Consider the following 72,089-nt stretch of genomic DNA (forward strand, 5'->3'; position numbering starts at 1 on the left):
TCTGGTGAAGTGTTAAGCCGAGGGCTTTGGCTCCTCCCCCCTTTGTGCAGGGCTGGGGAAGCTTACGCTGCTAATGTGAAGGTCAGCAGGGTCCATCTTTCTTGTGTGGTCCATCTGCAGCGGGTTGGACTGTTGCAGCTCTCTTTGGACCACATGGAGTGCGTCAATAATGTTACAGCATCGCTAAGTCAGTGTTCGGACTTCCGCTGCACATTGATGGCTTTAGCTCTCTTTGAGTTCAACCATTTCTTTAAGTTCTTTGAGTGAAACAGTTCTTTACCCGTCGGTTTGCAGGTGCTCAGAGCTGTCGTCCGCCTGAAAACTGATGATCTCTTTCAGTTGCTCTGCTCTGTCAGGGTCCTTGCATCTGTCCTGTGCCTTCTCCCGTTGAGCAGGGTTCGTTCTCTGTGGAGTCCTGTGGCTGGCAGCGTTAGTTCATTTACCTCCTGTTTGAGGCCTGCGGGAGCATGGCCAAGGAGAAGATAATGCTGGTCAGCTCTTGGTGGCTCAGGCTGGGTGTCAGACGTCTGCTTTCATTGTTGCCTAACTGTTCCTTCCTCTGCCGTGGCAGGTCGTTGCCTGCTTCAGGCTGAAGGATGTCCATGACACTGCTCTGCCGGGTCTTCAGGTGGTCCTGGTGGCAGGGCTGGGTGTCTGAGGCCTACTGGAACACTTGTGGGAACACGAGAGAGAAATGGCAAAGGCAAATGCAAGTTTCTACAGAGGTGGTGAGCTATCTGTGTGGGAGAATGGCTATGTGGAGCAGCTAAAATTTAGTGTTGGTGAGCACACACAAAAAAAAAAAAAGTTTTGAGTATCTTAGTTGACGTGCTTTAAGCAGCATCGACTGATGACTGGGCTCTTACATGTCATAACCTATTACTCAAAAATGCTGATGGTTCTTCTCACATGTTGTGCTACGAGAGTAACAGATAGAGCAAAACCAAAATAAAACAATGGGATGAAACCAGAAAAGAAGAGGAAGAAAGGAGTGTTTTACCTATTTAGGTTTAGCTAGGAGACATAGGTAAACAGGAGTCACTTATGGGTTATGCTGCTGTTAGACTAAGCTACCAGGGACACATCAGACATCTCAAGGTCCAAAAGAAGAAGAAGAAACAATGGGAAGTGTTTCCAGTTCTGTCTGGGGCCTACTGTGCGTTTGTGTTTAGCCGTACTTCATGTACTTAGCTTGGTGCTAAGGAGTGAGGATGGGTAAAACACAGACAGGAAGTAGGATATTAATGACCTGTGTAACTCGCTATGGAAACAACAGTCGCTAGATATTGTAATCCTATAGAGAGAGAGAAGATGAGGATAGTGACTAGTGATCTAAAATAAGGTAAAGGTAAAGTTAGAACGTCCTTATAGCTCTAAGAAAACTAAAAGGAGATGGAAGCGTATCAAGTAATTTAATTAAATTTCAAATTTAGTTAAGCCCTTCTTTTTTTCTTTAGCTGAATATAAGAATTCAGGCTGAAACAAACGTAAATAACTAAATTAAAAAAAAAAAAAAAAAAAAAAAAAATGTATGTAAACATTGTGTGTTCTCCTAGCTCTGGTAACTAGAGGGGAACTTGACTAAGCAAATTGATTTAATTAAATTCCCAATTTAATTAAATTCAATTTAACTGAATAGGACTATTCAGGCTCAACAGGTGTAAATACACAAAATAAAATAGGGGTAGATTTAAGTAAAAATAAAAGAAACACAAATAAAAACCCAAAGTATCTGGGTTTCAATCTGAAAGTGAAACCAAGAGGAAGGGGTCGAGAGAGAGAAAGAGAGAGAGAAGAGGGTGGTTTAACCCTCTAATGAGACGTGCTTCGTGAAGCTCTGACACCAGGATGAATCATTCGTCTCAAATCATTCGGAGTGTATCACTGCTAAGGTCACGTGATTTTATTAAACTGGGCTTCGTTACGCGTCATAGCTGTTTCGAAATTGTTTTAAATTTCAACGGTTCGTGAACCATTGTGTATCTGGTCTCTATGTGATCTCGTATCACTTTATAGATTCGTACACAGTTAATGACGCATTTGATAAAGGGTCTGATTGACTTTCAAGTCAAGCTTTCATAAAACGAGCCCTACGGTTTACTAAGATATTATGCCTTGAAAGATACCTCATATTAAACGATATTAGGTAGCTCGCGGATTGCCATTACCTGATTACACCTTTTTATAAAACCTTTGCGATTGGTTTGTAAAAGGTGTTCCGTTGATTTGAGTTTCCGCTACACTTCCACTGTTTTGACCAGCAGGGGTCGCCAGCGAGGGCGCTTCAAACAAAGAGTCATTTGTGACTCAGTTGACTCCTTTGATTCAAAGCCTCGAAGAGCTTTGACTCTCATTACTCGTGTTCAAATCACTCAGTTCAAATCACGCAAAATCTATAGTCTTTGGTTTAAGGTTACACTTTACGCTCTAACGTGTCTAAGTTTTTAGGCGGTGCTAAAACTATCACTCGAGGTAGAGGGTTTTACTTGTAAGTCATGCGTGTAAGTTAGGATTGAGGGAGCTATTGGCTACAACCGTCGCTTGTTTACACGAGGGTCTGTGAGATTGGTGCTGTTGTCAGAAAAACTAGATAGGAACGCCTGCTCGCGTTCCGGACGCAATGCCAACCAACAACACAGATCGTTCGGAGCAGCGATCGAGCTGTGCTGACAGTTTGCACTGAGTCTCTCGCTTAGACACGACGTTGCGTGTGAGTGACTCTTTTTAACAAATCAAAACAGCACCGTTCTTTCACAGACAATGGCAAATTACTAGTTAGCTAAGCTAGAATTTATACCACTAATTCGACGCGATTGTTTCATATGAGCGCTTCAGCGGTTTAATATGAATACAATGACGTAACGCATAATAAGGCCTTAATCGGTGATTGAGGAACATCGCTCAGATCACATTCAAAAATGCTGAAAATGGAGATTTCTTCGTCCATATCAGGTTAATTAGTTCTGGTACCATTTATGCGCGCGGCTAATCTGAGATTTCTTCGTCAGAGAAGGCTTAAGCTCGATTTATATCTGAAATTAGGCTTTCTTCGCTAATATCAGGAGTTTCTTATCGTACGATTTAAATATGCATTATAGCATTTGTGAACTTTCTGCCATTCGTAGGGAGGCATATTCAAGCTATAGTTTTGCTGATTTACCCAGAAACTTGTACGTGCATGTATGAGATGTTAATAAAACTTATGGGACAACATATGATTGATTACTGTCTGCTTGCATACAATGTTTAATACGATGCCTTAAAATTCTCCACCATTATGTAAGGAACTCAGCTTTTTGGAAATATTAATAATCAACAATATCTTGTTATTATTAATTATAAATATTTGGGTCAGTTAATTGGATTAACTTGATGTGGCTGAATTAATATTACAATCAATTAATCAGTTCTTCCAACGAACTATTTTGATTATTAATTTATTCTAATAAAGGGTATCTTCCATGGCCACCGAAGAATAATTATTTCTTCGCCTGTACAGTACTTTGAGCATGTAGCAAAAACCGTGATCGTAAAGTGACTTGTATTGCAAACAAAACAGAACCAAATACATATTATGTACAAGTTTTATTAACTAAATATAGATATTTATATGAATATAAATAAACTAAACAACATACACACATGAATACATAAATAGGTTAGTGATAGGATGAAATTGGAAACCGGAAGAGGGTCTATGAGAAGAACCATCAGAATTTCATTTTCACATTTCATTGAATTGAATACTTGCATTTGTAATGGGAACAATTCTTGAAGTTGTTGAAAATTGGAGTCGTTGATGGTTCCGGCAGTGTCAAGTGGAAGTTGGTTGAGCGTTCTCTTTCTCCAGGAACGCATGACTGGTTTGGTGAAGGCCTGGGACTCTGTTGAGGCCACGCCGAGCACCCAGGAGAAGTGAGGAAGTCGGAAGGATGGGTGATTGGAGTCGTTGTTGGTTGGAGTCTTTGTTCCAAAACTCCTGAGATTGTCCTTGGTTCTTTGTGAGAGAGTCTTCTCTCTTTTCCATGAGGCCGGATCTGGTTGGAATCGAGGCCTGCTGGGCCCTGGGGCCCCCGTGGAGGGGGAGGGGGCTCCCCAGTCTCACCAGAACAGTGTTGCGGCTGGATGAAAAAACTAAGAGAGGGAGGTCACATGTGGACTGTCTCTAATAAGGCCTGGAGAAGATCCTCCCCTAAGGGTTGAACTCGACCAATCAGAAAGGGGACATGTCTGAGAGGGAAAGTGGCTCTTAGTTGATTTACGGATCTTTGTCCCATAATATGATTATACCTTCATTAATGCTAAAATAGCTATAACACATCCACACTGCATTCTAGAAGAAGGTTATGTACATCAAAGTGTGAGTCATTAAATGAGGATTATTTAGGTAGGAGGCATTATACAGGTGAGGTTACATTGATCGTTAGTTGGTTGTATACCAGGATACATACCATAATATATACCTAATAGTACACGAGACAGTAAACCATTTACACTGTTTCTTTCACAGTTTTATGCATGTTCATTTATAGATCAGTTAGTCTATGATTAACGCAGCAAAGGCTGTTTTAAAGAGGGTTTCTGTTTCATAGTCTCTCTCTTGAGTATGTGGCCACATTCCTCGGAGGTCGTAAAATCTCCTTATCATGCCCTGTAACACGACACTGTTTCTTTCACTTGTGTTTGTTCATTTGGGCTGTGTGAGGAGTTTCATAAACCTTTGTATATAATGAATAAATAGTATGTGTCTGATTGGTCCATACCCTACACAGTTCAGTTCAGTCAACATTGCAGAAGAAGGTAGCACGATTGAATAAAGCATACACGGAAAACCGCTGAGTGCAAGTAACAAAATGCATGACCCATGTCTATGGGGGTAGAATTGTTGCATTATTCCAAATAAATAGATTATGATCCACAAATAAATGTAAAGAGATTCAAAAAAAATATATAAAATTCACAAATAAATAGATTAAGATCCACAAATAAATGTAAAGAGTTTCACAAATAATTATAAAACTCACAAATAAATAGAATGAGATTTGCAAATAAAAAATATATTTACAAATGTTGTTTATACCACAAACACAACTCTGCCTGGCATTTATTTGTGAACTGATTTTTGTGCATTTGTGAATCGGTTCCTGTGCATTTGTAAATCCACTCACGCATTTGTGGATTTTGAAACACTTCTAGCGTCGAAGTGCAGTCAAATCCACAAATAAGTGGACTCCACCCACCCTTTACCTAAGCCAATCAGATAATGGCCACTTTGAGCTGACCAATCGTAGCACGTTCTCGCTACAACCAATCACGTTAGGCCTTACAATCAGAGTGGTCTTGCCCTGAAATAACTTTGCTCTTTCATCTGCATTGGCTCAAATAGGAAGTGTAAGGCTATAAGGCCCTTAATAGTAGTAGTAGTAGTAGTAGTTTGCTTTTGACGCACCGCTTGACTCCAGTAGAGAGGGTGTTAAGATGCTCGGGATCTGTGATGATCATTTGTGTGTAATCCTGAGTTAATAATAAAGAATAATAAATATAAAGAAGCCTTAAACTCCAACAATCTTTTGGAAACGGGGTGTTTTAACCACATAAACAGCTTTCAGGGGTGTCTATATCTGCAAAATTAATCAGATCCATGCAGTTCTCGCCCCGAGTGTAAAGCTTAACGTGATTGGTTGTAGCGAGAACGTGCTACGATTGGTCAGCTCAATGTGGCCGTTATCTGATTGGCTTAGGTAAAGGGTGGGTGGAGTCCACTTATTTGTGGATTTGTCTGCACTTCGACCCTAGAAGTGTTTCAAAATCCACAAATGCGTGAGGGGATTACAAATGCACAGGAACCGATTCACAAATGCACAAAAAAAGGTTCACAAATAAATGCCAGGCAGAGTTGTGTTTGTGGTATAAACAACATTTGTAAATATATTTTTTATTTGCAAATCTCATTCCATTTATTTGTGACTTTTATAATTCTTTGTGAAACTCTTTACATTTATTTGTGGATCTTAATATATTTATTTGTGAATTTGATATATTTTTGTGAATCTCTTTACATTTATTTGTGGATCATAAACTATTTATTTGGAATAATGCAACAATTCTACCCCCATACATGTCTTGTTTCCTCGTTTGTTTAGTAACCGACATATTGGGGAAGAAAAAAAACTGCCAACCTATTATTGTCTTAGGGGTACTTGAAATGTGTTGTGTTACTGGCTCCTAGCTTTTTGTTCTAAGCTTGGCACGTTCAGTTAGTAACAGTACCTATAGCTTTTTAGGCTATCTTCATGGCAAAAACTGAGTTATAAAAATTAAATTAGTTGCATAAATACAATAAAATTAAAACCTTACTAAACAAGTCCTGACACATTCAATTGAATTGCATTGAAGCCAATTAACAAAGACTAACCTCTGTGGTGTAGTGACTCCAGTCTCAAAGCTGTAGCAAAAATTTGGTTGGAAGAGTTGAGTTCACAGGGAACATAGGTCTGTAAGATAAGGGGAGGAGGAGCAATGTTCAGTTCAACACTCGGAGTTGAACTACAAGACGGAAGTTCAAGAGACGAAATAAACGTGCCATTTCTGCGGCAGTCAGACTTACTGAGGATGAATGGATGAAAATGGATGAAATTCCTGCAATAAAGTTCAAATATCCTTAGCTATTTTCAACAAACATAAAAGGTCAGAAAACCAAAAACAAAAAATAGCAAAATAGTCAAGGCTCAAAGCCCAAACTGGAACCTCAACATTCATTTACACTCATTCATGTGCACACCTAGTGATGTTACCTCTGTCTGACACCGAGGCTCCGAAGCTTGCTTCAAACTCGAACGGTCCTTGCAATGAACCACTAGTCTTGTTTGAGGTGCGCCTATGGCAAGCCCTTTTAACATTTAAAAGCTAAGTTTGACTATCCGGAATTAACATTGTAGATATCAACAACGTCTTTCTGACTAGTCGTGATTAAATTTTGGATAGTTGGAATTGTCATTCAAGATATCTGTAACGTAATTGTGACTAGTCGAAAGACAGATAGAGATATCTGTAATTCAGTTTTGACTAGGCAACACTGAATTACAGATATCTGCAATGACGTCATTGAAAACGACATTCAACTCGTCACACATCTTAAATGACAATTGCAGATATCTATAATTCAGTTTTGACTAGGCAGAATGAAAGTTAAAGATATCTCAAACGTCACTATAACTAGTGCAAATTATTGTGCATGACGTTGCTCTATTTTAGATATCCATAAATATGTTATTTCCTCTCCCCACCATAATCAAAAAGAAGTAGGTTAATTTCCTTATTTCTATGAATGGAAGAAGAAATAAGCTGTCATGGCGTTGGCTGTAATCGAAAAAAAAAAACACAATAGAAAATGTTTCCATGTTCCAGCATGACACAATTGTATTCATTAGCATTAGCTTGGGGGTCTCTCAAAAATATTAGCAACATGCAATGTTTGCCATGCATTTCTATGTTTGTGATAATGCTTAAAATTACCGTAGCCTATGCTATTGTTGACGTAAGATTTATGCGAGAGAGATTCACACTAATTCACTTTAATAAAGATGCTTATGCATGCAATTATTGCCATGGAAGTGCAATAACATTAACTTCCTTAGATGAGAAAAAAAAAACAGTTCTAAGTTCAGATTAGTTTTTTTTTTCCACAGTAAAAGGCCATGATAGGCTAGGTATTGATTTCAGGTTGAAACAGTACAGCATTAAAAAGACGATCAAAAACTCCTTCGCCCTCTGGCTGCTCCGACATGTGCTAATCAGTGCTAATTACATGTTAACAATTAACAGGTGCTATGTGATTTGATAATTTGAACAACACGCTCTGCTCCCGCCTAAAGTGTGATGCGGGCCTAATTTGCATACAGATATCTGCAACGTCATTTCGCCTAGTCAAAACTCTAATTCAAGATATTACATTTTTAATAGGCAGAATGTATGGCTTGCCATATAGGCAAAACTGAATTACAGATATCTGCAACACATATCCAGTCTAGCTGTTAAATGTTAAAATGGCTTGCCATGTGCGCCTTGCCTCGCCCTAAATGTAGTCGAGAGTAGCGGCTGCAGAGAGAGGAGGAGTGAAAAAAGCGCTGGCAAGTCGGACAGTTCTCGCTTCTCGCAGTGGATCTAACACCTGCGAGATCACTGATGGATATCGCGGGATTCACGCTCGTGCACAGTGTTGCTAATAAACTGGATGTAATTTAAGTTCTGTTGCTTTTGTATGAAAATAAATATAATGAACAAGACACAAGTAGCCTACTTATTATTTAACTCCATTCCAAATAAGTGTTTATCAATCATTTTTTCTTTAATACAGACATAGGCTATGTGTTTTTTTTATATAATAAAATGACATCCCTGCTGAAAAATCCCAATAATATCTGTCTGCAGAGCCGCAGTTTTACCCCAACAGTTTCACACCAGCAGTTTTACCCCGCGCATGCGCAGTTTCACACCATCAGTTTTACCCCGCGCATGCGCAGTTTCACACCAGCAGTTTTACCCCGCGCATGCGCAGTTTCACACCAGCAGTTTTACCCCGCACATGCACTGTCTTATTGTTCAGTATTAAAATATGTACACACTTAATTGTTCAATGCCTGGTATAACACACAAACTTCTGATTAGACATTCAAAGGCGAACTATTAGTCTAAGTCAATATATGTCTAATTATTCTTAAGTTAATTAAATCTGCCTGATGAAACAAATGACTTGAACACAAATTATTTACAATAATTTCAAATATTTTATTAATTTTGGAGACATTACCAAGAATACAATTTAATAACCAGACAGACATACTGATACAGACAGACACACTGATACGGACAGACACACTGATTCAGACAGACAGACAGACATACTGATTCTGACAGAGAGACGTACTGATTCAGACAGACACACTGATACAGACAGACATACTGATTCAGACAGACACACTGATACAGACAGACAGACATATTTTGATACACAGACAGACAGACATACTGATATACATACTGATACAGACAGACAGACAGACATATTTTGATACACAGACAGACAGACATACTGATATACATACAGACATACTGATACAGACAGACAGACATACTGAAACAGACAGACAGACACCAAGTCTGTCACCAATAGAAAAAAAAAATTAAATGTCAGGGTTGTAAAATGATGACACTCTAATATTTTTGTTTTCCCTAACCTCTGAGATGAAAAAGAGCATGTCCTCCCTGTTCTTAAATGTAAAATAGAATGGGGCTCTTATTTCATCATCCTCATCCAAAGTTGTTTCACAATGTGTACGCAGTCGAGCAAGGGCTTTCAGTGCATCTTCCTCCTCCATGCAGTCAATGCGTGGTGGCAAGAACTTGCTCTTCATCAGCTGGTGATTTTCCTTCAACCATTCAACACCTTTCCTGATGCTGCTCATCATATTGGCATTCTTTATGAAAAATATTTGAAAATTAACAGCAATCAACAATTTTATAGTTTCAAATAAATAAAACTTGAAGTCTAAATATATACATTGCAGAACTCTACAAAATACCTCAAGATTGTGTTGTGGCGTGACCCCCTCCAGCGCTCATACGCCATACTCAATTTCTCCTGGTCCATTCATCGGCTGTAGAAGAGCACAATGTGATGTAATGTATCTCAATTGTCCACAAGACTACAAAATGTATCATTTAATTCAATTTATAATTTCATGCATACGCAATGCAGAACCAAACAAAGAGTTGATATACTTCTAATTTACACATGAGAGAATTCATGTATTTGTATCAATCCACTTTACAAAAACAAACAAAAATAACAAAGGTCAATGTCCCTGCCCTAATACAGGGTGTCCACCAGTTAAGACTTTTAAGCCCTTTTTAATACCGCATCATAAAACTATAACATTACATTTAGAAAGAACATACATTTAAAGTAGTACATGGCTGTAATGATCAGACTAGCTCTAGACCATTTTGTCACGGGTGGTGTATGGCAGGAAGCACGAGGAGACGAGGAATTCAAATAAACAATAAACTTTACTATAAATCAAAACAACAAACAGGTACAGGCAGACAGAGCGGATGCAAACACCAGTTAACATAGACGAGAACCGACAAAGACAGACTGAACAGAAGAAACTAAATACAGAGACAAATGAACCATAATGATGTGAAGACAGGTGACACAGATGATGATAACGAGGAACAGGCTGGTAATTGAGGGAGTGAGTACAGGTGTGGAAACAAGAGGGATTCTGGGTAGTGTAGTGAAGACTAAGACAGACAGGTGCAGACGAAAGGCTTGTTCGACTTGAACCAGCGTTGCACAGACCGATCGGTTGATGACATCAAAGTACCGCGAGAGCGATTAGAGAGCAGACGGCTCCTTATGCTTTTGAATCGCTCTCGCGGTACTTTGATGTCATCAACCGATCGGTCTGTGCAGCGCCAGTTCAAGTCGAACAAGCCTGAAGACTGTGACAGAACGCCCCCCTTCAACAAGGCGCGACCTCGCGCCGTAGAACATCAATGGGGTGGGGGGGTGGGCGCCCTGGAGGCTGACGAGGGGGAGGCCGATCTGGAGCAGGAAGCGTCCAGGGCGGAGCAGGACATGGGCGTGGCCAGGGCGGAGCATGACGTGGCCAGGGCAGAGCAGACGAACCCTCTGGCGTCCAGGGCGGAGCAGGCTGTGGGCGTGACCACGGCGGAGCAGTACGTGGGCGTGGCCAGGGTGGAGCAGGACTTGGGCGTGGCCATGGCGGAGCAGGACTTGGGCGTGGCCAGGGCGGAGCAGGACGTGAAGCTCTGGCTGGACGTGGCTGACGTGAAGCTCTGGCTGGACGTGGCTGACGTGAAGCTCTGGCTGGACGTGGCTGACGTGAAGCTCTGGCTGGACGTGGCTGACGTGAAGCTCTGGCTGGACGTGGCTGACGTGAAGCTCTGGCTGGACGTGGCTGACGTGAAGCTCTGGCTGGACGTGGCTGACGTGACCCAGCGGTGAAGGCTCGGCTGGGCTGTACGGAACCAGCGGTGAAGGCTCGGCTGGGCTGTGCGGAACCAGCGGCGAAGAGGGCTTTGAGCTGGGCGGAACCAGCAGCGAAGAGGGCTTTGAGCTGGGCGGAACCAGCAGCGAAGAGGGCTTTGAGCTGGGCGGAACCAGCAGCGAAGAGGGCTTTGAGCTGGGCGGAACCAGCGGCAAAGAGGGCTTTGAGCTGGGCGGAACCAGCGGCGAAGAGGGCTTTGAGCTGGGCGGAACCAGCGGCGAAGAGGGCTTTGAGCTGGGCGGAACCAGCGGCGAAGAGGGCTTTGAGCTGGGCGGAACCAGCGGCGAAGAGGGCTTTGAGCTGGGCGGAACCAGCGGCGAAGAGGGCTTTGAGCTGGGCGGAACCAGCGGCGAAGAGGGCTTTGAGCTGGGCGGAACCAGCGGCGAAGAGGGCTTTGAGCTGGGCGGAACCAGCGGCGAAGAGGGCTTTGAGCTGGGCGGAACCAGCGGCGAAGAGGGCTTTGAGCTGGGCGGAACCAGCGGCGAAGAGGGCTTTGAGCTGGGCGGAACCAGCGGCGAAGAGGGCTTTGAGCTGGGCGGAACCAGCGGCGAAGAGGGCTTTGAGCTGGGCGGAACCAGCGGCGAAGAGGGCTTTGAGCTGGGCGGAACCAGCGGCAAAGAGGGCTTTGAGCTGGGCGGAACCAGCGGCAAAGAGGGCTTTGAGCTGGGCGGAACCAGCGGCAAAGAGGGCTTTGAGCTGGGCGGAACCAGCGGCAAAGAGGGCTTTGAGCTGGGCGGAACCAGCGGCAAAGAGGGCTTTGAGCTGGGCGGAACCAGCGGCGAAGAGGGCCTTGGGCTGGACGGGACCAGCGGCGAAGAGGGCTTTGGACTGGACGAATGAGCCATGATCGTTGTGTGTGTAGCCCACACACACAAGATCGCCGTAATCAGCACTGTATCTTCCAGAGCTGGCTGGACGGTCTCGGGCTGGACGGTCTCGGGCTGGACGGTCTCGGGCTCTATGCTGGACGGGACCAGCGGTGAAGGCCCTGGGCTGAACGGTGGGGTTGGAGTGGGGCTGGTGACTTCGTCGACGGTGAAGGATGAACCGCAGGATACCAGCACCCACTCCACATAGTCGGCGAAGCTCCCTCGAGGAGGTTCCCCGGACAACTGCGCTCGAGTGGTGTTGTTCAGTCCCACACGTAGAAACGTGCAGAGGCAGTCGTCCGGGAAATCGGTCTGAGGCACCAGATCCAGGAACACTTCCAGGTGTTCCTCGAGAGAGCTGACTCCCTGCTCAAGGCAGATGAGCTTGACTGCAGGGAAATCCATGATAACAAAAAGGAAAAAACAAACAAAAAGAAAACAGACTGAAGACGATACTATAACTCTTTTTGTGGTCGGTTCTTCTGTCACGGGTGGTGTATGGCAGGAAGCACGAGGAGACGAGGAATTCAAATAAACAATAAACTTTACTATAAATCAAAACAACAAACAGGTACAGGCAGACAGAGCGGATGCAAACACCAGTTAACATAGACGAGAACCGACAAAGACAGACTGAACAGAAGAAACTAAATACAGAGACAAATGAACCATAATGATGTGAAGACAGGAGACACAGATGATGATAACGAGGAACAGGCTGGTAATTGAGGGAGTGAGTACAGGTGTGGAAACAAGAGGGATTCTGGGTAGTGTAGTGAAGACTAAGACAGACAGGTGCAGACGAAGACTGTGACACATTTGGCTTGGGGCACATGTGTGTTCAGGGGTCTTTTAGGGTCTTTCAAGGATCAACCCTGGATCAATGGGACTTACTTGGTGTGTGTTTTTAGAACCCAGCTGATCTCTGTCTCCCCTGAAAGTCTAAGTATAGAATATTGTCGACTGAAAATCGGATAAAAAAATAAATAAAAATACTTTGACAACAAAAGCTTACTTCACTGTCAGTGAGGCAAGATCCAACCGCCATGGCCTCCTCAGACCAGTGTGCAAGCCACCTTCCATGTCTGACAAAATACAAAAAGACAACAATGAGAACATAGCAGAATACAGCAGGTGGTTGTCTAGTCATCAATAGTCTGTGCTTCCAAGTGGAACACAGTATGGTTGTGAATTCAATCCCTGGGGCTGTCACCATTCTGTCCCTAAGCAAGGCACTTAGCAAAGCACTTAGACAGTCCTGAGCAAGGACTGTCCCTAAAGTTAGTTTACTAAAAGTCACTCTCGATAATAGTGTCTGCTAAATGACAAATAATAATAATTTGGTTAAAAAAAAGAAGCATAATCAGAAACCCTACCCTCCAAGAGCAAAATTCTCCATGAGGAGAAGGCACCACCACCGCCTGATGACTGGAATGTCATGCTGAGAAAAAAGCAATACTTCAATGAATACTATGAATAAGATTAACAACAATAATATTAATATAATAAGACTTACAGCAGTGAAATCAACGGGTTCATTCAATACGATGTGTAGGGCATACATTCATTTATTTTTGATATAACAGACTGGATACAGACTGATAAAAGTCTGGTAACTTACCATAATCATGAAAACCCCACAGGATGTCATATCGAGTTGATGGGGGATATGCTGAAATGGCATATTGCATTTTGAAAAGCAAGAAATCAAACAGGAAGTTAAAGTCTTACGAAAATACGACAACATAATACCCTTACCTTGTTTTTCATTATGATCCAACGGCCTGGTGCTATTGTCATAGCATGTTTGCTGCAACATGAATATATGTTTTTTAAAAAAATTATTATTTGTCCTACAGCACTGCTGAACTGATTGCAGTGAAGACAATTTAATAACTTATTATTGAGACCAACTGAACACATGCAAAGAACACTGAACAGCAAGCGAAAAGTATGCAGTACTGTGCAAGTTTTGGGCACTTTAGTTGTTCCACAAACATTTTGTTTTAGACAGTTTAATATATTTTTTTCATAAGTGCCTAAAACTTTTATGTACTTACCATACTGTAGAAAACACCAACCAATAAGCCAAACAAGCAAAACAAGAACTTTTGAACAGTGGAACGGGGAATGTTGAACGGCTGAACTCAAGCCAAATTTATAATGGGTATGTAAAACCTGAACAACGCCACATGTGAGCCATCGCCATAGCCATGGAGATTTTTTGAGCAAATAAAGTGCATCACTCTCTCTTTTGGCTTCAAGACCTGAGAAATACATAGTCTACAGACGTGTAATATTCCATTTCATGACATTTTCTTAGCCTCCAAAATAAAATGTTTCCCTGATAATTTGTTTAATAATTCCACGGTAAGTTAGTTGTGCAGTGGAGTCCACATAGTATTGCAATATTCATGTAATATTACAAATCAAAATAAACCTACACACAACACCCAGTGTCCTGTTTTCCACATGGGAAGGAGAATCATGTCCTTCGATGCTACATCAACCTATTGAGATAATATTGAAGAGAAAATGCATACAGAAAGTAGATAACAGTTTTTATTTTAATGGGCACAAAATGCAATTGTGTTTAAGCATCAAAATGAAATAGCAAGAAAGTGCTCACTTACTTGGAGAGAAAAATTAGGATCTGCTTTTAAAGGGGGCATCCAGCTTGCTACTACATATGCATCAATGGCATGTACATCCTTTCCCTGACAATGAATCAATTCAATAATTGTTAGACCTGACACAGTAGTTAACATGCAAAATGCCTTGAGAGAGAGTAATCATTCATATCGATATACCTGTTTATGTTTATAATAACCTATAATATGTTTAGTCAGAGTATTTGTTTTAGTCAAAATAATTTATAAATTATGCTAAAAAAAAGAATTTTATGAGCTTAACGTAAGTTACACGCAATAAATATCAAATAGAATTGTTCACAAAACATTAATAAAAAATCTATCACAAAAAAAGGTGATAATCTGTATTATTATGAATCTATAATCTGATATAACAGTGATATAACCCCGATATAACCGGGAACAAAACATATGAAATTAACACAAAAGGAGAGTCAAAATTATATCTGTTAAGAACAATTGTCTGACGGTATGGTTCGATATAACTAAAAACTATAATTTTTGATAGTAAAGAATATTATAGTATAAGCCTAGATGGTTACATTAGTTATTTATAGCCATAACGTTACTTATCGATAAATACATTTCCCGCAGAATACATTATCTTTCTAAAATTGGCTAAATTAAAGTTAGCTTTGGCTCACCCTCATGTTGAACTGCTCGGTTAAAATGTAATTGAAGATGACGCTTGAGGTGACTTTCTCTTGACGGTGTATAATAATGTATCGAGCAGAACGGACAGTGATATTGGTCACAGCAAGACGAACATTTAGAATAATTAGGTAAATTATTCCCTTCCAGTGCCGTAATATGCATATCGTACTCGTAGACAAAACTCCCTAACTCTTCTCAATATTCGCATGCGCGGGTAAAACCAAAACGAGCGGGTAAAACTGATGTAGTGAAACTGCGCATGCGCGGGGTGAAACTGTGGCTCTGCGGTCAGACCCTTCTCCGAAACTCGGGTGTGCAACAACACACACGTCCAGTTTCATCACTGCGGTAAAGCCAGCCGCCTCCTCGAAATGAGCGGTCAAACTAGCCGCCCCTGTATTTCGTGGTGGGCGTATACACTAGGGAGGACAGTAAACTCTCATTTCCTGCTTTTTATCTGTCTGGTACTTTACTTAGAGTGTGTAAGGAGGTCAAGTACTTAGGACACTATATAACTGATGACCTGTCTGATGATAGGGACATTCATAGACAGTATTGTATGTTGTACGCACAAGCGAATAATGCTGAATCGCAAATTTAGTATGTGCTCACTTTTTGTGAAGACTACACTTTTTAAAGCTTTTTGTACTCCGATGTACACTGCCCACTTGTGGCGCCGCTATAAAAAAAGCAGTATGCAGAAACTCAAGGTGGCATATAATGATGGTTTGAGGCTGCTGCTTAAATTGCAACGAGGGGGCAGTGTTAGTCAACTGTGTGTAAGTGTCAATGTATTCACGTGCCCTGCTGTACTTAGGAATCTCATGTACAGATGTATGTGTAGACTAGTAGAGTCACATAACAGCATCATCGCAACATTAGTGAACCCTGCTTTGAGTGCAGTTAGGTTCACTTCGGTTTTGTGGAATCACTGGCGCTTTAGTCTATTTGCTAATATTTGAACATCGTTTTTGTGTATTGTGGAATTCTGACTGTGTAGTCATTTTCTTAAAATTTTTTATCTTCTTTGTTTTTTTTTGTTTTGTATGTACTTTATCTTGTATAGTGCTATGGACCATTTTATATGTATGTCCTGAATAAAGAAATGATGATGATGATGACTAGCTATTACAAAAAGACCGTCAGACCGTCATCTGGGTTGAAAACAATTGATCTTCCGGCGAAGGCTATTTCACATTAATTTATTCTTTCTTTCTTTCTGTATCTATCTATCTATCTATCTATCTATCTATCTATCTATCTATCTATCTATCTATCTATCTATCTATCTATCTATCTATCTATCTATCTATCTGTCTGTCTGTCTATAATTATGTATCTGTCTATTTATAATTATCTATCTATCTATCCATCCATCCATCCATCTATCCATCCTAAAATAATAATATAGGCTACTGTTGTGTCTATACATTCAGTAAAATCACTAAAAAAAAAAATCCTAGTTCACACTGCCCAATTTCACCTCAGATGGAGAGTACACCTTCTCACTGTGTCGACTTGCACAGTTTCAGGACATTCTGATGTTGTATTACAAAATAAGAGCCCTCCAAAATTCATAAATATGCTGTTTTGGCTTTACATTCAGAAAATCACGAAAAAAAACCCCTAGTTTACACTGCCCAATTTCACCTCAGATGGAGAGTACACCTTCTCACCGTGTCACCTGCACAGTTTCAGGACATTCTGATGTTGTATTCCAAAATAAGAGCCCTGCAAATTTCATAAATATGCTGTTTTGGCTTTACATTCAGAAAATCACAAAAAAAAATCCTAGTTTACACTGCCCAATTTCACCTCAGATGGAGAGTACACCTTCTCACCGTGTTACCTGCACAGTTTCAGGAAATTCTGATGTTGTATTACAAAATAAGAGCCCTCCAAATTTCATAAATAAGCAGTTGTGTCTATACATTTAGAAAATCATTTAAAAAAAAAAATCCTAGTTTACACTGCCCAATTTCACCTCAGATGGAGAGTACACCTTCTCACTGTGTCACCTGCACAGTTTCAGGAAATTCTGATGTTGTATTACAAAATAAGAGCCCTCCAAATTTCATAAATAAGCAGTTGTGTCTATACATTTAGAAAATCATTTTTTTTTAAAAATCCTAGTTTACACTGCCCAATTTCACCTCAGATGGAGAGTACACCTTCTCACTGTGTCACCTGCACAGTTTCAGGATATTCTGATGTTGTATTAAAAAAGAAGAGCCCTCCAAAATTCATAAATACGCTGTTTCGGCTTTACATTCAGAAAATCATTAAAAAAAAATTCCTAGTTTACACTGCCCAATTTCACCTCAGATGGAGAGTACACCTTCTCACTGTGTCACCCTGCACAGTTTCAGGACATTCTGATGTTGAATTACAAAATAAGAGCCCTGCAAATTTCATAAATATGCTGTTTTGGCTTTACATTCAGAAAATCATTAAAAAAAAATCCTAGTTTACACTGCCTAATTTCACCTCAGATGGAGAGTACACCTTCTCACCGTGTCACCTGCACAGTTTCAGGACATTCTGATCTTGTATTACAAAATAAGAGCCCTCCAAAATTCATAAATAAGCAGTTGTGTCTATACATTCAGAAAATCATTTAAAAAAATCTGCCATTTCCACTGCCTTGCGCATTGTTGTGACTGAAACAAAAACAAACAAACAAACATGGAAATTATTTGTATTATTCATCAATGACAGAAAACACATGTACTGAAGTTTTTAAAGGCAATTTATTTTGTAATGTCACTTACAAATGTGTCTTTCTAAAAAAAACTACTTTCAGTGTGTCACTGCCGATTCCGTAGCACCGCTGGAATTCTCGGCAGCAGACAGACTCTTGTTCTGCGTCCATTGGCGCACAGTGAGAGCACAGGCACCACCGATCTACCCCAGCCCGAGCCATTGCGGGCTCCTCATCTTCGTCTCATCGGCTGTGGTGACAGCAGCTTCAGCCGCCTCCTGTTCCTCCAACTTAGGTAAAGTTGGTTTTATATTCGCATATTCGCACATTCGTGGACTTCCGCGTTCAATAACTGGTGAACTAAACGTTGTTGCTAACACCTATCACATATAACTAGAGATAAAACACCAGAAGCTACAACATAAATTTCCTCAAAACGTACTCGGTTACTAACGTAACCTCGGTTCTCTCTAGAGAGGGAACGAGTACTGCGTAATATCTTACGCTACAGGGAAAACCTCTTTTCCACGAGATATTGAAGCCAAAAATTATCCTTTAATTTTGATTAATGTAAAACGCTGTGCGGCAGCGTGCAGACATAGGCAAGACGGCTTGCGCGCCTATTGGCTGCCCTGCGGCAACAGCAGCAAGCCTATCGAGAGAGGCCCTGCATGACGTGACATCCAATGGGGGTGCTTCGCGCCCATTTCGTCGCGTCCCGCCAGAATAGGCGTGGCCTTGGCCTATAAATACGCTCGACAGGCTGATACAAACTGGTTTTCATCGCTGAAGCGAACCAGCGCTGTTGTATGCACGGCAAGATACGCAGTACTCGTTCCCTCTCTAGAGAGAACCGAGGTTACGTTAGTAACCGAGTACGTTCTCTTACGAGAGTATCTCTCGTACTGCGTAATATCTTACTCTATGGGGAACACAATGTAAGACCCCGTGCGTACTGGGATCCGACACCAAAGTCCCAAGGGCAGTAGCCCGGGGCTCATATAGTGCATAATCACCGTAGACTCACAGAGAGTCGGAGAAGAGAGGCTACCAGCATCATTCCCCATGAAATAGCATCCCATAGGAGCTAGTTATGTCAATAGTATATCCCGCAGTCAGGGTGAACGCGTTCAGCCTGAACTGGGCAAAAGTACGGGCTATTCAACACCCATGGAGCTGTTCCATCGATCAGTGAGCGATACTCAATCAAAACTCAGCATTCTGCGCCGGCGCAGCGGGACAGATAGTACTGAATTCTAGACCGACAGCAGCTTGGCCTGTAAGGCGGGAACCTCTAGGTTATAGAACCTTATAAATGTAGACGGCGAGGCCCAGCCCGCCGCCATACAGATATCATGCAAGGAAATCCCACTAGACCACGCCCACGAAGAGGCCACGCCTCTCGTGGAGTGCGCTCTGACACCCAAAGGACACTGCAGGCCCTTAGAAGTGTAAGCCTGCGCTATGGCATCGACTATCCATCTGGATAGGCTCTGTTTTGATGCGGCCAGTCCCTTGGAGTGTCCGCCAAACAAAACAAAGAGCTGCTCGGTCTGCCTGAAGACAGACGAGCGGGACACATAAGCTCTCAGCGCCCTGACGGGGCAAAGGAAATTAGCATCCGCCTCCTCATTGTTGACCGGGAGGGCGCCCAGGGGAAATAACCTGGGCCCTGAACGGTGTGTTGAGGGATTTTGGCACGTACCCGTGCCTTGGTTTGAGTATGACTTAGGCCCAAACTCCATACAGGACGCGCTTACTGAAAGCGCTTGTAAGTCCCCCACGCGCTTTATTGAAGCAAGATCCACAAGAAATACCGTTTTGAAAGACAGGTGCTTCATGTCTGACAAATGGATTGGCTCGAATGGGGCACCTTTCAGGGCTTCCACAACCGTAGAAAGGTCCCACATAGGGACTGATGGAGGTCTGGAAGGACTCAGCCTCCGAGCTCCCCTGAGGAATCGCACGACGAGGTCGTTTTTCCCCAGTGACTGGCCAAACGTCGGTTTTGCAAACGCCGTTATGGCCGCCACGTATACTTTGAGCGTGGACGGGGTTCTACCCTTATCCAGCAGCTCCTGAAGGAAGGAGAGCACTTCCGTAACCCCGCAGTCTACGGGTGAAAAGCCCTGAGCTTGACACCAGGTAGAGAACACTGACCATTTCGAGGAGTAGAGCCGTCTAGTAGACGGGGCCCTAGCCTGCGTGATCGTGTTTAACACTCCCTCCGGGAGGTTAGCGGGTACCCGTTGATGGCCCACATATGTAGGGACCATAACTCCGGGCGAGGATGCCAAATCGAGCCCTTTGCCTGAGAGAGGAGGTCTCTCCTCACCGGTATCGGCCACGGGGCAGTGCTGGTCAGCTGCATCAGGACTGGGAACCAGGTTTGGTTCGTCCATAGCGGAGCCACGAGCAGCACTGGGCATCCATTTTCCCTGATTCCTTCCAGCACTTGAGGCAGGAGCGAGACGGGGGGAAAAGCATAGAGTGGGCGTCGGGGGCATACGTGGGCCAGCGCATCCCTGCTCTTGGAGAAAAAGCTCGGACAGTGAGCGTTTTCCTGGGACGCGAACAGGTCCACCTGCGCTCTGCCGAATGTCTCCCACAGCAGTTGGATTGCCTGCGGGTGCAGCGACCATTCCCCTGCTGGGACATTGTTTCTGGGCAGTCTGTCTGGTCCCAGATTCAGGTGACCAGGCACATGCGCTGCTTTCAGTGAAAGCAGGTTGTGCTGAGCCCAGTCCAGGAGGCGTTTCGTCAGCCTGTAAAGGCTTCGGGACCTGACGCCGCCCTGGTGATTTATGTACGCCACCACTGACATGTTGTCCGACCGGACTAAGACGTGGCGGCCTTTTATCTGGGGACAAAAGCGCCTTAGCGCGTTGTCTACTGCCAGCATTTCTAGACAGTTTATGTGTAGGAGCTTCTCCCGTTCTGACCACTGGCCAAAGAACGGTCTGCCCTCGAGCAGCGCTCCCCATCCCGAGGTGAAGGCGTCCGTGGACACCACCATCACACTCGAGGGAGTCCCCAGACTCACGCCTGACTGGTACCAGTCGGCTTTGTTCCAAGGTTTCAGAGCCGAGACGCATTTCCTGTCGACCCTGAGGCGAAACAGACCAGCGGCCCAAGCCCCGGGCGGAACTCGTGCTTTCAGCCATAACTGCAGTGGGCGCATGCGAAGCAGGCCCAGCTGAAGTACTGAGGATGCTGAGGCCATGAGGCCCAGCATTTTCTGAAACCGTTTGAGCGGGACTATAGAGCCGCGGCGGAAGGATTTCACGGCGCGCTGAATGTTCAGTCCTCGCTCCGGCGACAGACGTGCTGTCATAGACAGCAAGTCCATCACTGTTCCCAGAAAAGAGATTTTCTGGCTGGGAGACAGCGAACCCTTCGCCCAATTGACTGTGAGACCCAAATTCTCGAGATGCTCGAGTAAAACGGTCTTGTGTTCTATGAGCTCTGATCGTGATCGAGCTAGAATCAACCAGTCGTCCAAGTAGTTCAAAATTCGCATGCCCTGAAGTCTCAGGGGTGCGAGAGCCGCGTCCATGCACTTTGTGAATATACGGGGTGCTGGGGACAGGCCGAACGGTAGGACTGTGTATTGATATGCCTGGCCCTCGAAGGCGAATCTCAAGAATCGCCTGTGACGTGACGCAATCTGTATTTGGAAATAGGCGTCTTTCAGATCTATTGACATGAACCAGTCTCCTTGGCGCACGTGCGCGAGGATTTTGCTGGTTGTCAGCATTTTGAACTTGCGTTTCAGAAGCGCTTTGTTCAATTGTCGCAGATCTAGAATGGGTCTGAGACCCCCGTCTTTTTTCGGTACCAGAAAATATCTGCTGTATACACCCCCTTCGCTCTGAGCCTGAGACAAAGGTTCTATGGCCCCTTTGCTCAGTAGTTATCTATTTCGGTTCGAAGTAGATGAGATACTTCGTTGTCCACTGTGGTTTCGACACGTGCCGTGCAACGGCGGGGACGTCGAGCGAACTGTAGCGAATAGCCTCTCTTTATAGTGTTCAACACCCATTCTGATACCCCGGGAAGCATTGCCCATGCATTCGCGTGGATAGCTAGAGGCAGAATGATATCCGGGCTCTGGCCGCGGCACAGCGGCGGCTGCAGAGCTTCGGTGTGCTGAGACATGAACACTGTGTTTAAAGTGTGTGAGGCGGGGGGCGCGCCGATCACGGCGGGCAGCCTGTTCGCACTCGCTTTCTCTATGACAAATTTTGGAGAGAGAAAGAGCGGGACAAACCCCGTAGGGTTCAGCGTGTCTGTGAGTGAATGTGGGCGCGGGACAGCGGGCACATTTACTGCACTGAAAACACCGTCGGCTTGCGCTGACTGAATATGTGTTGGTTTCGTTTTTACAGAAACCGTGGGACACGCACTGTGTAGTGTTTGTGGGCACTGTGTCGTGGGCACATTCACTACGTTTGCACAATCGACATGAGTCGATTTTATTTGTGCTAGCCCTGAACTGTGGCGGGTTGTGTCTGCGTGTGGGAATGGGCACTGGGACGTGGGCATTCTTACAACACTCATAACACCATCGGCTATGGCCGAGACACCAGAAAATACACTCTTTATTGGATTTATCTGGGTCGCCGTAAAAATGGCGTTAATGTGCAGGCAAGCGGGCTGTGGTACCGGCTTGTTTACTGCGAAATACACTGGAACAGTCACATTGTTTGGAACTGAACGAGCGAGAGGTTTCGGTGGAGTCTGGCCGCGGCGAGACTTAAACACCGTGGGTCTTAGCTGACTGTATGTGTGTTGGTTTCGTTTTACAGAAAACGTGGCACATGCAGTGTGTAGTGTTTGTGGGCACTGGGTTGCGGGCACATTCACTACATTTAATGCACAATTGACATGAGTCGATTTCATATGTGCGAGCCCTGCACTGTGGCGGGCTGTGTTTGTGTGTAGAAATGAACACTGGGCTGTGGGCATTTTTATTACACTCATAACACCATCGGCTGTGGCCGGAATACCAGAAAATACATTGCTTATATGATTTTTCTGGGTCGCCGTGGAAACGGCATTTGTGTGCAGGCAAGCGGGCCATGGTACCGGCTTGTTTACTGCAAAATACACTGGAACAGTCACATTTTCTTGGAACTGAACGAGCGAAAAGTATCAGTGCAAGTCTGGCCGCGGCGAGACTAAATTTTATCTGCTGCGAGAGCTGGGATCGAACACGGGTCTCCCGTGCGATGGCTGTAGGTTTCGCCACTGAGCCACAGGGCGAAACGACAACAGCTTAAAATAGCTCGAGCAGATAATAGAGCGTCATCACAGTTTTGTGTGTGTTGGCGTTTGTTTGCAGGCGTGCGTGTTATACAACAGGCTCAGTGCTGCAATATTGACATTTTCAGCCGCTCAAACTAAGAGGAGCTGAGAAATGTTTGTGAAATGGAGATTGGTCCGGCCTCGGCGGGACTAAAAATACACTCTTTCCTCATTTCGCCGGTGACGCATGCCCACGGGGGGCGGGGTAGCTTTCCCATAACGTAAAGAAAGCTAGCCGCGGTTTTGATGCTGGCCCGTTTCCCTGACGACTCGCGGGCAGAAGGGGGAGATCCACAGAGCTCGCCCAATCCTCACTGTCCAACGCGGGGATATAGCAGCTGGCCTCCTCTACAGATGCAGCTATCTCGTCGTCATTAATGGCGGAAGCGGCGGCGCGCGGCGGCCGTTGTCCGTCAGTGAGCGACTCGATTGAAGCTGGTGAAGCTGGCGGGCGAACCGGCGAGCTTTCACGGCTGGAGAAGGATCGGGGACCCGCTGAGTACGGCGCTTTGCGGCGCGGCACTACAGCGGGCGGGAGTCTCACTCACCATGGCAATAGCTGGCCTCCTCTACCGATGCAGCTATCTTGTCGTCACTAATGGCGGAAGCGGCGGCGCGCGGCGGCCGCTGTCCGTCAGTGAGCGACTCGATTGAAGCTGGTGAAGCTGGCGGGTGAACCGGCGAGCTTTCACGGGCTGGAGAAGGCTCGAGGACCCGCTGAATACGGCGCTTTGCGGCGCGGCACTACAGCGGGCGGGAGTGCAGACTCGGAGAAAAAATGCCAGGCAAGTCCTCAGAGTCACCATGGCAATAGTTCCACAGGAACGAAGCGTCTTCAAAAAGACGCTGCTCTTTTAGATAAAGAGAGAGAGAGAGAGAGTGTGAGTCGCGACGGCGAACACACACTCTAGCAGTGAAAAAGGATATCCTTCGTTTCCTAGCAACAAGTGGACAAGCTTGTATTGGATTACATTGTGGGAGATCTGCAGCCTTTGAGTAAGGTCGAGAAGCCATCGTTCATCAAATTAGTGACAGGTTTGCAGCCATCCAGGCATGTGCCTTCAAGAAAGCAGGTACAGAAACTACTGAACAATGCATTCCAGGAGAATATTTCTGACTTAAAGAATGAACTCTCTGAAGTTGATGCCGTATGTACAACAGCAGATTGCTGGACTGCAGTGAATAAAGCGTTTTTAGGCATTACGGTTCATTGGCTCAAGAAAAATAATATCTCTCAGAGAAGCTCTGCAGTGCTTGCATGCCGTCGTGTTCCGGGAGCACACACACATGATGTTCTTGCCAAAGCATTGTCAGAGGCGCATAAAGAGTTCAGAATCCAAAACAAGATTGTGTGCACTGTGACAGACAATGCTTCTAATTTTGTGAAAGCATTCAACTGTTTCACAGAAGATTTTCCCACTGCTGATAAAGATCCAGATCCAGATGTTGGCAGTGATAATGCAGCAACTGAAAATGAAAATGAACGAGGATCTACCTCGCCTCATGCTGTAGATGAAGAGGATGACATGGAACCTGAGCCTCTCTCAGCATCGGAAGACCCCCGTCTTCCCCCTCACAGAAGGTGCATGGCTCACACCTTAAATCTTGTTGCCAAAGACACAGAGAAGGTAACTGATAAACAGTACAAAACACTGTCGAGGGCTGTTTTTGCTAAGGCATCTGCTTTGTGGAACCGGATAAAAAGAAGCGCCCAAAGCTTCAGATTTTATTGAGGGAAAGCTTGGGATTGGTTTTGTGTTCCCAAATGATAGACGGTGGAACTCTTTGTATCTTGCTATGAAGCGACTGTCTCACATAGCAACATTATTTCCCCAGGCAGACACCACCAATGAAGCTGCTGATACTGTCACTCTTGCATATGACAACCTTATCCTGCATGCTGTCTGTGATGAGTTTGGCTTTAGGCGGTTCTCTGCAGAGGAAATCAGCTTCATACACAAGTTTGTGGATGTAATGAGGCCCCTAGCATCTGCACTGAACATCCTGCAGGGAGAGAAAAACGTCTTCCTCTGGTATTTGGCTCCGACCATTGTACAACTACAAAATGATATGAATGGCCTGCTGGAGGAGAGCACAAAGCCCACTGCTGCACAAGGTCTGATTACATGCCGTCCTCTCATACTAAACATCCTGCAGTCACTGAAAACAAGGTTTGAAGCCATGCTTGAGAAGAAGGAACACATGTTGTCAGCCATGCTGCTGCCAATATTCAAGCTGGAGGATGAGGAAAAACAGCTGCTTTACCGAGTTATGCTGAAACGAGAACTTCTAACTAGCAACTCAGATGACTCAGAAACACAAAACTCTGATCAGTCTCAGCCTAGTGGTGATACTGACAAAGACACAACAGCTTCCTTCTTCAGGTTTAACCAAAACCGTCAGAATCTCAAAAAAAAATTAAGCAGACACTTACTTGGATGCACCAACCACAGATGGCTTTGCAGAGTACATGCTGCTGCCCAGGCTCAAAAAGCTCTTCCTTAAATACAACACTGCACTCCCCTCAAGCGCTCCAGTGGAGAGACTTTTCAGTATCGGAGGCCAAATATTCAGGCCCAGGAGAAACAGGCTTGGTGATGAAAACTTTGAGAAGCAACTGCTCTTGAATGCAAACAGAAAGCTTAAAGAAGTTTAACTTCTTGGTTGATGTATTGGACTAGTAATATCCACTGTAACTCTTTTGTGGTGCTATAAGAGTGGGACATCTTGTAAAGATGTTCCAGCATGACAAAAACTCAGGAGTCAACCTTCTTAATTTTTCTCCAAATGTTTACGTTCAGTAAGTTATGCTGCTTGCTATTGCACTTTGAAGCCTATGACTCCTTTCTGTACAGATAAATCCAGCATCTGAAATTGAATGCTATGTTTGTTTATTAGAGCTAAATGCTGTATAATTTTCAGTTTTCAGAGCTATTCAATTCATTTGGACAAATATAAGTCAGGAAGAGTTAAAAAATATATATATTAATGAATCTAAATGGCATTGTCATTGTTTACTCACTGTTTACTGTCTTTTGAGGATGCTAGTCTTTTGAGGATGCTATGCTTTTGAGGATGCTAGTTGGTCCAGTATTTCACATTGAGCAGGTTAATGTCATCTTAAGTTAAGTGTTCAGCTGCTAGCTGTTCATTTTCTTTAGACAAATATAATCAGGAAGATTGTTTTATTATAAATGAATGTAAATGGCCTTTTCATCGTCTACTCACTATTTACTTCCTTTTGAAGGTGTGAAAATGTGTTGGTTGAGTATTGCACATTGAGTAGGGTAAGCCCAAGCTAATTTGACAATACAGTACATGACTACTTTGGTCTGGTTTACATAGTTACTGCCGTTCAGAATATGCTGGATTTTTGTCAGTAGACTGATCTTTTCCCCATGAACCTGAATATACCTTTTTTTTTAAAGTCCTGGGTAATTTGGTTCATGCTGGCTAAATAAAAGTTTCACTGAACATACAGTATACCTTGACTGCACCTTGTATTTCCCAATTTCTACATATCATGATTACACATTATTTAAGGGGTAAATATATATTCTATCTCAATATTATTTTTCTCCTGGCTATAATAATTGTCTCTTGTTTATTTGTACAATAATCTTGATTAGTTTTAGAGTGGCAGTGATTTGCAGCTGGTAATGGATGGTAAAGAGGTTCTATTCAGTAAGATAGTGGCCTATCTTAAAAAGAATTTAATAAATGAACGTGAACTAGTTCATTTTTAGATATGTGAACTTAGTTCATTTAAAAAAAAATGAACTATGAACATGAACTAGTTCATTATCATCTGTGTGAACTGAACTTTGAGCTAGTTCTTTTGAAGTATGAACTGGCAGAACACTGGGTAGGATAATACAGAACTGAAAGTGAAGTACTCGGACCTACCCTGTATCACAGGGGAATACTACCTCCTCACCCTGAGATTTAACAGGGTGCGGGCCCACCAGCAGCTCTAGAGGTGACAGAACTTTCATCTGTGCCCAGCCTAGAGGAATGAGGCTTGCTTGTAAGCCACCCACCTACAACCCGACGCTTGAGCAGTAGCTCAGCGAGGTGAGTGGAGCCTATTCTGACGGCCCAAATCCATATGCTAGTTATGCACGGCGGGGTCATGCGGACAAAACCCAGTCTCTTCATGAGGCGAAAGACGGCCTAACCCTGCCCAAGAAAGACCCATTGTACCGGGGAGGCCTTATTGAGGCCTAACCCAGGGTCTTTATAAATCATGCATTCAAAAACCTACATTCACAAAGTGAAGGGCCAGAGTCAAAAATGCTTTAGCAGAACACCTCCACTGTCCCTAACATAGCCTAGGCCAGCTGCAGAGATGGCCCTGAGGGCCAGCCTGTAAATATTGATCTACCTGAGGGCTTGGAGGACCCAGAGCCTTACGAGAATATATATATATATATTTTTTTTCATATGAGGGGCTGCAGAATCGCTCAGCCTACTGAAAACCCAAACAGAGCTCAAAGGGGCGATGTACTCAAGACCAAAAGATGTCAGATGGTCATATGGTCGGACATAAGATCTATCTGTCGCTCTAGCGTCAGTCTATACTCCAAAACAAAAAACATATACAGTATATTTTTTTTTTTTTGAGAGAGACCAACTAATCTACCCTGAGGTGGCTAATAGCCCGAGGGCTTACACGTGTGTGTTAAGGAAAAAGTGGAAGTGTAAACATTCCCATTCTTCTTTCTAGAATGACGTTCTACCACTTAACTCTCCGCTGATAACATTTCATATGAATGAGCGGAAGCCATGAGAGGAAGCCTAAGCTATAAACATAGTTGTTCAACTAGAATGAGCAGTGGCACACCTCGTTTTATCTTACATTATGACAACAAGGGAAGCCATAACATACTCACAAAAGAAGCCCATACAACTGGTGCTTCTCTCTATTGTTCTAGCCACCTAACAGGGGAACTTAACGGCCCTAATACCAAAAAAATGGACCTTACCTTATGACATTGACATAACCCCATAACTCATTACAGGGAACGAGGTCTGTAGAGAGATACATTTTAGTGTTAGTTGCACACAAAAATTACTCTTAAAGAAGACCAACTCAGCTCACCTGCGGCGTGCGAAGTGAAGACTAACCAGACAGTTCTTTGTGAACATGCCTTTACATGCCTGAAAGAGGCACTCTCACTAACCAAGCCAAGGCCATCAGAACATCGTTCTCAACATGGGCCCAGCCTCAGGCCTGATGTAAGAAGTGTTTAGGGAGTCGGGGAAGAGAGGAGAGGGCTAAGATATTATCACGCCCTCAGGGGAGGTGATCCATCACAGACGCTGTGTGCATTTATGATGGATCACCTCCCTCAGATCCCTCTTCTTGCGGGAGTCGCGCCTCTTCTGCGACCTACTCCTCCACGGAGGTGGCACACGAGAGGCGACAATGGCTCTCTGGCTCTGTCTACGGTCCTCGGACCGTGATAGACCAGGCCCTCCCTCTGTCTGGGCGTGGATATGGATCTCAGCGGTATACATGGTCCTAAATGCAGCTGAGTGCGCCTTTGCCTCTCTGAACTTTCCAACCACCGCCAACACGGAGGTGCCGAAAAGCTCAGAGGGCGAATCGAGAAGAAAGCCTTTCTCTTTCTCCCCAATGTCAGCCAAGTTCAACGTTAAAAGGGTGGCTGAGAAGATTCAGGATCTATCTAATCACCACCCATATCAGTCGTCTCCTGTTCGTCCGGAAGAACACTCGCTACTGGACTAACTTCTCTTTTTTATAGAAAAACTTCTATAATAAGTAGGTATAATAGGTATAATAGGTGCAGCCCTAATTTCGAATAAGATCCTCCCTCAGATTAATAAGAGCAGCACACACTCTTAGAATCTTGTCAATTTTAGGAGCCGATAGTGATCGGAACAACCTGGGACAGTATTTTGTAAACTTTCAAACGTCGAATTGCTCTTTCAACATAATTCTCACATATGCAATTCATCAAGTTCTTGTCCATGCTTTTTTGTGAAAGAATGCATTACCAACTTCACCTTGTCACCAGTAGGCTTCTTTGGACTTTCAGTATGTTTTGATTTGCCACGTGTGTTCCCCTGTCTGAGTTTCCCGCCACCAATCTGTATCCATGGACACTGATCACCTTCCTCACAGATGCCTGTCGTTTGTGTTCATTATCTCTGTGTATTTAGTTCCTGCCTGTATTCAGTTCAGTGTCCGGTATTGTTTGTGTGATACACTCCATGTTACACCTGTCTTTGAAGTAAACTCGTTTTGGATTATATCATCAGCTTCTGTCTTCCCTGAACCACCCCGTGACTAACGCATTCTCATCCTTTGGCGTCATATGTGACGCCATATGACAAAACGGCGAAATACTACGCGCATGGCACCCTTTATCGTCAATATAACACGCACAGTGATGGGTAGGTTTAGGTGTGGGGTAGGGTCTGCGTCTCATATTCACGCTAAAGGATGCCAGTCAACTTTATGACGCCTAGGGTTCGCGTGTTATATTCACGCTAAAGGGTGCCATGTGCGTAGTATTTCGCCGTTTTGTCATATGGCGTCACATATGCCGCCAAAGGATGAGAACGGGCTCCCGTGACACACCTTTCTCTCAAACAGCAAGTCTTTTATGGTAAAGCCTCTATCTGCCATGACCTTGTAAGACTGGAAAAACTTGAAGGACTTTAAGAGAGGGCCACTCTCTGAGAAAACAAAGGAAATTAACATTTGAACTCCCCCTCATGCACTATTGAGACGAAGGTCTCACCTCCATCATCCTAATCTACATTTCTCTCCCCCATTCTTCATCCTGGCAGAGGTCTCCCAAATTCACACAAGAATCTAAATGGTTTAATGTGAATGATTATCATCTAGTTTTATACATATTTGGTATTATTTGAAATGTCTCGGTACGACTGGTACAAATGTCTCATTCCCAAAGAAGTAAACCCAAAAGGTAATAAAGTTCTTAGGAAGTTTAGAAATATCTTCCACACCCTCCAATACTGGAGGGTGTGTCTTTGAGTTAACACCTTCAACCATTTGACTGAATGCTAATTTTCCACTGCTAGCAAATGGTGACTTACAGGTAAATTTCCACTGTGAATGATGTTTAGATTTGAAATGAGGTCTGGGTATATAATGAAACACAGCGAGAGCTCAGGGCCCTTTTCTATATCTGAGATTGGCCCGTGAGGCTGAGAGTTGCGAGTCTCTCTGCCTCACGCATTTCTTGTCGGGTAAACTTTTTCCTCTTTGTTCTAGAGCATTTCATGTTTTGCATTGATTATCCTTGAATTGATTATGAAATTATAATGATTCATTTACCTGACATATTAAATTGTGACATTTGATTATTCTTATTGACTTTGACATTATTTGCATTCAAGATTTTAAAAGAATAGTAAAACATTCGCTCACATTTAATGATGCACAGATATCATTGAAAAACCTTTTCATTTTATGGAGTCAGATGAAACGAGTTAATACATAAGATAAAATGTATTGCATTTAACCAAAAATACTTTGCCACGAGAAAAGACAGTAACACGCAAAGACCTTCACCGCTAATTCGAATACCGCCATTGGATCGAGTTAGACGGCCTTACAAAGTGGTGACCTCGACGTGATGTCGCAACAAATGAATTTCGCGAGCAACGTCTTTTCCAGCAAAGTATGGGGATTTTAAAATCAACACGAGGTTTGAACATCTCTTTCTTCTGCCGCTGTGGTAAGTCAACTTTTTCTTCCCTTTTGAGAAGTGTTGAGAAAATGTTGTTTGCATTATTACGGATCGGAAAGGCATTTGTTTAGTCCGGAACTGAAACACGTGAGGACGTGATAGTGGCGGCGCAGATGAAGAAAGAAACCCCTTGTTAATAGATTTTAAAGATATCCTTGTTTGCCTATACGCAACGAGAAACGAAACCTAAATTGGAAAACATCTTCCAAATTATATTCTGATACTCGATGAAGAGCTGTAAATTTGAGCCTCAAGATTTAAAGTCAGCATGTTTTCTCCATTGTTGCATGTTGAAACAAACGAGCAACACGTGGTTAAAAATGAGCAAACAACAGAAAGAAAATTCTAAGTTTGTAAACAATCGGAAAACATGTGATTTTATATAAAAAGGCAAGTCGATGCATTTGCTAATGAAAAGCAAATTTGGGAAAAAACAGGATTACATTATGATCACAGGTTAAAATTTAGATTTCAAGGCTAAGCTAAATGCTATGACCATGCGTCCAAGGCTAAGCTAAATGCTATGACCATGCGTCTCCCAAAAAATTATTATATGGGACCTCTCCATTCTATGGGAGCTGTTTTCGCCTACATTTATAAAGGGTTACGTTTGAATTCAGAATTGCTCTACAATTATTTTCCCAATTAGAAACGGATTCGTATGTTACCGCTATTTTTGGATCAGATTGGTGACGACCAATATTCTACACAGGTTCAAGTGGTTTGCAAAGACGAGTTATTTCCGTCTAGAAGAGCGAAATGCTGTTTGACCGACCTAGATTCGGGTGCGTCTGCTTTGTCTATTTGGGTTTAGCGTTATTTCAGATAAGTGTGACGTGGGACACCACGGGCTTGGCCATTCCAAAGCCATTATAAGAGAAGTGAAGTTGGTCGACTAGCGTCTTTAATGGTGGCCAAAACCTCTACTGAGGTAAAGTGACTAAATAAATTCAGACAGATGCAGTTCCATGGGGGCTATGAAAGTGTCTTTGATTGTGAACGTAGAATACGGCAAATCTCAGGTATATAGCCAATTACCTCTGTTCTGTGATGAAACTGATCGGATTGTGATCGTGAGACCAACGTTAAGACAGAAAACGCGAGGACCTCTAAGCGACATAGTTTCCTAATCTAAAAACGGGGAAAATATAAAATAGAGTAAATAGAATAATCAAACGTTAAAATGGCCACGTTGCCTTTATGTAGTCTTTAAAAAGACTAAATTAAATGAACAGGCATTTGAAATCTACATCAGAAACCGCGAATGTGCTTCTAATCAGCCCTGAGCAAAGAAACCTTTTCATATTCAAATGTATTGACATGAGAATGAGCAGAGATTTGACCACGTGTTTAACATGTGCTTGCGGTTCATTTGGGTGTTAACAACAACACAATTCCTCATTGGCTATCAGCCTGACCGTTGTTGTACATACAATGCACGGACCAGTACAGCTTTGACACTTTGACAACTAAGTTGTTCCAGAGACTCTTTAGAGACCAGAAACAATATAATTTAATTTATATTCCTTTTAATATAATATAATTGTATTATAACTCAAATTATAATATGCATTATATTGTAATCGCCAAACAGGGCATTCATTGGAGAAGTGTGACATTTAATCCTTACAATTTGATTTCATTGGCCTGCTACCCAGTGCCAAAGGGGGGAGGGGATGTGCTTTTATTTTTTGCCTTTACAAAAACACAACTGCTTTTATTTTTTGCCTTTACAAAAACACAACCAGAAGTGTGGCACAGGTAATAGCAAACCAAAGCATCCTTAACTGGGACGCACCAACTAAAATTGAATCGGATCAGAGAAGTAAATTTACAAGGAGGGTGTGAACAGAAGTATCACAGCCTTTTGCATGTCACAAAAGATCTGTACTTGTGTGAATGACACCACAAAAAAGCAAATGCTAAGCAGCGAACACCCAAACAGTTGAACTAATTTCTCCCCACAGATCTGACTGTAAAGAGAGCAACTTTGAAATAAAGCCATGGGCATCGACCCATTTGATCTCATAAAAATATGAGTGAGAAAAACTCTGGTTAATCCAGAAAATTTCCCCAGCAGAACTGGGATCTCTAATGCTCATGACACAGCAGACTGTGAAGGCTCCACTGCAGAAGCAGCTTTTAGGTGTCACACACTGCGCTGAAACAACAGCAAAAGTTCAGACCTGATCAATGAAACTCTGTTTCATGTGACAACTGGAATTAAAATTTCAATGGACATGATAATGGAGAAAGGAAAAGAATTCCACATGTCTGAATTTGAAACTGTTGAAAACATCAGAATTAACTGTGATTCTCTCTGCATTTGTTTCTGTCTCAGCTGTATTACTGCAATTCCTTGAAGGACGGATGCCAGGATGGGCCGGACCCAACCTGCATCAGAGCCAGGACAGCGGGATTGTTAGAACATAACCTGAGACTCGGGAGATGGGTGAAAAGACACTTCAAGAGGCCATTAACATCTCACAATAGCTCATCACTATATAAGCATGGCCTCCCAGTATAGAACTGGAACTAAATTTACAACACAATTATTATAGATTAGATTCCACCCATCTCCTAGACACGAACACTGAACACACTCCTCCATCACTACACCCTCACATCACCATCACCTGGAATAGATTAAATCTATCCAGGCTGAACACTACACATCATGAGAAGATCACCTCACTAAAGACCTATTGTACATCTTCACACTAACAGATCCGGATAGCTTCACACATATAGGATGATAGAGCTGATCCAACGATGACATCATATGCACGATTCACGGTGAGGACGTAGAGATCTTAAGTCAGTATAAGTATTTGGGTACGATTTTTGATTCTCAACTGAAGTTTGAAAGGAACTCTGAATCAGTGGTCAAACGGGCCCAGCAGAGAGTACATTTATTGCGAAGGATAAATACGTTCGGGGTTTCTAAACCTATATTGTGCACTGTGTATTTGTCGTATATTGAGAGCCTTCTTACTTTTTCTTTCATTTGTTGGTTTGGTAACATTTCAGTGAAGGATCAAAACTGTTTAAATAACATTGTGAAAGTCTGCTCCAAAATTATTGGAATTCAAATGCGCGACCTTAACTCTCTTTGGCAGAAACGTGTTCTTCAAAAACTAAAAAGCCTGATGAATCAACATCATATTCTGGGGGATGAATTTGTCCTTATGTCATCAGGCCGGCGTTACTTGCAGCCCCCTAGAAAAGCCAACCACTATGGTAGATCATTTATTCCCTCAGGAATCAGTCTGTTAAATATTGAGCTGAGGAAATACTTATGGACTGATCTGGTTTTTGGCACTATGCACTTTAGGAGTTACGGATTTGGAACTTGATGTTTCTTTTATTTATTTATTTATTTAGTCATTTATATATATATAATCTGTATTGGACCCAGACCATATCATGTTACTCTGGTTATGCATTACAGGCTATGGCTGTGGGAATGGTTGTATTTATAGACGGTGTACTGTAGGAACTGAATTGCCCCTTGGGGATTAATAAAGCTATCTGTATCTGTATCTGTATCAGTCTAACAGAGACGCACATAGCATACTCCATTCACAACACTGACACAAAAACACTGTAATATACATATGAATGGCCACAGCCACAAATCGATGATGCAAATTATAAGCAGAGACAGACCTGCTATTCAATTTTCAAAATGTTAAAATTTTCTGAATGTTATTAGGGTGGTTGGAAAATCAGAGGGCCCCTGATTTCTCAACAAACCACTAATAACAGAAACATCATAACTAAGTAGATCGCTTTGTGTGAGCGCTTCAATCAATTACAGAATTTACAATTCAACCCTGTCATTGACTGTGACTTAGCCAACAACACACACACACACACACACACACACACACACACACACACACACACACACACACACACACACACACACACACACACACACACACACACACACACACACACACACACACACACACACACACACACACACACTCTCTCGCTCTCTCTTTTTCTCTCACACAAACTCTCACACTCACACACACACACACCCTCACACAAACACACACTCTCGCACTTGTTGCAAAGAATGAACAATCTCCATTCTTGAATACATTTAAGCATGTTCCAAGTCACTTCTTAGATTTGCATTAGTGGCTGGCATTGGAAGATTCCTGAACAAACACTGATTATTATATACATATGCATTTATTGAATAGTATTGTTGTTATTACATGACTTCTATTTGATTGCTTTGATTACACTGACCTCTTGCTGCATTTTCTTTATATAATTCAGACCAAAAAATATATATATTTAAGAATTGGATATTTAATATGAGACATCCTTACCATTCAGGACCTTGAGAAACATATGGACATTGCGTCATCACATGCTGTAGTAGGGGGCCCCGCCTTGGTAATCCTGCATAAGGGCCCAGTGTTGCTTCGTTATGCCACTGGGTGGTAGCATGTGAAGTCAAAACGCTGGTGAGTCTGCGTTTTGTCTAAAGAGAGACTACATTTTCAGAGGCTTGTGCCAGGCAATGTCGAGTGCCCAGTTTTGCTGCTCTCCGCATTTTCTTTTCTTATGGAATATGTAAAGTTTATTTTTGAGTATTTTGTTTTGTAAAATATTGTTTCTTTTTTTGTTTATTTTGTACTTCAAGTGGAGCACTTTTTTTGAGAAACCCCTTGTGAAAATAAATCACTCTGGACTGCTCTAAGCGATGTCATGCGTTTTTTAGGCCAAAACATTTTTTGTCACATACAGCAAACATCTCCTCACTATCCACTACCTGCCTGTGACTGTCCCCTGAACACACTGTAAAAAAACACGGTCTCTGTAGACATTCCAGGCTCCACAAACGGTTAACAAAAACAAACTGTAGCAACCCACGCCACGAAACATAAAAAATCAAGTTCCAATAACCGACAGGAAGGATTTGGGGGGTTTAGTGCACGTACACGTGAAGGGGGGTGTGGGGCAGTAGTGTAGCCAGAAAAGCGTCTCTGGTCGTGCTTAAGAAAAACTGGGTGTGCCGCATTTATTGTCAGATTAATGTGCAAAAAAACCTTGACCCGGCGTATCACTAACTTTACAGAATAGACTGGGCGGATGTGTAAAACTATACTTAGGCTCGGCACATAAACATAATACTATATAAAATATAACTCAGGGCTTAACATTAAGGCTTTTCATGTGCTTGTCGTTCGAACAAGCTAAATCGGTCATTCACTTGTCCAAGTAAAAAAATTACTTGTTAATAAATGTTTTTTGATTTTTTTTGCGTTGTAAATACAATTTATTCTGGAGCAATATTCTCATCAGTGGTCAGTCAGCTTTTACATATTAAAATCTGCATATTTATGACATTTTAACCTTTATAAAGAGCATTTTATAAAGAGCATCGGTTTAAATATATGCTTCATCTTTCATTTTAAATTTTTAAATTTGATAAATAAATTCAATTGAAATAAGAAACTATATGGCTGTTACCAATCAAATTAATTATTTTACACTGAAATATTACAACTGTATTAAATAATGTTATGAGATTGTTTTAAATATTTTTTGAATATACAAATAGAATGATATAGCCTACTTTTAAGCACGAAACTAAACCACCAGTAGGGGGTGGCAAAGTATGATTTCACTTTTCTAACTTTAGCTAGTGTGAAATGTTGCTGTTTGAGTTGTACAAGCTGTACATGCTGTTGTACAAGTTTAGAAAAACATTTTTATTAAGATAATTTATGAATAATTTTAAGATAAAAATAATAAAAGTAAGATTTTTATTAATAATTCTGCATCTATTTTTAGGTGTGCCAGCTGCCACTGTGTGTGGCACCGGCACACCCTGCCACACCCGTGGCTACGCCTATGTGGAGGAGAGAGAAGCATGAAGAGGGAAGTTTGAATTATATTCTCTTTAAGTTTGACAGAGGGAGGAGGGAGGGCCTTCGTTTTGTTTAACAATCCTCGAATGTCAACAAGAAGTAACGTCACCCGACATCGCTTTAGACCACCTTTAAGTAACTGCATATGTTGCCAGGGCCGGCGCTCCGCACACGCACATCACGGACTGCGCGTAGGGCACCAAGTGCTTGGGGGGGGCACCAAAAAATCTGGGTCGTGAAAAATCATCACAATAGGCTACAAGTATAAATAACAAATAAAACATGTCTAAAGCATGTTAATATACAAAAGCAATACAAAAGTAATATAGGCCTAGACCAAATTAGTCGAGAAAAAGGTGAATCTCCTGTGCCAGTCTCCCTCTGGTGCCCCCCCTTCCCCACCTCTCAGTGGTCTGTTCGATTATGCCTCAATCAATGTCAAATTTGGCAGACACCGACCTCAGAATGGTCTCGAAAAGGCACCAAGAGTCGGGGGCGGAAAAAAGGAAAAAGAAGAGTTAGCGGGATGATACTCGCGCGTCGCTTGCAGGTAAGACAATGTTTTAAATAAAAATGTTAGTTTTGTAGCGCGGGCGCCCTTGCGTCGTGTATGCATGTCCAGGGGGGCGTCGCTAGAAGTGCAAATGATCCGGGACAGGCTTTTTTAGCCCTGCATGTTTAATATTTTATTTTAACTGGGGTCCGGGGGTTTCTCCCCCGGGAAATTTTGAAACTTGGGCTGTTTAAGATGAAGTTAGTTTGTTTGAGAAGAAAAGGAAGACCGCTTAGATACGTTTTTTCGTTGTTGTTCTATGCGGATAATGCGGTCATTTTCAAGAGGTTCATAGTCCAAGGCCCAAGGGCGACATCTTTTGGTGAAACTGCAATTAGAAAAAAACCCCACAATCTCAGTGTTTGTATATTTTCATATTCACAGAGTTGTCAAATTATTAGGGCTGGGAAAAGATTAATCGCATCCAAAACAAAAGTTTGTGTCTACATGATATATCTGTGTGTGCTGTGTATAATTATTTTGTATATATAAATACACACACACATGCACGTATTTAAGAAATATTTGCATGTATATACTGTATTTATTTATATATAATTTATATTATATATACATTTAACTATTTTATATATAAATAACAAATATTTCTTAAAAAATATTTGGGGGGAGTGGGGGGGGGGGGGCACCACCACCACCACCACCACCACCACCACCACCACCACCACCAAGCATTTGTGCTTAGGGCACCCAAATGGCTAGCGCCGGCCCTGTGTTGTACTCAGGTTTCCTTTCTCCTCCCTGGCCAGGCCTCTCAGCAATACACATGATCCAGCACTCAACTGTGTATGCTTTAAACATGAGACTTGCTGCAGTTGCTAGAGTTGGTGCCTATTGTGCTGGGCAAATCTTGATTATCTGGTTTGGTTAGATTACCAAATGCCTGGAGGGATGGTGTCATAGTTATATTTGCATAGTGAATTGTGATTGGTCAGTGTCATATGTATACTGTATCTCTTCTAAAGCACTGGTAAGTCACACCTGTGTTGAAAAGCCCATACAACAACTTTTTTTTCCCATTCTTTTCACAGAAGTCATCTCTCTTCCTTCTTTCCTTCAAGTCATCTCAAGTAATCCTGAGACGCTGGCTTTTTTATGCGACGCCGAACTGCACATTTTATATCTCCTTTAATCAGGTGAGGAATTAACTGCATTAACTTAAAAAAATGTAATTTCAAAAAGTTTACATGGCTTATTTAAACCCAATAAAACTCAAGTTTTAGTTTTATTTTTTTATTAAGGCAATTATTCATTTTCAAATAGCTGTAGCTATTATGGAGGACCAGGAGTGCCACTTTAAAATAAAATGAAGATTCAATATATAAATTTAATAATTCAAACATAAAAATGTATATAAATAAATCACTTTTAAATGGACAAATTAATAGACATTTTTAAAGTTTATTTAATTCGTGTTTTTAAATGTATTGCAATAAAACCATAAAACAATAAATAAATAAAAACATTTTAAATGTATAAATAAATAGACACATTTAAAATTGTTTATTTAATTCATGTTTTTAAACGTAGATTAATAAAACAATAAAAATTACTTTAATAGATCATTTTAAAGGCACATGTTAAATCGCTTTTTTTTAAAGCATTTGGCAAACCATTTCTCTATCTATTTGCCAAATGCTTTTCTTTGTCGGAAATCCACTTATCACAAAACAACCACAATTATCCACTGCGTTTGCAACGTCTTCCCTCAACTGTGATACTCTTCTATATATAAAATGATAATCGAGAGGAGAATTTCTTCCGCAGAAATCAGCTAAAGACACAAATCATCCGCAATCCCTCTGAAAACACATTCAGATTCACCTGCCATTTTGCGTCGCTCGCCTCGGCTCGAACCTGGCTCGAACCCGTCTTCAAACTCCCGCATATGACGTATGGTCTCTCTAACTGTCCAATGACAGTGCGTGTTACATTTAAAAGTGGGAGACAGGGGAAAGGTGATTAATTGCTCCCACGTGTGTACTGTCCAATGGCATTTTTAAACTCCATTGACAAATGGATAAAGAAAAGCATTTTGGCAAACCGACAAAGAAAAGCATTGGCAAATAGATAGAGAAATGGTTTGCCAAATGCTTTAAAAAAGCGATTTAACATGTGCCTTTAAAATGATTTATTAAAGTACTTTTTATTGTTTTATTAACCTACGTTTAAAAACATGAATTAAATAAACAATTTTAAATCCGTCTATTTATTTATACATTTAAAATGTTTGTTTATTTATTTATTGTTTTATGGCTTTATTGCAATACATTTAAAAACACGAATTAAATAAACAACTTTAAAAATGTCTATTAATTTGTCCATTTAAAAGTGATTTATTTATATACATTTTTATGTTTGAATTATTAAATTGATATATTGAATCTTCATTTTATTTTTAAGTGGCACTCCTGGTCCTCCATAAGCTATTGTCTCACACAGAGCTGTGAACATATTGTAGTCATTGTATTGAGGAATTTATGTTTGTTCTTGTCTGTGAAAGCAAATTATCACTTTTTTTCAATAATTCTCTTCAGATCAGAAAATGCCAAGCACAATTTGCTCAATGCTGTATCGTCTGGGTCTAATTGTGACGGTGGGTGGTGTAATCTCTCTGATGATGTTTTTCTGGTTTCCACCCAATAAAAACTGCCCAATTACACTTCCTATACCTGAACAAAACAAGTCTCCTGAGAGCAAGAGCTCTCTTACTGTTGCAGTAGAAGACAAACCTGTTCTTCTACTATGGGTCTGGCCTGAAAATTACAGGTTTGACTTCAGTGATTGCAAAAAGTTTTACAATATCGATGGTTGTCAGTTGACGGATGATAGATCGCTCTACAGCAATGCAGACGCTGTCATAGTTTATCACAGGGGCATCAGTTGGGACTTGAGGAACCTTCCTCCATCTCCCCGTCCTCCGTTCCAGAGGTGGATTTGGTTACATTTGGAATCACCGACCAACACTCAGAAAATACCAGGACTGGAAAACCTGTTCAATCTCACTCTCAGCTACAGACAAGATGCTGATATTCCTGTACGGCTGAAATTGATCACCAGAAAGAAACCAGATGAGGAGTTTGTAATTCCCAAAAAGGACAAACTGGTGTGTTGGATTGTGAGTAACAATGCTGCCTTTACAGGGGTCGGCACAAGGAACCAGTTTTACCAAGAACTCAGCAAACACATCCAAGTGCATATGTTCGGAAAGGCTTATGCTACATTTCTTGGTTATGACGAATACTATCCTACCCTAGCAAGCTGCAAGTTTTACCTTTCCTTTGAGAACTCCATCCACAAGGACTACATCACTGAGAAGATAAATGGGCCGCTTGCTGCAGGAACCGTCCCTGTGGTTCTGGGTCCTCCCAGAAAAAACTATGAAAACTTTGTTCCCGGCGATGCCTTCATTCATGTGAATGACTTCCCAGATGCAAAGTCACTAGCAGAATATCTTCTTCAGCTGGACAAGGACGAAGAAGCATATCGCAGGTTCTTTAACTGGAGGAAATATCTCTCTCCAACTCCTCATTTAATACTACAAACCCAAGAGTTTATTCTGGCTATCTGCACTGCATGTGACCATATAGCACGACACAGAGAATATAAAGAAGCCCATGATATTTATGAGTGGTATTTCAATTAAAGAGATTTTGTTACATGATCAGGGTACCATGTACTATATGAAAGTTTATAGAATAGAATATCTTGTTACATCTGATACATCTAGAGTTTGTAACAAATTGAAGTATTTTGATGATCACTCAAAAAGTGAAGATGGTTGTAGTTCTGTTCAGATGATTTTATAATCTGGATAAATTATGAAGAAAAAAACTAAATCTTTTTGTGTTGGTTTATTGTTCTGTATTTATGAAAGATGGTGGCATGACTCCTGTTTTGTTGAGGTTCTCGGTTCTCCCTGGTTCACTTTGGTTATTATTATCTTAATAAAGTTCTCCTGCACATGGATCCTGCCTTCACTCATCTCGGAGAGCACTCGGCATAACCGGTGCTTATAAAAGGAAGTCTAAATTTCTAATTTTCTCACCACTCATTTCTTGTTAGAAAGAGTCAAAGACAAATGCACAAGTTTCGTTGATTTCACAGACCTTGTTACATTTGTTTTTTTTAGCCACATTTTCATCCCAGTAAGATGCAGGCTAGATGTCACTGTCAGGTAAACCCGCAGACCTTGATTAACTAGATCAGACATGTGCCAAAAAAAGTACAAGTTTGTTCATTGTTTGAGATTTTTCTTGCAGAACATCCGGAAAGTCAGACTGCATATCAATCATTTTTCATTGAAAGCTTCTGGTTTCCAGTGGCAAAATCGAAGGTTGGCACAGTGACAAAGTTGAAGAGTTACACTTTATGCAAATGAGCAGCAAATCAATGCAGCGACCAACAGGAGAGCAGGAAGTGAGTCAATACATTTGTTTAATGTTCCAACTGACTGTTTTGTTTTCAAACGAAAGCTATTCGTTTTTTCTTTGTCTTTACATTTATCAGATTTGTCTTTTTTAATGCCTAAAAGTCCCGCAGTGTTAAAGATTTTGATGAATTTGGTGTTAAGCAATTTTTTATTTGTCACAGTGGAACAATGAGATTTTGATGAATTTGGTGTTAAGAAATGTTTTATTTGTCACACTGGAACAATGAGCAGAATTTGTTTTCCAGATTTCCTGTTTCTAGATCAAGAATCTGTGATTTTATTATTTCTCCTTAACTTTTAAACTACAAACATTAGACTTTCAATGTTTTCACTGATTAATTTGAATGTATTTTGTAAATATAAACAAATTTTGATGGCTGTAACAAAAAAGTTGGGACAGAGGCATGTATGTTTACCACTGTCAATTCAACGTTCCTTTTAAATGCACTTTTTAATCATATGGTAATTGAGAATACTAATTGTTGCAGTTTTGCAAGTTTAATTTTTGGCCCAATATCGCCTGATACAAAACAGCTTCCAAACAGTATTTGGTCGTCATAATCTGATTCTCCTTTTCATAATGGGTCATACATTTTCAATAAGATACAGATCTGGACTGCAGGCAGTCAAGCACAGCTTCTCTACCACTGTGTTTTAGCATGGGCAGAAAAGGCCTGGCATTGTCTTGCCTCCCAGGAAAGATGTCATCTTGATGATAGTAAATGTCACTGTAGGGAAGCTCGGCTTCCCCTATAATGTTAAAAATTGAATGGTCAAATATTTACTATTGTGTTAACATTTTAATGACTAAAAATGCGTTAGAACAGGTTCATCTCGAAGACGAGTTCGTTCAGAATCAGCTTCATACAGCAGATCGGCTGAGTCGATTTCCTTCTCATACATTCCCGGAGTCACAGTGCATTTCCCTGTTGAAGCCGAGCGTCCTCTGACTTCAATGAGGCTGCTTTGAACAGTTTTTTTTTCAGTACTTCGAAACTAGATAAATTGGATATTGGATTGGATAAATCTGCATTGGATAAATTTACATTGGATTAATCTGCGATTTATCTGCGGAGCTGGACTCCGGGCTTCTGCATGATGATTGGAGGGTCTGTTGTGAATGGAGGAGTGGGCGGGGCTGGACTCCGGGCTTCTGCGTGATGATTGGAGGGTCTGTTGTGAATGGAGGAGTGGGTGGGGCTGGACTCTGGGCTTCTGCGTGATGATTGGAGGGTCTGTTGTGAATGGAGGAGTGGGCGGGGCTGGACTCCGGGCTTCTGCGTGATGATTGAAGGGTCTGTTGTGAATGGAGGAGTGGGTGGGGCTGGACTCTGGGCTTCTGCGTGATGATTGGAGGGTCTGTTGTGAATGGAGGAGTGGGTGGGGCTGGACTCTGGGCTTCTGCGTGATGATTCGAGGGTCTGTTGTGAATGGAGGAGTGGGTGGGGCTGGACTCCGGGCTTCTGCGTGATGATTTGAGGGTCTGTTGTGAATGGAGGAGTGGGTGGGGCTGGACTCTGGGCTTCTGCGTGATGATTGGAGGGTCTGTTTTGAATGGAGGAGTGGGTGGGGCTGGACTCCGGGCTTCTGTGTGATGATTGGAGGGTCTGTCCAAAGACTGCATCTCCTTTTGATTGACAGCGATTTTGTACTATAAAAAGTCGCTGACGCTGAAGCTATTCGAGCTCAGTCCCATGGTGGATTTTGCATGTGCAGTAGAAAGACAAACTGCTTCAACCTATTTCTTGGTATTTGCTTGGCGAAATTGCTAACCAATGTTCATCATACATTTCACACAATTATACACCACATTCCTTGTTTCAGTTTAACCTAATTCCCAAATTTCCTCCATCGAGTTTAATATCTTTTTTTAGATTGTTTGTTCATTCATTCATTAATACAGCTTCCCCTCTTTGAAAGACCAGCAACTGCCACTGACTTCCACATCAATGGTACCTTCACACACATGCAAGTCACCTCTACCGTTTGCACTGATGCACCTCCGTACCATGACAGATTTTTGCCTCTGCACCTGTCGCAGATGAAAGCCTGGATGGTCGTGGTCCCTTTTGTCTTTGGAACTGAGGACTCAATGTCCGTTTTTCCCAAAAACATGCTAAAACTTGGATTCAACTGACCACAGCTAGTGGTGGGTAGATTGAGGCTTCGTGGAACACTGAAACAGTTGAAGTAAATTTGTAATATTGTCGAGGCATAGATATATACACAAGATGTTGCCTTGGGGTTCTAAGCATGCGTCAAAACAGCCATCTTGGAACAGGGGTCTTGTCATTGCAAGTAGCTAGGTAACGCTGCTATCTCCGCCTGTACTTCGAATTCATGGATGATGCCGGTCTTTTGTGCTGCGTATGGATGTTCACATGAACGAAATCTAAAAACCAGACAGCAAGGGATTACATTTCACAAGTGAGAATGTGTTTTATGATATTGAATGTTACGGAATTGAACTGCCATAGCCAAAGCGACATCTAGTGTATATACATATATATATATGTTGTCGTGGCTTCGAAACAATCCCATACCAAGGTCTACATGGTGACCCCTAGTGGTCAGAACAGTTTAAATGTAACAAAAACCCGGGGAAAACATGCATGAATACACTTTTTACCTATCTATTGCAATTTGTTTTTTAAAGTACCATTTTTCAAATGCGATTATCTAATCATCTAATAAAATTAAGTGGCTATATGTTGTTTTGTCAATTATCATGGTTTGTTTTGTTTGTTCTATGAATGACTCAGCTAAACAGGCCAATAAAATACAATTAACTACCATTATTCATTTTAATTATACTAATTTAATTAAATTAGTCTAATTAAAACATCTACAAATGTATAAAACTGATCAGAGATCAGGTTAAACCCAGAGACATGAACCATTGTTCATGGTTCTCAGTGAATCCTTCATGGGTTGACACTGACAGAGATTTTCCCCCAGCGGTGAACCATTGAAATTTCTAAACGTTTCGAAACAGTTATGAGGTAATGAAGCCTCGTTTACTGGAATCACGTGACTCTGGCAGTTTCATACACGCTCCGAACCATTGATTCAGAATGGTCCTGTCCTGTGTAACGGGACAGCAGCATGTGTCCAAATTTTAATTTTAACCATTCAATTTAAACAGAAACGATCTTAAAACAGGGCTTTACTTGTAAAACGCCGAACTTACCCTTTAACTAAATGGAGGCAGATCTGAATGCCAGGTTGCAGTCAGGTGGAAGGTATTCAGTGCCACCCATGGGCGAGGCACGTGTCATAAAGAGAGACTTATTCTGGTTAAAGAAGTACACATTTAACATGTCATTGTTGTAAATAAATGCTCAACCAGAGGTGCCATGCTGGTGTACTACTTTACATTAGTCCACAATACTGTATGCAGTTGTTGAACGACGTGGTTGAACGCCACCAAGCAGTGCACAGATAAAATAGTCGATCATTTGTTCTGTGTTTAAATGATTGCGATTTACCTGATTCTGACCTAAGTCATAAACATGTCATTCATTTTATCATAGAACTTTGTTGAAACTCAGCAAATGAGTCTTTGTTGTTAAAAAAAAGCTTAGATTTCGGGAAAAAATACAATCCTTTTTTAACCTTTTGTCTTGGTAACAGGGCAACTACGCATGATTTGTAGTATAATTGCGTAAAGGGAACAGGAATTGCTGTTGTTTGTACTGGTTTGCGCTTGCAAAGATGTTCAGATAGCCATTGTTTTTTACAACCATGACAAACAACTTAAAGCGTACTGTATACTCTCGCCAAAATGTCGACATAGGGTCTTTTTGGGAATCTACCAGAGTCAAACTTTAGTTTAAAAGCATAATTAGGGTGGAAACGCCACTTTTAAGATTGACCGTATTTTCGTTTTCGCTCAATTTGAATGAGAGTGCTAGGGGCACTACTATGATAGCATCAAAATCGCCCTTTTAAAACAGCAAGACGGTTCGACACAACATGAAAATTTGCTCGAAGTATCACCAGGGCTTCTACACATGAACTCGAGCATTGAGAACATTGTTTGTGTACACAGAGTTCACTAAAAAGAAAGGTTTTGAACAACTCACTGTAGCTATTGTTGTTTCCGGGGTTGTGCCGAATTTCGAGCCCCTGCCAAATTATTACCCCCCTCGTTGAAGTTAGTACCTGATTGCCTAATCCTAACCCCACCCCTAATCCTAACCCCTCCCCCACAACCAATCCCTAAACCTACCAATGCTAGGGGGGTATTAATTTGGCGAGGGTCAAAATTCGGCACAACACCGGCTGCCGGTATTTGTCAGTCAAAAATAGTCGACCTCCGAATGCAACGTAACGGGGAGGAGAATAAAGATGCAAAGCTTCTAAAGCTTAGTTCCATATAAATTCAGGGATAATTCGTTGTTTTCTCATTAGTGAAAATAAATATTGACCTTGTAATTGAAAAAGGATATGGAGGATATCCTCTAATGGAGACCGTTCATTCCAGTGGTGTAAGTTTGTTTTAAAAACTGGGTGGGACATGCGTGTAAAAAAACAAAAAAACAAAACATTACTATGTCTAGAAATCAATTTCAATAGTAATGTTACATAGGGTTTAATTAGTCTTGTAATGAGATCTACAAATATTCTTAGTGTTGAGAATTGTCAAGTCCTCCTCCGTTACAACAGAAGGTTTTGCCCAAACTGAAAGAACAGTTTGAATGCACATTCTGTCTTTCATTACGTATGCCAAATGCTGCCAAAAGACTACAGCAATATTTAATAGATTAAACTTTTCAGTAATTTGGAATCCTATACTTTTAGTTGTTTGATGTTATGTAAAAATTCCAGTTTCATATTTGCAAAAAAAATTTGAAACAGTTACAGCTATGAGGCCTTTTTTTAGATGGATATATTTGCTTAATAATCTGTTTTATTATATTTGCTTGAGGAAAAAAAATAATTTGTATTTTCTATTTTCCTGTTAAAGAAACATTTCTGTTGTGTAAATTCTGGTTTCATATTAACTGAGCATTTAGCTACAACATAGTTACTTACAGCTATATTACATTTTCTTAAATAGTTTATATTTTGCAAATATTTTACACTGGACCAAATTCTTAATAAATAAGTTTTTAAAAAAATTATATTTCTTCTTGCTTGACTTTATTTATAAATGTGACCTTGAAGTAATCCAAAATGAATCAGATTACATTACTTTCATATTGTGGTACTTGGATTACATTACTGAATAATGAAGTAATTTGTAACTGTAAAGGAATACATTTTTAAAGTAACCTTCCCAAGGCTATGTGTGTACGCAATAAGTTGCTGTCTGCAGTTCACTTAACGGCCAGGTGTCACTATAACATGGGTTTCTAAATTCTACATATAGTCCTCTTCATGTATATTATGCAGTTTGCTCAACACATAAAGGCCCAGCGAAGTGCATTGAAATGCACAGCATTGAAATGTGTTGATGTAACTTCCACTGAAACAGGGAGACAGGGCAGGACATATCCAAAAGGTCCACTCCTTTTTTTTTAATAGCCAATAGCGTTTTGTTTATATCACAGCTCGGCCAGAGCTCTTGAGCTCGATAAAGCGGCAGTTTCTCGGCAGACAACCGTTCCTCCTACTAATCTCTTCCATATCGCTTTAAAATACAGCATTATGTGCAGCATTCAAATGGGTCCGATACGTTTTCTTGTCTGGTTGACTCGCTATCCACAAGTTTCCTACGTCCCATGAGGCATTGCGTCAAAAGTGGGCGCGACTTCCGGCTCGAAGTAAACAAGCAGGAGTTGACACTCATTCATTCATTAGTTGACCGTCATTCAAGATTTAGCAATCCAAACTTAATGATGTGGGAACACAACCTCAACGAAATTAAAAAAGGTTATATAAATGTACTTTTACCATCCGCGGTAGATGGTTGGGAGGATGACGTGAAGAAGTGGCCTCGTATCACTTATGGTAACATTTCTAGCTATTTTGTAGATTCAGTAGCCTGTGATGGTAAGGCGATGAGCAACCTGAAAAGCTCAGAGGCATATCAATATCTACACAGTGATAAAGTCGGTCGAGTGTTGTTTAAGGACGTCGGAAACGACCTTGCGTATCTAAAAACTGACATTGAGCCGAGCCAGAGTTTGCACGTAACACATCATAAGGCTTGGGTGCTAGTTTGAGTGGCAGGTGAAGTACAGACAGCGGGTTGTTCATGTATAGCAGGGCCAGGACGCTCTTGTAGTCATGCAGCAGCACTTTTGTGGAAGGTCAGTAAAGTTAGGACAATTAAGGGCACAAAATGTATTACTGTATTGTGTATTATTGTATATTTTTTATTAATTAATAAATGTACTAAACTGAAATGTTTACTGTGTGTCATTCATGTTCTGTATGTGTTGCTTCACAGTAGCCTTGATTTAAAATATTTATTTATAAAAAAATCCACACTGAATAAAAACATATTAGACACTTAGTCATTGGCTTTTGAATTTATTAATAAGAATAAATTAATGTGTCATTTGCAGATTTGGTTAACAGTTGTATTCAGAACATTTCATTAAATAAAAATAGCAATACTATACTGTGAAAGTACACACACTTCTCTCTTTTGCAGAATATTACGAGATTGAAAAATATTAAGAATTTAAATTTACACAGCAAAAACAAAATAGCTGTCTATGAAACAACAACTAAAAGAAAAGGTGTTGGTATATCAAGGCAAGGCAAGTTTATTTATATAGCACATTTCATACACAATGGTAATTCAAAGTGCTTTACATAGAAGAAATTAAAATAATCAAAACAAATTAGAATAATTACAACAGTTTAGAAAAAAAAATCAGTGCAAGTAAAAGTTGTGTATTGGTTTATACAGTTGATAAAGTTATAGAGAGAATTGAACATTTAAGCTCAAGCTGATTGTGTAAGATATGGTGTCTATGTTCTAGAAATAGGCCTAAGCTCTCCTCGCAGATTTACGAGTGCTGCACAGATTTTTAGTAATCTGTCGATTTTAGGGACAAAATGAATAGGCACAGTTTGAGAGAGAGGATCTTGTACACCTTACGACGTCTGATTGCTCGCTCAATGTGTATGCGGACATTAGCAATGCGTCTTGTGCGAGTGACCTGCTCATTTGTCAGCTGGCATTTCTTGCGCGTGAACGCTGGCATGATCAAACGAACATTCCGTTCCTCTAGCAGATCTCTGATGGTGAAGCCACGGTCCCCCATCACCTCATCTCCAGCACGCAAATGGTCGAGAAACCCAGAGTTCTGTGTGATGAATCTATCGCTACATTTGCCATCGTAAGCCTCTGAAATGTACATAACCAAACCATAGGGCGCAATTGCTACTAGATACTTGACAGTATTGTTTGCATAGTAGTCAAGTCAAGTCAAGTAATCCTCATTTATATAGCGCTTTTAACAATGTAGATTGTTTCAAAGCAGCTTTACAGAGATAAACATATAATTTAAGGTAACAGAGATTGGTTTGGTTTTATAGTGGCTCTTGAAAAATGTTTTTTCCAGCTAAAGTTAGTTCTCTTACGAGAGTATCTCTCGTACTGCGTAATATCTTACGCTATGAGGAAAACCTCTTTTCCACGAGATATTGAAGCCAAAAATTATCCTTTAATTTTAATTAATGTAAAACGCTGTGCGGCAGCGTGCAGACATAGGCAAGACGGCTCGCGCGCCTATTGGCTGCCCTGCGACAACAGCAGCAAGCCTATCGAGAGAGGCCCTGCGTGACGTGACATCCAATGGGGGTGCTTCGCGCCCATTTCGTCGCGTCCCGCCAGAATAGGCGTGGCCTTGGCCTATAAATACGCTCGACAGGCTGATACAAACTGATTTTCATCTCTTCAGCGAAGCACTACTGCATCGCTGGATCCGGAGTGAGAAGCCGCGCCGTCTGATAGTAAGCCTTCTGCGGGACGAGCCTTGGAGCCTGAAGTCGCTGGCCTTCACCTCGCCGCCTTCAGCCGCCGTACCTGCTACGCTTTCCGGCGTTAATATCCTTTTTCACTGCTAGAGTGTGTGTTCGCCGTCGCGACTCACACTCTCTCTCTCTCTCTCTCTCTCTCTCTCTTTATCTAAAAGAGCAGTCTTTTTGAAGACGCTTCGTTCCTGTGGAACTATTGCCATGGTGACTCTGAGGACTTGCCTGGCATTTTTTCTCCGAGTCTGCACTCCCGCCTGCTGTAGTGCCGCGCCGCAAAGCGCCGTATTCAGCGGGTCCTCGAGCCTTCTCCCGCCCGTGAAAGCTCGCTGGTTCGCCCGCCAGCTTCACCAGCTTCAATCGAGTCGCTCACTGACGGACAGCGGCCGCCGCGCGCCGCCGCTTCCGCCATTAGTGACGACAAGATAGCTGCATCGGTAGAGGAGGCCAGCTATTGCCATGGTGAGTGAGACTCCCGCCCGCTGTAGTGCCGCGCCGCAAAGCGCCGTTCTCAGCGGGTCCCCGATCCTTCTCCAGCCGTGAAAGCTCGCCGGTTCGCCCGCCAGCTTCACCAGCTTCAATCGAGTCGCTCACTGACGGACAACGGCCGCCGCGCCGCCGCTTCCGCCATTAATGACGACGAGATAGCTGCATCTGTAGAGGAGGCCAGCTGCCATATCCCCGCGTTGGACAGTGAGGATTGGGCGAGCTCTGTGGATCTCCCCCTTCTGCCCGCGAGTCGTCAGGGAAACGGGCCAGCATCAAAACCGCGGCTAGCTTTCTTTACGTTATAAGAAAGCTACCCCGCCCCCGCCCCCCGTGGGCATGCGTCACTGGCGAAATGAGGAAAGAGTGTATTTTTAGTCCCGCCGAGGCCGGACCAATCTCCAATTTCTCAAACATTTCTCAGCTCCTCTTAGTTTGAGCAGCTGAAAATGTCAATATTGCAGCAATGAGCCTGTTGTATAACACGCACGCCTGCAAACAAACGCCAACACACACAAAACTGTGATGACGCTCTATTATCTGCTCGAGCTATTTTAAGCTGTTGTCGTTTCGCCCTGTGGCTCAGTGGGGAAACCTAAAGCCATCGCACGGGAGATCCGTGTTCGATCCCAGCTCTCGCAGCAGATAAAATTTATTCTCGCCGCGGCCAGACTTACACTGATACTTTTCGCTCGTTCAGTTCCAAGAAAATGTGACTGTTCCAGTGTATTTTGCAGTAAACAAGCCGGTACCATGGCCCGCTTGCCTGCACACAAATGCCGTTTCCACGGCGACCCAGAAAAATCATATAAGCAATGTATTTTCTGGTATTCCGGCCATAGCCGATGGTGTTATGAGTAATAAAAATGCCCACAGCCCAGTGTTCATTTCTACACACAAACACAGCCCGCCACAGTGCAGGGCTCGCACATATGAAATCGACTCATGTCAATTGTGCATTAAATGTAGTGAATGTGCCCACAACCCAGTGCCCACAAACACTACACACTGCATGTGCCACGTTTTCTGTAAAACGAAACCAACACACATACAGTCAGCTAATACCCACGGTGTTTAAGTCACGCCGCGGCCAGACTCCGCCGAAACCTCTCGCTCGTTCAGTTCCAAACAATGTGACTGTTCCAGTGTATTTCGCAGTAAACAAGCCGGTACCACAGCCCGCTTGCCTGCACATTAACGCCATTTTTACGGCGACCCAGATAAATCCAATAAAGAGTGTATTTTCTGGTGTCCCGGCCATAGCCGATGGCGTTATGAGTGTTGTAAGAATGCCCACATCACAGTGCCCATTCCTACACGCAGACACAGCCCGCCACAGTTCAGGGCTAGCACAAATAAAATCGACTCATGTCGATTGTGCAAACGTAGTGAATGTGCCCACGACACAGTGCCCACAAACACTACACAGTGCGTGTCCCACGGTTTCTGTAAAAACGAAACCAACACATATTCAGTCAGCGCAAGCCGACGGTGTTTTCAGTGCAGTAAATGTGCCCGCTGTCCCGCGCCCACATTCACTCACAGACACGCTGAACCCTACGGGGTTTGTCCCGCTCGTTCTCTCTCCACAATTTGTCATAGAGAAAGCGAGTGCGAACAGGCTGCCCGCCGTGATCGGCGCGCCCCCTGCCTCGCACACTTTAAACACAGTGTTCATGTCTCAGCACACCGAAGCTCTGCAGCCGCCGCTGTGCCGCGGCCAGAGCCCGGATATCATTCTGCCTCTAGCTATCCACGCGAATGCATGGGCAATGCTTCCCGGGGTATCAGAATGGGTGTTGAACACTATAAAGAGAGGCTATTCGCTACAGTTCGCTCGACGTCCCCGCCATTGCACGGCACGTGTCGAAACAACGGTGGACAACGAAGTATCTCATCTACTTCGAACCGAAATAGCAAAACTACGGAGCAAAGGGGCCATAGAACCTTTATCTCAGGCTCAGAGCGAAGGGGGTGTATACAGCAGATATTTTCTGGTACCGAAAAAAGACGGGGGTCTCAGACCCATTCTAGATCTGCGACAATTGAACAAAGCGCTTCTGAAACGCAAGTTCAAAATGCTGACAACCAGCAAAATCCTCGCGCACGTGCGCCAGGGAGACTGGTTCATGTCAATAGATATGAAAGACGCCTATTTCCAAATACAGATTGCGTCACGTCACAGGCGATTCTTGAGATTCGCCTTCGAGGGCCAGGCATATCAATACACAGTCCTACCGTTCGGCCTGTCCCCAGCACCCCGTATATTCACGAAGCGCATGGACGCGGCTCTCGCACCCCTGAGACTTCAGGGCATGCGAATTTTGAACTACTTGGACGACTGGTTGATTCTAGCTCGATCACGATCAGAGCTCATAGAACACAAGACCGTTTTACTCGAGCATCTCGAGAATTTGGGTCTCACAGTCAATTGGGCGAATGGTTCCCTGTCTCCCAGCCAGAAAATCTCTTTTCTGGGAACAGTGATGGACTTGCTGTCTATGACAGCACGTCTGTCGCCGGAGCGAGGACTGAACATTCAGCGCGCCGTGAAATCCTTCCGCCGCGGCTCTATAGTCCCGCTCAAACGGTTTCAGAAAATGCTGGGCCTCATGGCCTCAGCATCCTCAGTACTTCAGCTGGGCCTGCTTCGCATGCGCCCACTGCAGTTATGGCTGAAAGCACGAGTTCCGCCCGGGGCTTGGGCAGCTGGTCTGTTTCGCCTCAGGGTCGACAGGAAATGCGTCTCGGCTCTGAAACCTTGGAAAAAAGCCGACTGGTACCAGTCAGGCGTGAGTCTGGGGACTCCCTCGAGTGTGATAGTGGTGTCCACGGACGCCTCCACCTCGGGATGGGGAGCGCTGCTCGAGGGCAGACCGTTCTTTGGCCAGTGGTCAGAACGGGAGAAGCTCCTACACATAAACTGTCTAGAAATGCTGGCAGTAGACAATGCGCTAAGGCGCTTTTGTCCCCAGAAAAAAGGCCGCCACGTCTTAGTCCGGTCGGACAACATGTCAGTGGTGGCGTACATAAATCACCAGGGCGCCGTCAGGTCCCGAAGCCTTTACAGGCTGACGAAACGCCTCCTGGACTGGGCTCAGCACAACCTGCTTTCACTGAAAGCAGCGCATGTGCCTGGTCACCTGAATCTGGGACCAGACAGACTGTCCAGAAACAATGTCCCAGCAGGGGAATGGTCGCTGCACCCGCAGGCGATCCAACTGCTGTTGGAGACATTCGGCAGAGCGCAGGTGGACCTGTTCGCGTCCCAGGAAAACGCTCACTGTCCGAACTTTTTCTCCAAGAGCAGGGATGCGCTGGCCCACGTATGGCCCCGACGCCCACTCTATGCTTTTCCCCCCGTCTCACTCCTGCCTCAAGTGCTGGAACGAATCAGGGAAAATGGATGCCCAGTGCTGCTCGTGGCTCCGCTATGGACGAACCAAACCTGGTTCCCAGTCCTGATGCAGCTGACCAGCACTGCCCCGTGGCCGATACCGGTGAGGAGAGACCTCCTCTCTCAGGCAAAGGGCTTGATTTGGCATCCTCGCCCGGAGTTATGGTCCCTACATATGTGGGCCATCAACGGGTACCCGCTAACCTCCCGGAGGGAGTGTTAAACACGATCACGCAGGCTAGGGCCCCGTCTACTAGACGGCTCTACTCCTCGAAATGGTCAGTGTTCTCTACCTGGTGTCAAGCTCAGGGCTTTTCACCCGTAGACCCGTAGGGTTACGGAAGTGCTCTCCTTCCTTCAGGAGCTGCTGGATAAGGGTAGAACCCCGTCCACGCTCAAAGTATACGTGGCGGCCATAACGGCGTTTGCAAAACCGACGTTTGGCCAGTCACTGGGGAAAAACGACCTCGTCGTGCGATTCCTCAGGGGAGCTCGGAGGCTGAGTCCTTCCAGACCTCCCGCAGTCCCTATGTGGGACCTTTCTACGGTTCTGGAAGCCCTGAAAGGTGCCCCATTCGAGCCAATCCATTTGTCAGACATGAAGCACCTGTCTTTCAAAACGGTATTTCTTGTGGCTCTTGCTTCAATAAAGCGCGTGGGGGACTTACAAGCGCTTTCAGTAAGCGCGTCCTGTATGGAGTTTGGGCCTAATGACTCAAAAGTCATACTCAAACCAAGGCACGGGTACGTGCCAAAATCCCTCAACACACCGTTCAGGGCCCAGGTTATTTCCCTGTGCGCCCTCCCGGTGAACAATGAGGAGGCGGATGCTAATCTCCTTTGCCCCATCAGGGCGCTGAGAGCTTATGTGTCCCGCTCGTCTGTCTTCAGGCAGACCGAGAAGCTCTTTGTTTTGTTTGGCGGACACTCCAAGGAACTGGCCGCATCAAAACAGAGCCTATCCAGATGGATAGTCAATGCCATAGCGCTGGCTTACACTTCTAAGGGCCTGCAGTGTCCTTTGGGTGTCAGAGCGCACTCCACGAGAGGCGTGGCCTCTTCGTGGGCGTGGTCTAGTGGGATTTCCTTGCATGATATCTGTATGGCGGCGGGCTGGACCTCGCCGTCTACATTTATAAGGTTCTATAACCTAGAGGTTCCCGCCTTACAGGCCAAGCTGCTGTCGGTCTAGAATTCAGTACTATCTGTCCCGCTGCGCCGGCGCAGAATGCTGAGTTTTGATTGAGTATCGCTCACTGATCGATGGAACAGCTCCATGGGTGTTGAATAGCCCGTACTTTTGCACAGTTCAGGCTGAACGCGTTCACCCTGTCTGCGGGATATACTGTTGACATAACTAGCTCCTATGGGATGCTATTTCATGGGGAATGATGCTGGTAGCCTCTCTTCTCCGACTCTCTGTGAGTCTACGGTGATTATGCACTATATGAGCCCCGGGCTACTGCCCTTGGGACTTTGGTGTCGGATCCCAGTACGCACGGCGTCTTACATTGTGTTCCCCATAGAGTAAGATATTACGCAGTATGAGAGATACTCTCGTAAGAGAACGTACTCGGTTACTAACGTAACCTCGGTTCTCTCTAGAGAGGGAACGAGTACTGCGTATCTTGCTGTGCATACAACAGCGCTGGTTCGCTTCAGCGATGAAAACCAGTTTGTATCAGCCTGTCGAGCGTATTTATAGGCCAAGGCCACGCCTATTCTGGCGGGACGCGACGAAATGGGCGCGAAGCACCCCCATTGGATGTCACGTCACGCTGGGCCTCTCTCGATAGGCTTGCTGCTGTTGCCGCAGGGCAGCCAATAGGCGCGCGAGCCGTCTTGCCTATGTCTGCACGCTGCCGCACAGCGTTTTACATTAATCAAAATTAAAGGATAATTTTTGGCTTCAATATCTCGTGGAAAAGAGGTTTTCCCCATAGCGTAAGATATTACGCAGTACTCGTTCCCTCTCTAGAGAGAACCGAGGTTACGTTAGTAACCGAGTACGTTTTGATTGATTCACTTCCGTCTAAATGATCATTTGTTATTAAATTAGGGGCCGCTAAGACGACAACGTTCTCTCTAAACAGACTTTAAACGTGAACCTGTGATAGACGCTGATGCCGTTCACATGCGCATTAAGAATTGATTCTATAGTTATGTGCTTTTGAATATTATGTGCGCAGGTTTGTAATTCCTTACAAACCATGCCTAAACAAACTACTTGTCTATAAATTAATAAAGTAGTGATCTATGATCCACTCTGTAACGTGTCTCTGTACCGGATCTGCAGCGGTTCGTGTGACACTAGCGTGAAACCAGACTTCATTTGCCCCAATGAAAGCATGTTTACATTGTCTGAAACATTCCCTATCCCCTATATAGTGCACTATGTGCTATTCACCATGTAGAAAATAGTAAATGTGTAAACAAGTGACCGATTTTAGCTGTAACGTCAGCGTCTATTTATAATATAAGGGGGCGGGGCTTCATATTCTAGAGAGCATTTGATTGGACAGAAAATCTGATGAGAAGCTGAAGTGCAGCGTGATGTCATCAAAATCATTGATCATATTGGCGGAAGTGAGAGACTTTGAGTTTTGAACACTTATATCTTCTAAATGCGAATTTTGTCATTGTTTTAGAACACACTACCTTACAGATAACAGTAAGGCTGACATATTCATATTGGAGGCCAAAACAATTCATGTCTGATTTCATGGGGCTATAAATCTATCTTGTTTTAAGGATGTTTATGTTTACAACGTATAAGTGAATATAAGTTTATTTTGTTTTACTGCACTGGCTTTTTTCCCCGCAAATGTTAAATTTATAAATTAAAAAGTGATAAAATCTGCCAGTGCAGGTATACAAGATACACTAATATTCAAAATACAATCTATAAAAAAAACAAGCCTTATTTCATGCAGTATTGGTTAAATATACATTAATATGATTATTTTAGTTTCAAGTAAACTTTGCAGGTTGAAGAGTAAGACTGAGCATCCATGTAAATTAATCATCTCTTTTCTTTTCTTTTATCTCTCTGAAGTGTCTTCAGAAAATCTTCTGTTATTGTCCAGGAGATGTCGCTGTTGATCTGTGTATGACTGTCTCAACACATTGGTGGAGGTGGAAACATCATGTATTTGTATAGAGACCAGGTTTAGTAGATGCCAGACAAACTTTTTACTGCATAACAACACTTCTTTAAATGATAGTCATTATTTTAAGATTGATGACCAACAGTCCTAGATTTACTAGCATAACCTTCTGGAACTTTTAACATCCTTTGCATGTGACCTGTAGAAATGGATTTTAGTGGGAAGTGTGGCTAGTGTTGTTGAAGACAGGTGAGCAATTACGCAGAACATAGGCGTGCATCTTCTGCGTCACTTTAGTGACCCGAAAGCCCACAAAACCTACGGCAGCAAGATCACTAACAGACCCTATTAACCAGCCATCACACACCTGCAGCCGGGCATACGAGAGATAATTAGACCATTCTGCATACTGTGACAACTTCTGCTGAAACTCATCCTAAAACCTGCTAATTATATACGCCGGCCATCCTTTGGGTACAGCAAAACACTGGTCTAATTGTCATATCAATTTACACCGTTTTCAAGGTAATGTGAACGTTAACAGAAGGACAAGTAAAACGTTATAAAGCGATATTTCAGCTGGTGTGTCAGCTAGAATGAAAAACACAATAGTAGAGCACATTTAGTGAGCAGGCCTGAAACAGTTGCCTTTGTCATTCCACAAGTCACTTGTGCACATGATGTGGTATATAAGGTTTATTCAAGCTATTTCTTTTCTTTCAGTCTTATACTATTGTTTTGTTCTGTTTTTTTTTTCATTCAAGGTTACATCAGAGCATCTGGAAATGAAGAAACAGAACCATTTGAGATGTTTATAAAAAGACATAAAATTCAGTATAAACATATTATTAATAAAGTCAGGGTACAAAATAGGAAATGGAAGAGAATATGAAAAGAATCAAGCAGGAATACGGAGTGCTGTATATCGTGCAAAAGATCCTAAGGAGATTCATTAGTCATGCAAAATCTTCTGTACGATGCAAAATATTTGTGCCAAATAAGTCAGTGCATAATCTTTAAATGGATGGATTTGAATCCGCTCAGTGTATTATTCTGTATTGTTATATATTTATTTAAATAGCCGAGAAATAGATTTATGAATGTAACAGCTGGTAATGAATGAAAGGCAGATATAATAGTATAGTAATGCATGCATTTAACCGCAGGCTTATGATTCTGCAGGGGATCATTTTAGGAGGCCACAGCCAAGCCACAAATCTCATGCCATGTTTTGTCTTTGGTCTGTAAACACACTTTTGCTGTTGTCTGCCGATGCCCTCGCTCATGTAGGATTTGAATAATTGATGAGTCCTAAAGTGATTGTGTGGCAACTGGGGTGCTGATAAAGGATCGGCGAGAGGAAGGGACCTTTGTGTGTTTCCTGTGTCTCAGGGGGCTGCGCTGAGATTCACTGCTTACTCAGTAGTGAAACCTTCATATCCAAGTGTTTTGTGCTGACAAAGGGCAAATGGGATTCTATTTTACAGCAAACGATGCAAGATTGCATTATTGCACTTCAAAAGAGCGCCAGGCAGGAAAAAGCAAACGGTGGGTTTCCTTGTTGTCAACCGCTTTACTTTGCATAAAATTGTAGAGTAAAATTTAATGAATCACAAGTTTCGTATTATCTTTCACATGACTTTTTCACAGTTTTTCTCATTGTATCTCTGATGCAGACACTCAAATCTCACATCCGAGGATGAAACTGGTGGTCTGGTTGGTCACAGGTTTTCGCTAACCCTTTACAATAATGTCCTGTTAGTTAACCTTAATTAATGCATTGACTAAAATAATTAACAATGGGCAATACATTTGTAATAGTGTTTATTAATATTTAACGTTGTAAGAATACAACAATTTTTACGTAATATAAATACAATAAAAAGTTGATTGTCAGCACAGGCCCATTAAATAATAACACGTATAACGTTTTGTCTTAATTGTGTATTTGTAAATGATCAAATTAACAGTAACTAATTCTTTAGAAGTATTTTTCTTTGTTTATGTAAACTAATGTAGTTAACTTATGTTAACAAAAGTGTTACCCTTTTTTGTTTTCATGAAGCATAAAAGGCGTTTTTTTTTTCATAAGGTTATGACCTTTCTCAGTCTATTATCTAAACTAACCTAGTAACCATCTGTTATTTTTTTGTGAGGAATTTTTATTTGCATAGTTTCCAGGTTTGCATTGGCCTTTTTTGGTTTCTTTTTTTTTTACTCGCTGTTGTAAAATATACAACTTATATACAACCTTGCTATATTTGTTCATTTACACAAGAATAAGGTCCAACATGGTCAAATATACCAAAAAAGTCAAAGTTCTCCAATGTAAATCAATGCCTAATAGTAATATAGATATTTTTTAAGTCTTCTTAATTAGGTCCCGCGGGTACTGAGATCTTCTCCTCACGCTGTGCCATCGCTTAAGCTGGTTTTAGCATCAGAACTGATACTCTCCAACTGTGAATTGACACAATAGACACAAGGCTTCCAATGAGTATAGGTGCGAACGAGGTCTGTGTTATGAGATGTAAAAACGTGCCGACATGAAATCGATGTACTCCCCTGCCGATACACGGGCCGCCATCACTCCAGCTGCCTCGCATGAGCCCACATCGCTCCTGACACTCCTCACACTCCTCACACCAGCGCCGTGGCAGATGGCGACCAGGAGCGGAGGGGGAATAATACTGCTGCTGAACACAACCAGCCAAGCGCTGGCCGAGCCAGGCCTCCCCCTGCCCGTTCTCCCTTGGGCTGGGTTCTGAGAAGAACCTCACCATCCCCTGATCCAGGATTCAGGCCACTACAGATGGGCTTATGGGCTGCAGTATTCAGTTGAGCCGGGAGGGAATGCGATGCCCAAATCTATGCTAATAGTGTTTACTGACAATTGCTGATTTTGGCAGCTCAGAGATCCATAACAGGCTGCGTTATGAATTCTTGTGTGTGTGTGTGTGTGTGATTCAACGGGAATCGATATCCTACCACCTCACTCTCCCTCCAAGCAGTCAGGCTGCTTTGTGAACTTTGACAGCTCTTGAAAACTCCTGCAAATGATTATCAATGGCTGCGTATTAGCTGGAGACTCAAACAAGGGGGAGAGTGAAGTGCAATAACATAATATCGGGGTGAGAGGCGGGTCAAGGTGGGCTAGGGCGCTAACCTCAGCAGTTTACGAGAAGGAAATTCATAAAATTGAGATACCAGCTCGCTTTAGGGCTAACAAACAAGCAGTCATCGGCCGCGATGCAGATGGCACGCAGCCTCCCACTGTTTTGTGTTTCCATTTCGCGTTTCATCGCCGTAATGCATTGGGCGACGGAGAGGTAATGACCCTCAAACCGCTTACAGGTCTTTCTGTCAAACAGATTACTGTCAGCTCTCATTGATTTGTGTTGCCTTTAAAAATGGCCTGTTTCCCTTCTCTCTAACGGATCAGATCTATAATTGGGCCTGGCCTAAATGATTCAGATGAGGTGCCTGTCTTGGTCCTGCTCTCTGGTTTCCCTCGTCAGTTTCGCCCCCTCCTCTTTCATTAGCAATTCAGCAGGCTTGCTAAAACCACGGGGTGCCCCATTCCCGTCACCCCTGACTCAATGAGTCAAAGCCCCCGTCCTGCACAAAGACATAGTCAATCTGTGCAACAAATCACCCAAAATGGTGCCATTGGTCTCTCTCTGAAGAGCAGTTATGGAAACCGAAATGGAACCTAGAATTCGTTGAAACGTAGTAAATGCCCGATATCTGCTCTAATTGGATAGAAAAATGAAGCCCCATATTCATATTTGCTTATTTGTTGCTCCAAATGAGTCCATAGAAAGTCCCTAATAGCACTCTCCACAAACAGACCGCTGAAGGGGGAGCGGGATTCAACGGTCATTGTCGCAGGGAGAAATTGTACGTCTGGGGGGTAATTGCTTACCTGTTATCACCCTTGCATTCTTTCTCACAGGGACTAGTTCACAGATACCAGAACCAGCCAAGTTATTTGGTTAAAAAAGCCATTTTAAAAAGGTATGTATTAGTTTTCTCACAGTGCTTTGAGACCCCTAATGTCAACATGACAGCATAGGGTTTGTGCCAAGTTTAATTGAATGGCTTTTAATTTCCAATTCAATTTCTGAATTTGAATTGCATTGCAAATTGCAATTTTAATGCAAAGAAGCAGATTTAATCTGCATTGAAATTTAAAGAAATTCATAGAACTTTTTTTTTAACAAGAAAAGCAAAGTTAGATAAGACAAACATGTCAACGCCTTGTTTGAAAGTCTGGAAAAGTTAAAAAAATAGTACATACTGTGGATGGATAGATAGGTGCATGGATGGATCTGCATAGAGAAAGAAGGATAGACAGACAGACATAAATATATAGACAGAAAGACAGATATAGATAGGTAGATAGAGAGACAAACAGAAAGATAGATAGACAGACAGATATAGATAGGTAGATAGACAGAAAGAGACTGACAGACAGATATAAAAAGGTAGATAGACAGATATAGATAGGTAGAAAGACAGACAGAAAGATAGATAGATAGACAGATATAGATAGGTAGATAGACAGAAAGATACATTTTTCAAATGAATATTATGCATTTCCTTATATTTATTGTGGCCAGTTCACTTCAAATTCACACAATTTAATTGAATGGGAGCCAATTCTTCAATTGTGAGTTGTGCATGACCCAGGTACTCCTGTGTGTTCACCAGCAATCTCGAGCAACCTTTTAGTTTCCTTGCCTGGTTGAGCAGTTCAGCTATCTGGTCTCCTCTGTAAAACAAAACCCAACAAAACAGACCAACCAGACTGGGCCACCACACCAGTTAACCACCTGTTTTCTTTTTCAGCAGGGTTTCCAGCCTGGTGCACCGTAAAACACTCTCGGACACAACAAATAGTGTTATTTCTGGTGGACAAAGGGAGGACTCAGCATCAACTATTACCCCTTTTCCACCAAAGCATTTTGAGAGCCGGTTCGGAGCCGGTGCCTGCGCGCAAACCAGTTCTTTGTGGTTCGACAGCCAAAGAACCGGTTCTCAGCCAGGAAAACTGGTTCCAAAGCGGCACCAACTCTTTGCTGGACTAGAACCGTTCTTTTACCACGTCATGCTTAAGTCGGGGGCTGGGGGCGGGTTTAGATGTGTTCTAAACATCTTTTCTGACCATAATATAGGATCGCAAAGCCAGGAGAAACATTTGCAGAAACACGATGTAGTTCGCAACTTGAACCAACTCCGAACCAACTTTGAACTAGCACCAGTTCCGAACCAGTTCTTTTTTGGTGGAAAAGGGGTATATGAGGCACAGTCAAGAAGCGTCAGTCCAAACAGCTTTTTGGTCTCCACGTCCTCCACACTGGTGTGTGTATGTGTGAATAAAACCCTCTCAGTTTGTGTTTACAGCACATCTCAATGTGTGAAAGAGTCTGGTCTCCCCTAACAGAAGTGCAGGGCTGTGGTGGAAAGATTTGCCCTCCAGTGGTTATAAAACATGCAGGCCTCTCGGCCGAACCTGGCCTCCCTTCAGACCAATGAATAATAGCACAAAGTGAAGCTACTAAATCATTGAAATGACTGCAGAGTGTCTGTCCAGTTAGTGCTTCTCCCAGAAATGCTTGATCAACAGCAGAGAAGAGATATCACGGACAGATAAGACGCAACGCTGCTCTCATTCGGATTACTTGAACTGTGATGGCCTCGAGAAATCACAGCTTTGTTAGTGCTCATATTTACCAAAAGTAATCAGATAATTATTGGTTTAAGTAGCTAGACATCTGTCAGGAACTCTGTGTTGGTGTTTCGATTCACTAAATTGGTCCACTGACCTATCCGTGAAGGCGTTTGAGAAGGAAATGGGCGAAGGTCACTCGACCAAAGTCGACAGAGGCTCGCGGTAGCAAAGGGATAGGTTGAGCTCAGCCCTCTAGATCGGGATGATTTATTTACGTTCAGAGACAATATGAATAATGTATCTGTGAAAAGGAACATGAATTTCTTTAGTACTAATTGTGGAGAAGGCTGGGCGCTCGGCGGATGGGAGGGGGGACTGGAGGACCCCCAAGATCAGAGGGGCGATAGCCTCAAAGATGCCTGTCCTGCAGCCACCGCCATCGACTTGCAAATCAGCAGAAGGAGGCTAATTAGCGGCAAGCTAATGAAACCGCCATTCGGGGCATCGGCGAGGAAGAAAAAAAGGACACGAAGAAGAATCAGGGATTCCTTTCTCAGCGATATTGCTGGCGCCATTTGAAGTTGATTTCAGAGCACATCAATATGTGAACAAAGTTGAGGAGAGCGAGGGAGAGAGAGATACAGTAAGAAATTAGCATTCATTTGAAGAATGGAGACTGTTATTTACTGGCTTGCTTTTGGCACATTTGCGACTCTGGGGAGCGACTTTTCTATGGCGTCTCAATGCCGCATACAAAATTCACAACCATGGGAGACAGGGAATGTAATGGCAACTTCTTGAAATCTCTCTTTTTCTCTCCAGCGCTCTCTCTTTTGCTCTTTCATGCAGACACTGCTCTCCCTCGCTGGTGTTTTTTAATGTTGGGACTGTTGCAGAATGTTTGTTGCTGTGTCCACCATCTTCGATCTGAGGTCTGTCGTGACATAATTTCTATTGCATTGGGCTCATGTGCATCACCGTGTGAGTCTGGTGAACTCTCTGGTGAAAAACTGGTTCTTTTCACCATGCAAAACTTTGTTGGTGGTGTGGTGATATTAGCGATTTAAGTAAAATTTTGATGGGGGAAAAAGTCCATTGTCAATAGTGTGGAGCACAACATGGACAGATATCACTTTCAACCCAAGCAGCTTTCTGTTGGTCAACACTGTGAATTTGCGTAACCACCTGAATCCAATGCAGAAATTGCATTAGGACATCTTTTTTCCTCATTCCTTCTTATGGGATATTTAAAAAAATAAAGGGTCTGAAGGTTTGTTTTTCTTTTGCTTGCATTGATGCCACAGAAGAACCATTTCGGTTCCTTTCAATGAAAGAGCCTTTTTGTTCTAAACAGAACAATGTTTTTTTCTTCACCGTAACTTTCAGTGACACTTTTTTCACTGTATCTTTTGTGCAATAGAATATTTCCATGTATATGTTAAATGTTCTTTATGGATCCCTGAATGGCAATAAAGAACCTTTATTTGTGAGTGTGGTGCATGAGGGAACTTTGTGAGTGTGCGTGTGAGTGCGTGTGAGTGCGTGTGAGAGAGTGTGTGTGAGAGAGTGTGTGTGAGAGTGTGTGTGTGTGTGTGTGAGAGAGAGAGAGAGAGAGTGTGTGTGTGTGAGAGTGTGTGTGTGTGTGTTTTTGAGAGAGAGAGTGTGGGTGAGTGTGTGTGAGAGTGTGTGTGTGTGAGAGAGTGTGTGTGTGTGTGTGTGTGTGTGTGTGTGTGTGTGTGTGTGTGTGTGTGTGTGTGTGTGTGTGTGTGAGTGAGTGAGAGTGTGTGAGAGTGTGTGTGAGTGAAAGAGTGTGTGTGTGTGTGAGAGAGAGAGAGAGAGAGAGAGAGAGTGTGTGTGTGTGTGTGTGAGAGAGAGAGAGAGAGAGAGAGAGAGAGAGAGAGAGAGAGAGAGAGAGAGAGAGAGAGAGAGAGAGAGAGAGAGAGCGCTGTATTGGCCTGTGCAAGCGTCTGGTGTCTTTTGAAGACATTGTGTTGCCATCGGTAATATTGTAAGCCTACGGCATCTGCAGGGTTTCTGAGAATGTGTTTGAACATCAGTCACCTTATATATGGTCACAGCCACAGGGAGACACAACATACACGCTCACTAACATCTCACTGTCCCTTGCATGACTTTATCACACTTATCAATGTACATACATTTAGTCTCATCCACACTGACTGTACACACTACCATTCAAAAGTGTTTTTTTCATCAATAATTTTATTCACCAAGGGTGCGTTAAATTGATCAGTAAAAACATTTATAATATTACAAGATATTCTATTTCAAATAAAAGCTGTTCTTTGGAACTTTCTATTAATAAAAGAAACCCGTGGGGAAAGAAATATGAAGCATTTTCAACATTGATAATCAGAAATGTTTCTTGAGCAGCAAATCGTCATATTAGAATGATTTCTGAAGGATCATGTGACACTGAAGACTGGAGTAATGATGCTCAAAATTCAGCTTTCATCACAGGAATAAATTAAAATTTTAAATATATTCATATAGAAAATAGTTATCAGGGGCAAAGCACTGAAGGTGCATAGGCACATGTTGTAATCATTAGCGTTTTTATTATTATTATTATTCCGCTCTTGAGTCTATGGCAGCCCTTAGACCTGCTTGAAGTAAAGTTATGAAATTATGAAACTGTCACTATAACAAATTTGGAGTCTCAAACTCAAACCCTCTAGCACCACCAACTGTAAATAATTTTTTAACTGTAAGAGCTAGAATCAAAATGTATTTTGTAAATTCACTCAAATTTGATTGTACCCTATGACATAATTTTCTGTCATGAAAATTTCTCTCCCATTTTGAATTTTCCAAAAAACTACTTGGCCGGTATTATGATTTTTCATGAAATTTGAACCAAAACATCTTCAGACCATGCAGACAAAAAGTTATGGAATTCAAGTTGATTTGCGAACCGTTCTCAAATAACGCGTGAACCAATTTGAAGAAGAGCACTCCAGAATGAACACAGGGCTATATTTCCGCAAAGTTTTAGCGTATTCTGACCAAACTTGGTGTGGGTTATTATAACCATGACCTGAGGCTACCTGTACAATTTCGGCTCAGTGTCACCTTGTGGTCAGAAAAATGTCTTTTTTTGCTTTAGATTCAGTGCAGTATGCCAAGTTGCCAGAGTCGAAGGATATCCAATTTTCCCATATCGGCCATTTTGAATTTTGAAATGCTATATTTTACGCATTGGCGTATCGTTACAAAACTCGATGTGTCTTCGGCATCATGCCCTGACGTTACTCACAAGGTTTCGACACAGCGCCACCTTGTGGTCAAAAATGTATAATGAAATTTCCAAAACTGTGAATAACTTTAAACTGGTCTCAATAGACTCTTTGGGTAATGCCGAGAACATAGATACCAACTTTGGCATAGTCGGCCAAACTTCCTGTCCGCCATTATGACTGTATTTATGATTTATTTTCAGCTTTTTTTTACCTAAAATCATCTTAATATGTCTTTAATTGCTTATTGTTGCAGTAGATCTGATGTTCCCAGCCATGGTGGCATGACTTATCGTGCCTTATGTGCTTAGCCCCTTAATGGCTGCTTGCAGCAATATTTTTAATGATGTTTTGCAATATTGCTGTTTTTACTGAACTGGTAAAAATACTGATAAAGTCAACTGATATGTGTGACAAAAAATGGACCAAAAAATCTCTCCCAAATATTTCCCTACTAGCCAAACAAAATCTGAACAAACAATTTAATATTCAACAATGTTGATGATTTGTAAGATCTCAGCATGATTTGCAACATAAAAAAAGTTACTGTTGAAGGATTGTTTCAACAGTTTTGCTTTAATTGTTTTGCTCTTTGCCGACTTAATTTATGCTGTTATTTTAGTTATGTGTTGTGTGGTGATCCTACTTTGTGTTGATTTTTAATATTATTGAGGTTTATGTGTGTCTATATACAAACCTATTGCACATAATGTCTGTACTTTTGTTAGATAAACACAGGCAAAACTACAAATACAAAATTATTTTTGTAATAAGATAATATATTATATTCGCTTAATAAGAACTTCTCAACTGATAGCCTTTTGCATTATATTATATTAAGTAAATGAACAGATTCAAATTGGCTAAACAACATATTGTTACTAAAGCCAATTAAGTTATCTTAAATTTAATTAATATGTTTTATATTGTTCTAAATGTGTTACGTTGCTTTGCACAATTTTCATTTTGGTCATAAATACTTTGGCAATATGAATGCAAAAATACTTGCAAATAAAGCAGCTTAAAACATTACTGCATAATGTGCCTTGATTTCATTGTGTACAGGATTAAAATCGATGTGATTTCTGTTACCACAGAAGAAAATCCATAAACATCCATGAAGATCCTCCTTGTTGTCCTCGTTGAGTGTTTAGCGTCTCTCTTATATGCTCACATTTAGACACACACATGCTGCAAGTTGAGAATTTAGGTTGCTCACCAAACACCTCCCTGTTCCTCTTTGGCCTGCCTCTCTCTCTCTCTCTCTCTCTCTCTCTCTCTCTCTCTCTCTCTCTCTCTCTCTCTCTCTCTCTCTCTCTCTCTCTCTCTCTCCTCTGGGACGTTAGGGCTGAGATGGATGGTGAGCACAGCTCAAACAGACTGATTTATGGGGGTCCGTTTCGCCTGCAGGCCCCCTGAGGACCCCGCGTCCGCTGGTTGCGGTCGAGGGCCTGTCTTCCCCACCCTAAAGACTCGAAGGCTCTTCCGTGACTGCACTGATGCCAGACACCAAACGGCCACTTCTCAACCACCCCCATTTGTCACCGGGGGCGGCTGGGGAGCTCCTTTAAACAGGAGGAGAAGAAAGAGATAGAGCGAGCAATGGAGGAAAAGAAATAGACCTGTCTCTCCTCTCCTCCACTAGCATTGATCTCAGTGGAAAGCCTTTTTATTCTCCGAGTTTTGTTTGTCGACGTGAGAGGTAGAACGGGTCCCTTCGCCACCAACCGCGGCCATTATATCCCATTAAAAATGAGTAATGAGGGCAAATTTCAGGAAATTAGAAAAGGCACAAAGCGATTTCATTAGTTCGAAGAGCTATTATGATTTAAAACGTTTGGGAAGATTTAAAAGCCATGTACTTGTTTTACCGATCTTCTTTTTTTATTTTTTTCTAGCAAGAATCATGCTATAAAATGGCACCCTTCTCTATTACATATGAGACATATTCATAATAATCCATTTAAACATGAAGGCAACTAAAAAATGCCATGTCTCTGCCACTCTCTCTTGTTTTTGAACTATAGACTGCTTTAGGAAGAGCTTTTGACATTTTGCTGCACAATGTCCATTGTGGAGTTTAATTCATGCTGCCATTCCTGCGTATTTACACCTGAAATGCACATTGCAACTTTAGTGGCTGGTGGGCAAAATCCCGTATTATTGTTAATCTCAACATAGCAAGATGTGTCAATTGTTCACTAACGTTGCTGTATATTAAATCATCTTCATGTGGAAAACACACTTAAAAGGGATAGTTCCCCCAAAAATGAAATTCTGTTATCATTCACCCATAAGACTGTGGTTAATCTTCGTAACTCAAATTAAGATATTTTGAATTAAGTATCTATTGAAAGTTCAGGTAACCAAAACTAAGAAGATCCCAAAAAAAGTTTTCTGAAGAGATACGATCACTTTATATGATGTACAGACTTTTGAAAGATTGTGCAAATAACTCAATGTGAAAATCTGGCCATTAAATGGGTTAATCAAGTTGAACAACTGGTTACTGAAGATGCATATCACACTGTATCTGTGTAAATGTGTAAATTGTGTATACTAAGCTCAAACAAGCCCAAGCGCATTTCAAATGCATCCATAAACATAATCCTCCACTCAAAATGTAAATAAACATGGGATTAATGCTGTCTCTTTTCCACTCAACATGCCTCTAGGGTTCACAAAATCAGACATTTTTATGGGGATATGAAATATTAAGATCGTTTCAGTATTCTGGCATGATGTTTGGTGTCTTTCTCTTCCCGTTTCAGAAATAGCATGCGTATGCATGTTATAATGAAACGTTTCTGTTCTGCTGTCCTGATATATTCAGTTCTCATTTAGCACTATTCGTACATTTCCAAATGTTTTTCATGCTCAGAACTGAAATGACAAGCAGGCCGATCTACATCAGCTGGTTTCATGATTTTTTTACAATGCATCTTTACATTTAAACAAAAAAATAACGCCATCTCTGTATCATCTACAGATCACACAGGACTGACAGAACTGAGAGAGCTTGACCAAGGCATGTTGTGCAGAAATAAACAAAAGCCAGAGGAGTCCGTTGGGCCGCTTCAACTTCGTTCCGTGTTTCCAGAGAACAACTGCAGCAGTTTATAACCACCATTTTGTGTCTCCCCAGACCCCAGAAGGCACAAGGCCCAATTGCAGTGAAATTTAATGTGGCCATAAGACATAAATCATCTTTTACGCGTCCAGACGAGCAGGTAGCGATATTAAGAGCGTCTCTGCTGTTCTGCCGGTGATATAAATAATTTATGGTGCCCCCACTCGAAGCCGGGTGTTTATTTTGTCCCACGCAGAGTGTGTATTCCTCAGACGGCGTTTTAGAGGAGGCCCTGTCACTCGCTGTAATGAACCCCCCTGTGAGAGCGCAGGCGGCCGTGGTCATCGCTCTCTGACCGACACACACACACACACACAGTAAAGATGCTCCGGTACACAGACACATTTATAACAGGAAAAGTATGTTCATATTTCTCTTGGAAGCTGGCGCTGAGGAAGCTCTTTGTTCAAATGCATACGTGCACATGCCGTACGTAGACACATTGTGTGTACATGTAAACCCGCTGGGAAGTGTGGTCACTGCTCTCTGACCAGCAGGTGACCACGCTGCCCTCACTGCCTGCTTCTCTTTCTCCTTTCATCCATCATGGTTTCCAGCCGATTGTGGTGGATGATTGCCCAGAACGAGCCGGTGAATGAATTCATTGGGGCATTAGTGGCGTAATTGTGAGTTCGGGTGATGGAAGGATCTTCATAAAACTGATAAAAAGTCACAGATAGCAGAAGTTCACAGAAAGCACTAGGAAAGGAGCATCATGTTTAGTAATTTTTAAGAAATAAGGGTCAATATGAAAGGAATAGTTCATTTATTCTGTCATCATTTACTCAACCTCAAGTTGTTTCAAACCTGTATGAATATCTTTCTTCTGCTGTACACAAGGGAAGATATTTTGAAGAATGTCAGTAACCAAACATTTGATCGATCCCATTGACTTTCTTTTTCCTACTATGGAAGTAAATGGGGTCCATCAACTGTCTGGTTACCAGCATTGTTCAAAATATCCTCTTTTGTGTTCAGTAGAAGAAAAAAACTTATACAGGTTTGAAACAACTTGAGGGTGTGTAAATGAGTTGTAAAACTTTTTAAGTTAATTATTTCTTTAAATCATTAACTTTACAAAATAAAGAAAGTTTTTGCTTTTGCAAAATTTTCATAGAAGAACCATTGGTAACACTTTATTTTGACGGCCCTTTTGAACATTCTGATAACTATAAGTAACTTTGCAACTTCATGTCAACTAACTCTCATTAGAGTATTAGTGTACAGTCTGCTTCATATCTGCAAACTCTTTATTGTGATGGTCCTCCAACAGACACTCTACTGACTATAAGTAACTTTGCAACTACATGTCAACTTATTCTAACCCAAACCCTACCAGTCTACTAATACTCTAATGAGAGTTAGTAGACATGAAGGTGCAATGTTAATTATAGACAACAGAATGTGTTAAAGGGACCATCAAAATAAAGTGGAACCGAACCATTTAGTTCCCCAAAGAACCTTTGCAGTGAACAGTACAAGAACCACTTTTTTCTTAGTGTAAAGAACATTTTAATGATCTAAAGAATATTTTTCCACTAACAACTTTTTATGCAATGGAAAAGTTCCATGTATGTTAAAGGTTCTTCATGGGACTAGATGCCAATAAAGAAGTTATTTTTAAGAATGCACCATACCTTGCCTGATGGCACAATTTTTCAGTAACGTACTAGTTTATACCTGTGTACAACCATCCGTTGAACATCTTGATTAGAGCTAATTCGCAACCATCTCCTGAATGTCTTTCTAACATCTCATAGAGAACGTTGAAGCAACGTATTGCAAATAGAATTCTCTAAATATTACATGTTTCAGTTTAAAATGGTTAAATAGCCGTCTTTCTGAATTCGCCACATTTCTGTTTCGTTTTGTTTCTCCTTCCAAACGAACCAGCGTATCAAAGGAGAGCATGACAGGGCATGAACCTTCAATGTTTCATCCACCTCTAAGTTGAGCTCTGAATGTTTGGTTACTTACCTGTGTGTGTTAAGTGCACCTAAATACTTTATGATGTCTAAGCTGCAGAGAAAGTGTAGCTAGAGGCACCCCAGAGTTCAATGCATATCAGATGCCTTCTGGGAACGCTTTAAAGAGCCGCAGGTCCCGCTGCTGTGGTGTCTGAGGAGGAAGACGACACTAGTCTCCTCTCTCTCTCTCGTTCACTTTCCAAGCTTTCACCTTATTCTCTGCCCATTCCCAGAAGAATTAAACCTCAAGGATTCTAAACATTTCATTTCAGGCTGATCTAGAAGCATGAATGGATACTGTGCTGTAAGTATTCCGCCGTGTGACGCTTTATTGTTGAAATGCCTCCCGAGAGAGAAGCAGAAGAAAGCTATAGCTTTACTGCTGACTGCAAACTAAAGCACACAAAAGCTTTCACATCATCTCCAACACAATCTTCCATATGTATTCTTCACCGAGCTGCACCACCCAGCAGCACACAGACCTAAAACTATCGCACAGTGGCTGCGTTTACCTGATACCTGCTGGTTCTTTCACAAAAAACAACAGAGGACACTTAAGGCAACTTTACACAGAAAGATTAAGGCTGCTCTGAGGTGGCTCTGTGCCTGCTCCAAGACATAATATAAAAGTAAAATACCCCACTTTGACCCACATCACTGTTCGTCTGAGTTAGTTCTGACATGTAATGCAGCTATAGTGCAACTTTAAGAGATGTTTATTTTATAATTGCATGTCTTTTTATCATATTTTTTGGTATTACTTCAATAACATTACTTCTGCAATATGATTTCTGTGTAAATGCATTTTTAGACCTCAGTACCTGTAAATGCACCTTTTCGTGGTACAGTATATACAGGCCTCAGGTGCTTTTTTGCCGTATTAGCAGATTAACTCACATTTTGCTTGTAATAGCTTCAGTTGCATTAATATCTATTCATTCTATCTCCATCTACGTTCTTTCAGGTCTGTCATGATGGAGCAACAGTTTGAAGCAATCTTTCTGAGCAAAAACAAGTCGGTTTATTGACAGACATCTGAAAGAAACTATCACTCTACTGTGCTGTTACCACTAAACCAATGCATGCACATGAAGAATTGCTTTCTTTCAAAATGTGTCCAAAAAATGTGTCCACATAAATAACCATTGCTGAATGCATTTCCAGAGGTAACTGTCCAATCACTTCAGTCCGCCATTAACCCTGCTTGTGTTTAACTCAACAGGTGAAGAGAAAC

General features: G+C 42.2%; 1 protein-coding gene and 1 long non-coding RNA gene across 3 annotated transcripts; one reads left to right on the forward strand and one right to left on the reverse strand.

The window, feature by feature from the left end:
* Positions 1 to 9,594: 9,594 nt before the first annotated feature.
* On the reverse strand, positions 9,595 to 13,432 carry LOC143715202 (uncharacterized). The gene is made up of 3 exons (XR_013195681.1): positions 13,321 to 13,432; positions 12,960 to 13,029; positions 9,595 to 9,656 (listed from the first exon to the last, which is right to left on the reverse strand). It is a non-coding gene; the product is annotated as an uncharacterized LOC143715202 (long non-coding RNA).
* A 25,035-nt stretch (positions 13,433 to 38,467) lies between these two features.
* Positions 38,468 to 44,611, forward strand: LOC143715223 (4-galactosyl-N-acetylglucosaminide 3-alpha-L-fucosyltransferase 9-like). Of its 2 annotated transcripts, XR_013195690.1 has the most exons (3): positions 38,468 to 38,606; positions 40,008 to 41,647; positions 41,733 to 44,611. XR_013195690.1 is itself a non-coding variant. In XM_077206866.1 (2 exons), the coding sequence occupies exon 2, from the start codon at positions 40,016 to 40,018 to the stop codon at positions 41,114 to 41,116; it is 1,101 nt and encodes a 366-aa protein (XP_077062981.1). In that variant the 5' UTR covers positions 38,468 to 38,606; positions 40,008 to 40,015; the 3' UTR covers positions 41,117 to 44,611. The 2 variants fall into 2 exon arrangements, 1 of the variants encoding a protein (XP_077062981.1); XM_077206866.1 differs by having other exon boundaries at positions 40,008 to 44,611.
* Positions 44,612 to 72,089: the final 27,478 nt, after the last annotated feature.

The sequence above is a fragment of the Siphateles boraxobius genome, unplaced genomic scaffold (genome assembly GCF_051911475.1).
Source record: "Siphateles boraxobius isolate OS27281-9 unplaced genomic scaffold, OSU_SipBor_1 57, whole genome shotgun sequence".
Classification (NCBI taxonomy): Eukaryota; Metazoa; Chordata; class Actinopteri; order Cypriniformes; family Leuciscidae; genus Siphateles; species Siphateles boraxobius.

Coding starts and splice junctions, on each gene's coding strand:
- LOC143715223 (XM_077206866.1), top strand. CDS start 40,016: ATGCCAAGCACAATTTGCTCAATGCTGTATCGTCTGGGTCTAATTGTG.